This window comes from Haliotis rufescens, unplaced genomic scaffold (genome assembly GCF_023055435.1).
Source record: "Haliotis rufescens isolate VD_foot unplaced genomic scaffold, xgHalRufe1.0.p SCAF_83, whole genome shotgun sequence".
Classification (NCBI taxonomy): Eukaryota; Metazoa; Mollusca; class Gastropoda; order Lepetellida; family Haliotidae; genus Haliotis; species Haliotis rufescens.
In genome coordinates, this window is record NW_025964376.1 from 1246929 (window position 1) to 1319017 (window position 72089).

The window sequence follows — 72089 nt, forward strand, 5'->3', positions numbered from 1 at the left end:
AGCTCATCGCCGTCCTACTGTACAGCTCATCGCCGTCCTGTACAGTTCCTCACCGCCCTACTGTACAGCTCATCGCCGTCCTACTTTACAGCTCATCGCCGCCCTACTGTACAGCTCATCGCCGCCATACTGTACAGCTCATCGCCGTCCTACTGTACAGCTCATCGCCGTCCTACTGTACAGCTCATCGCCGTCCTACTGTACAGCTCATCGCCGTCCTGTACAGTTCCTCACCGCCCTACTGTACAGCTCATCGCCGTCCTACTGTACAGCTCATCGCCGTCCTACTGTACAGCTCATCGCCGTCCTGTACAGTTCCTCACCGCCCTACTGTACAGCTCATCGCCGTCCTACTGTACAGCTCATCGCCGTCCTGCTGTACAGCTCATCGCCGTCCTACTGTACAGCTCATCGCCGTCCTGTACAGTTCCTCACCACCCTACTGTACAGCTCATCGCCGTCCTACTGTACAGCTCATCGCCGTCCTGCTGTACATCTCATCGCTGTCCTACTGTACAGCTCATCGCCGTCCTACTGTACAGCTCATCGCCGCCCTACTGTGCAGCTCATCGCCGTCCTGTACAGTACCTCACCACCCTACTGTACAGCTCATCGCCGTCCTACTGTACAGCACATCGCCGTCCTACTGTACAGCTCATCGCCGTCCTTCTGTACATCTCATCGCCGTCCTACTGTACAGCTCATCGCCGTCCTACAGTACAGCTCATCGCCGTCCTACTGTACATCTCATCGCCGTCCTACTGTACAGCTCATCGCCGTCCTGTACAGTACCTCACCACCCTACTGTACAGCTCATCGCCGTCCTGTACAGTTCCTCACCGCCCTACTGTACAGCTCATCGCCGTCCTGTACAGTTCCTCACCGCCCTACTGTACAGCTCATCGCCATCCTGTACAGTTCCTCACCGCCCTACTGTACAGCTCATAGCCGTCCTGTACAGTTCCTCGTCGCCCTACTGTACAGCTCATCGCCGTCCTGTACAGTTCCTCACCGCCCTACTGTACAGCTCATCGCCGTCCTGTACAGTTCCTCACCACCCTACTGTACAGCTCATCGCCGTCCTGTAAGTTCATCATCGCCCTACTGTACAGCTCATCGCCGTCCTGTACAGTTCATCATCGCCCTACTGTACAGCTCATCACCGTCCTGTACAGTTCCTCACCGCCCTACTGTACAGCTCATCGCCGTCCTGTACAGTTCCTCACCGCCCTACTGTACAGCTCATCGCCGTCCTGTACAGTTCATCGCCGTCCTGTACAGTTCATCGCCGTCCTGTACAGTTCCTCACCGCCCTACTGTACAGCTCATCGCCGTCCTGTACAGTTCCTCACCGCCATACTGTACAGCTCATCGCCATCATGTACAGTTCCACACCGTCCTACAGTACAGCCCATCGCCGTCCTGTACAGTTCCTCACCGCCCTACTGTACAACTCATCGCCGTCCTGTACAGTTCCTCACCGCCCTACTGTACAGCTCATCGCCGTCCTGTACAGTTCATCGCCGTCCTGTACAGTTCATCGCCGTCCTGTACAGTTCCTCACCGCCGTCCTGTACAGTTCATCGCCGTCCTGTACAGTTCATCGCCGTCCTGTACAGTTCATCGCCGTCCTGTACAGTTCCTCACCGCCCTACTGTACAGCTCATCGCCGTCATGTACAGTTCCTCACCGCCCTACAGTACAGCTCATCGCCATCCTGTACAGTTCCTCGCTAGCCTACTGTACAGCTCATCGCCATCATGTTACAGTTCCTAACCACCCTTCTGTACAGCTCATCGCCATCATGTACAGTTCTTACCACCCTACTGTACAGCTCATCGCCATCATGTACAGTTCCACACCGTCCTTCAGTACAGTTCCCCACAGTCCTGTAAATCTTATGTGTTTTTTACGGCAGTAATTCAAAAACCGATTTGAACCCTTTTCATAATGATCATGCCACTTTTTTTCTTTGAAGCGTTGTATATTTGAAGCAGAAGATAAAAGTCGTGACCTTTTAAAACAGACAGTTTTGGGTAATAACAATGTTCGGTTTCGAGTTTCATTGAATCGCCACGACTCGTATTGCAGCTTTGTATTAATCGTCAGACAAAGTTATGCATCGTAAACAAACTTCATTATTGGAAAATCGTTAATCTGAAGAATAGCATTCACCTTCTAATCAAAACAGTAAATCCCCGTAATGGGGACAAACTCTGTCCGAAAGCCGTGACTGACACAAACAAAATTGAAATCATTATAGAAATGGAAATGTCTACACAGTGCTCTTACAAAGAACATTCACATATATACATTCGTGGCTCAATGTCATATGAATTACGACACCACGATGTCTTACGTGGGTGAGAGAGAATCTGCTCTACCGGTGCCATCCGGCGTGTGTAGTAGATGGTCACTAGGTGGGGAACATAAACAAGTGTGAAGGAGTTGTCCCCTTTTGGCCATGACCAAATAGGAACTTGACAATGAAGGGATGCAAATACTGCATGCACCGATGTGAGTGATGCGTAAACGAGGTGCAGTTCGTACTTGACTTGAAGCCTCAGCACAAAGATGACTGAAAGGGCAATGTCACAGACTTGACACATCTTTGAATTCGGATTACGTGAGTCCTGTGATGTTGTGCCTTGATTGAATACGCATCGTTCGTGTGTTGACATTAGTAGCTAATGATCTGAACCTGAAAAACCTTATCCTAAATATTTACCATGAGAAATAACGGCTTTTTGTCCTTTTTTAGAGATAATTACCTCACATACCGACTTTCTACGAAAACTGAAATCCAATACCCTCGTCAAATTCTTACACAATGAGCTAATAATACCCTTGCATGAATACATTTAAACACATGTATGGCAGCAGCACATTGTTTTCTCAAAAAGGGTGATTAAGCAAAATTATGCATTCTCTTGGAGGCTTCCGTGGGTCAGTTATTTAGAACACGCCGCCATCAGACAGGCTACTTGGCACAACAAGACTTGCATGCAGGAGATTTCAATCCATCACACATCCCTTTATAATCAGTGGAGACTATCAGAGTTGCAGAGAACGTGATAGCACATACAGTTACAGTATGAGGTACAAGATTATAAACAGAGCTTGCCAGTGTATAATTAATTATTACAAGTATTATTTGTTTTTGTTCAATATGTTATGTTATGTAAAGATAAAGCTTACACAATTTACACATTTGACCTTCATTTCTTGACATAATTGACCTTCATGTCTATCTTCATCTATCTATCTATCTATCTATCTATCTATCTATCTATCTATCTATCTATCTCTCTATCTATCTGTTTTTGATGATGTACATTAATTGAGGATGAAACGTAGATTTCCCCACTAGCACTCAAATATACAACTACCATTTGTACACACATATAGCACAATTAACAACTTAATGTCATTGTTATTCATCTGAATAGAATTGTGCTATTTTTTGCTTTGGCTTTTTGCTATTTTTCCCGAATTGTTTTGTTCGAATTTAAGAAAAAAGGATTGCGTACTTAAAGCGGCTACTGTCTATGTATGTTTAAGAATATGTTGAGTGATGTTGACAGATATATCTACCAAGAAGGAGAGAGCCGATAAGAAAACAAGCTCATTTACACTCGTGGACTACTAACCATCAATCATCGGAACCACCTTTAAGTCGTGTTATTTTCTGGGCTTGATTGTATAAAGCATTTGTGTGAATAGTGAATATATTCTATCGGAATAAAAATAAATTTCTTCTGAAATTAAAAGATGCATCTTTCAATACATATGCATGCAGACATTTCCTCGACCTTTAGGTCATGATTCAAAATTTCCACCTGCATGTTCAAACACGGACAACAATTTTGATGTGTGCGTGTATTTGTTGGGAGCATGATACTCACAAACGTGTATTTTTTAAATGTGAACACCACACAGTGATTGTTCAACCACCAGGTGCTCATGAAAACACTTTTGATTAACCGCAAATATCCCTCACGCCACGACCTGCTGAAAACCAACGTCTACGTGCCGTGGGTATACTGCAAACGCAATGTTGCCAGACATTGTTTAAGTTCACTGAAACACAATGTCATCTCTTTGTGGACAGCAGGACAACAATAATTGCCACGGGAGAACACAACTCATCATTGTCAATGCTGATTTGATTCCGTACGCGACCCGGACGACGTCGTTCGAGATCATGACCTGCCCTTAGTGCAGGGACGCACCGTTACGTCATGCAGGAACATTACCGCCCACGTGTTGTGAGGCAGCATAACATGGCTGTACTGCCTTGGACGGCTGTTTCTCCAGACCCTTCTCCCATGGTGCTGGAATGTTGTCGAAAAAAGCAATTGTCAGAAAAAATATTGAAAAAAAAAATTTTTCAGACTGTTGAAAACAATAAATTTGCATGCCACCAAAAAATAACATTGTCGCAAGATTTGTTACAAAAATATCCAGCCTTCTTACAAAATTTCAGCCGCGCCACACGACCGAATGTCAAATGGTCGGTCCCAAATACGGCATTTTAATAATTAAGGAATATCAAATGTTCATAGTTTACAGTAAACTGCATCCGGGAGCGTGCTATTGGATATTACACTGCATATGAATATTTGTATATTTTCGCAATCACATATTTGCAAAATGTAACATGCGACTTATTTCATTTGAGCAATATTAAGATTCTGAAAAACACATACTGTTAACCTTCTAAGAGTGCGAGCAACGAAAACTGAATACCTTATAAGATAAAAACGTGTGACGTCAGAAGAAGCTATTCTCATACATAAACGATACGTTGACTACCATGCCCGCTACTATCATACGTGGGTGCATTATTTGGATGACTGAATGACAACTTACATTTGATGATGGTGGATGTCATGCAGAGTAGGGGCGCAGGTGGCCCAGCAGAGTTGTGTCCTCGTAGCACGCCTGAAACCAATGGTAGTGGGTTCGAGTCCCAGGTCACCCGATTATGTATTTAGGTTTGGCAGCACTATACCAATCCTCGCGCGTATCCCCAAAGTAATCGTCTGAGACCTGCTTCACTTCGGGCTTTTCTCCAACATCTGATATAACCGGAATACTCACTCCTCAGTATGTCAGAGTAAGGGAACATAAACTTTAGACCTATCATTTTAGGTCAAGTGCACAGTCAGTGTTTTCTATTATATGTGTTGCAAATGATACTCAAAGCTTGAGGGTAAACTGTTAAATTGCAAAAACTATGTAAACATCTATATCTATATTTGGATAATAAAACGAATAATGAACTTTGTGGATCGTTAGGTCAATTTGACACAAGGATTTAGTCACGGAAATTGCGGTGAAAGCAGTTCCTTGACAAATACAGGGACTTCACACTGAGTGGGTGTGAAATATTAATAATGTAATAATGCATGATTGCTAAAACTAGGACATGGTCTCGAGTTGGGGTAATTGTTAAAATGCACACATTGATAACGGAATATATAAAAATCATGCCTGAAGCATTTTGCTAAAAAATCTGTTGTTTTTTCTAATGTTTAAGGGTAATACAATGGTTTGGCCTTACAAATGACCAGGCGTGAAACTGTTCACAGAAAGTAAAGATAGTACTGCCCCTCATTACCAATAACTTGTTTTGTATATTTGTTATCTAACGCCGCACTCAACAATAATCTAAATATATACAGGCGGTCTACAAATATTCGAGTTTGGACCAAACAATCCAGTGAGTGCCATTATGAGCATCGATCTACGCAATTGGGATAAGATGACAGGAATCAAGCTAGTCAAGGAGTCTGACTACCCGATGCCCACAATCGCCTCTTACACGAGCATGGGTTGCTGAAGACCCATTCCAACCCGGATCTTTATGAGTATTTGACCAATAAAACTGGTTCCATGACAGCATAATTATAAGGATGGGCATTACTACTGCTCCATGATTTTGTTTTATTTCTTCTGCTATGAGGCTGTCAGCAACTTTGCAGCTATATCGATCATGTCTTGCTGAACATATCTGAGTGAGTAAGTGAGTGGGTTGGGTTTACGCCGCTTTTAACAGTATTCCAGTTATATCACGGCGTGTCAGCTTAATGTGGGAGGAAAGCCCGAAGTGATGCTGACAAACCTAGAAACATAATCGGGGTGAACCGGGATTCGAACCTACAATCAAAGGTTTCTGGCGTGCCCAAGGGACGCAACTCTGCACAGCGAATCGCGGCGCCTTTGACGACTGGGCCACCCGTGCTCCCTGTAAATATCTGAAACTAGGTGAGATAATCTGTGGTTGATATGAGCAACGTCCGTGACGTAGCGGTACGATATAAGAAACAATGAACCACGATTCGTTTTACAATACACATGGTGTACCTACGACAGATACTGTTCCTGAATCACCACGTTAGTGACTGAGTGAGTTTGGTTTAACGCCGCTATTAGCAATATTCAAGCAATAGCACGGCGGGGGACACCATAAATTGGTTTCACACATTGTACCAATGTCGGGATACGAACCCGAAACTTCGGCGTGACGAGCGAACGCTTTAACCACTAGGCTACCCGACCGCCCCTAATCACCACGTTAAGAAACAACAATTTTTCTGATGGCTAACAACTGGCAAAGGGTAATGTGATGTCTTATTTGTGTCGCATTTCAATCCTTGCATCTTAATATACTTAAAACAATAGACAACTTCTTGTTCGAGTCACTGATAACACTATTTTTGTGACAAGTAAAACATTAATATAAAGTTGGTAAATATAAATACCTCAACCAGTCTCGATTATCCATCGAAACATATTCCACTCGGCGTGAATTTACATTAGCGGTGAAAGTACTTGAACTACCCTCGTGCACAAATATACCATGGTGCTATGTCAGGGCGAGTTCCAAGAGAAAACCAATAGGGATGTTGTTCACGTTTTTGCGCTTCATGTCATCATTTCTACACCAATAAGCCTGATAACACAGTATAATCACCCAGTCCTCAACAGTCCGCTCTTACCATTACAGGGTACTCTGAACTTTTCTGTCCCGGAATCCCCTCGGCGTTATTCATGTTACAGTCGTTGTAGTGGATCACGTGGAATGTGGATTATTGGAACCCTAAAATAAATATTATATCAGTATGGTTAGTTACATACATTCTCGTTTGGATAATACATGATAACAAAGCACTGAATGATGTACATAGCCTTTCATTGAAGTGCATATCACACGGTGATTTTGCCGCATAGATATTGAGGTGAACCGTTTACTTTCAATAGGCGGACCAGGCGGACTATTCATAATGCTGAAAAAGAGTACATTACCTAAACTAGGGTGTGGCCTCGAGTGGCTTTTGCTACATATTGAGAAAATGTTAAAGTTGATAGACAGGCGTCGGCTAATCCATCTGGGCTTTTGTAGGTACGCCGATGGATGTCAGTGAGTGAGTGAGTTAAGATTTAACGTCGCATCGGTAGTATTTCGGCCATATCGTGACGAGAGGTACATTAATAATACATATAAACTGACGTCCAAAAGAAACTTTACCAGAGTTTGAAATCACTCTTGCTCAAAAACAACAAAACATCCATGCATGAAGTAAAGTGTATTGAGAAGATCAATATATCAATATAATCAACACTGAAAATGACAACCATACCGCGACCGAGAATGACGTCAGAGCCCCCCAAAGTTGGGTGTGGTACAAAACTCGAGCCTATCATGGACAATAGGCAGAGTACATAAACAATCGCTCACGTTCAATAACAAGTCATTAGTAGCGTGTGTGACCACCAAATACCTCAATACGCGCAAACACTCTTCGACGCACAGAAAAAGTCAGTCGTCTGATGAGGTAACGTGGGATTTGACGCCATTCTTCTTGGTGGGCCAGGATCAGTTCTTGCCGGTTGGCTGGAGAGTGTGGTCGTTGTCGAACACGACGATCCATCAAGTCCCAGAGGTGTTCTATGGGGGACATGTCGGGTGAGCGTGCATGCCACGGCAGGTCGTTGACGTTGTTGGCTGCGAGGAAGTTAGTGACAATTCTGGCTGTATGGGCGCCAGCGTTGTCATGCTGATAATCGAAACCACGTGTCTGCTGTTGGAGAAATGGTAGGACAACTGGACGAAGAATGTTATCAATGTAACGCTGAGCTGTCAAGTTTCCGTCAACGATGACCAGCGGTGTCCTCTCCTGCCCACAGATCCCTCCCCACACCATGACACTCCCTCCTGCACGCAACACGCCGCCGTTCGTTCACCCCTTCGGTGGTAAACACGTTGTCTTCCATCAGCCCTAAACATACAGAATCGACTTTCGTCAGTGAAGACAACCCTCTGTCAGGCACGTCGTTGCCAACGTCGTACAGTCCGGACCCATCTCAATCGCAGACGACGATTTTGCGCTGTCAATAGCTGTCCTCTGTATGGTCTAAAAGCCCTGATTCCATGAGCCCTGAGTCTCATGGCCACTGTCTGTCGACTAACCCTGTGACCTAAGGCATTTGTCGCCGATGACGTCACTGTCAGGAAGCGATTTCGGAGGTGCAAGGTACGCAAGTACCGGTCATCATGGGGCGTGGTCCACTGGGTCTGCCTGTTCTTGGCCTGTCAGCGGTCGGCCCTGTCTGTCTGTAACGTTGCATCAAGTTAGTAACGGCAACACGGGAGCAACCGAAGGTTCGTGCAATATGGGCGTGGGTGGCTCCCATCTGTACCATACTCAAGGCTCGTTCACGTTGTTCGACTGTGAGTCGTGGCATTTATTTTGTGTTTCTTTTTCACTGTGGATGTCTGACTTGCCGTTGCAATCGTTTTATACCCCTTACCCGCACGTGCATTTGCAGTTGTCCGTGGTGCACGTGTTTTTCACTTTTTCGCGTGTTATCTCGCAAACATGTAACAGACGATTAACATTTCTGCATACACTATGTGTTTTAGATAGACCTCATCGAAAACAATTTTATACTTTGTCTGAGTTTTATATTTTCAATTGGTAAAGTTTCTTTTGGACGTCTGTTTATTTAGACAATATAAAAAGCTGTCAACGAAGAACAGTACAATAAGTAGAATATCACAGTGTCTATTTAAAACTAGCTGAGAATATATAAAAGTCATAAGTATTAGTGAACACCACAATGTAAAAATGGGCTAGAGATCGTCAGTAACTAAAGGGAGATCACCATACTAGGGACCATGGGAACGTACAGTGCCTTTGCTTCCTGCATGGACCCTGCAGGATTTATATTATCCCTTCAGATCAGTCACTGGCGACAGTGTACCAATTAAGCCAAAGATTAAAATGACGAATATTCTACATTTAAAAGCCTGGCATGCATAAAAATACGTCGAAAGATACGGGACTTACATCCCCTCTTAGGGGGACAATAAGTTTACGCTACTTCAACCCCCTCGAGGGTACAGCCATTAACAATCTAAGTTATTAATTAGCACTACCAATTTTTAAAATCATACAGTGTGAACATCAAAATGTATATATTTATGTATAAGTTCTATTTCTTTAAAAAAAACATATTATTAAATGAGAATGAACTTTACTACAAAGGTCATTCACTGTTTTTACACTGAAATATTTATCCCTTATGATGGAAAAGTCAATACAGCCTTTCATCACAAGGATAAAAAACGGAGCATCCTCACTTTTTAACAGATACCCATGAGTATAATCTAGAAGGGTAAATACGACATCGTCGCATAATGACCTCTTCACACCTGGACTGACAGCCCAAGTAGGAGTATCCAATATTTGGTTTAATTGCATGTAGTTTATTGATACCTACTTGGGTGTCCCACTTCTTTTGCATCAGATCACGGATGTAAGATCTAATTATAGGTTTATAATCATTGTATGGGATAAGAAGTGGTGTCATAGATTTATTGAGTGCTGCTTTTGCAGCAGCATCAGCCATTGTGTTACCAGTGATACCAACATGGCTTGGTAACCAACAAAAGACGATGTTGTATTGGCCAGTAGCAAGATCATTAATTAACTCAAGAATTTCAATTAAAAATTGATTTTTACAAGACATATTTTAATAGCCATGAAGGCATGAAAGTGAATCTGAAAAAATAATGAATTCTTTATATTTGGATTTGTTCTTGATATATTTTAGAGCTGTTAAAATTGCGTGTGCTTCTGCTGTGAATATGGAACTATTAACGGGTAATCGTGAAGCTACTGTTCTTGATCCAATGACAGTGGAACTAGCAACTTCGTCACCATCCTTGGATCCATCTGTAAATATAGATTTATAAGTGTCATTAGTGTTGCGTAATTGATTGTATTCTTGTTTAAAAATTAGTGGATTTGTATCAGATTTCTTAAGTCTATTTAATGTGATGTCTACATTTGGCCTTACCATTTGCCAAGGTGGCGATGAAAATAGTTGTTTGGGAGCTATATCCTGAAAGTTAATCTTAGCAGCAGAAACGACATATTTAATTCTTATTCCAAGTGGTGGAATAAGAGATGTTTTCTTATTGTAAATATCTACGTAAAGAGGATTAAAAACGCAGTTAAAAGCCGGATTTGACTGATTAGAATATAATTTAGTGATGTATTGTAAAGGTAATTTCAGATGGCGTTGTTTAGGAGAAGGTGCAACAGACTTGGAATAGGAGAAGTGCGAAAGGCTCTAAGACAAAGCCTCGGACCTTGGTGATGGATAGTATCTAGTCTTTGAAAATAACTTTTACATGCTCCACCATAGACGATGGAGCCGTAATCAAGTTTGGAACGGATCAGTGATTTATATGCAAGTGTATGCGGTAAGAAAGTTAGATGGCTGTCAAAAATAAAACCCGAGAACTTTGCCTCCTTTACCACTTTGATAGGGCTGCCATTCAGTCTTTATGTGGCTTATATTTTCTGCAGAAATGTATACAACTAGTTTTTGATTTAGAGAATTTAAACCCATTTTCAAGGGACCACTTGTGAATTTTATTGAGACAGATTTGTAACTGCCTCACTGTGGTATGCATATTTTTACCACGACAAGATATATTAAAATCATCCACGAAAAGTGATCCATCCACTGAAACCTTTGACAGACTATTTATTTTAATACTAAACAAGGTAACAGACAAAATACTGCCTTGTGGGACACCCTACTACTGATTATAATGGCCAGACAGGGTGGTTCCCTCTCAAACCTAAATCATGAAAATCCTTTAAAATACCATGCTTCCAGGTAGTATCGTATGCTTTCTCAAGATCAAAGAAAATTGAAACTTCGTGTTGTTTATCTACAATAGCATTTTTAACAAAGGATTCTAATCGTACTAAATGATCAATAGTACTTCTATTCTTCCGGAAACCACATTGAGTATTAGAAAGATGACTGTTGGTTACCAAAAAACATACTTATCTATCATTTATTATTCGTTCGATGGTTTTGCAAACACAACTGGTTAATGATAAAGGGGGGTAATTTAAGGGATCTGCATAATCCCGTCCAGGTCTTTGTATCGGGACCACAATAGCACAACAAGTGTTGTGTTCGGCAAAAGGAACACTGTTCATGGAACCAGTGCCCTCAACCACCAGAATCCCTTCCTCCGCCGACACAGGGGCGCAACCAACGGCAAACGGGTTGCCCAATTCGGTCGCCTTTTACGACCAGCAATGGGGTGCCGAGGACACATTCTACCCTGGGTTCACACGGGGGAAGAGCTGTTAGCGTTACCCAGCACTCACCACGGGGAGATTGCTCATCACGAATGCCCGATGGATGTCAATTTTGTTTATCTATAAACGGCTTCTAATAGGATTATAATCCCAAATGACAACGGTCGATAAAGGAATGCTCACATTTCCCGTTAAGATTGAAATTGACATACGATAAGAACACCTTGCCAATAAACTCAACTGTGTCAATTTCGCAAGAGTTGAAGCTCATCTGTGTCAAATGTGTCAAGAGATGAAGGTCAACTGTGTCAAGAGATGAAGATCAACTGTGTCAAGAGACGACGCTCAGCTGTGCCATTTGTGTCGAGAGATGAAGGTCAACTGTGTCAAGTCAAGACATGAAGCTCAGCTGTGTCATCTGTGTCAAAAGATGAAGTTCAACTGTGTCAAAGTGATGAAGCTCAACTCTGTCAACTGTGTCAAAAAATGAAGCTCTACTGTGTCAAGAGACGACGCTCAGCTGTGTCTTCTGTGTCAAGAGATGAAGTTCAACTGTGTCAATTGTGTCAAGAGGTGAAGCTCAACCGTGTCATCTGTGTCAAGAGATGAAGCTCAACTGTGTCAATTGTGTCAAGAGGTGAAGCTCAACTGTGTCATCTGTGTCAAGAGATGAAGCTCAACTGTGTCATCTGTGTCAAGAGATGAAGCTCAGCTGTGACAGCTGTGTCAAGAGATGAAGCTCAACTGTGTCAATTGTGTCAAGAGATGAAGCTCAACTGTGTCAAGTCAAGAGATGGAGCTCAAATGTGTCATCTGTGTCAGGGGATGAAGCTAAACTATGTTAATTGGGTCAAGAGATGACACTCAACTGTGTCAACTGTGTCAAGTGATGAAACTCAGCTGTGTCAACTGTGTCAAGAGATGAAGCTCAACTGTGTAAAAAAGAGATGAAGCTCAACTATGTCAACTGTGTCAAGTGATGAAACTCAGCTGTGTCAACTGTGTTAAGAGATGAAGCTCAACTGTGTAAAGAAGAGATGAAACTCAACTGTGTTAAATCAAGTGATGAAACTCAGCTGTGTCAACTGTGTCAAGAGATGAAGCTCAGCTGTGTCAAATTGTGTCAAGAGATAAAGGCACTCGTTGAGAGCAATCTCCCCGTGGTGAGTGCTGGGTAACGCTAATAGCTCTTTCCCCGTGTGGACCCGGGGTTGAATTTGTCCATTGCTTGTCGTATGAGGCGACTAAAATTGGGCAAACTGTTTGCCTTTGGTTGCGCCCCTGTGTCGGCGGAGGACCGGATTCTGGTAGTTGAGGGGACTGTTTCCAGGAACAGTGTTCCTTTGCCCAACACACTACTTTGACCCTTACTTCGCCTAGACGGGTGATAGGATGGGCTCGGTTCTATCAATCGGCTGGTCATGTCTAGCTCTGTGCTGGAAAATTGTTTGTCTTATTTACTACATTATATTGTATTTTGGCTTTGAATGTTAAACTTTCTGTAAATACGTTTGCCTAGAGTCCAATGCCAGAAGGCGGTGGCTCATGGGCCAATCTGGTAATGTCGACCTCTGAGTTCTATATGTCTCCAATTTCTTGTTATGAGCAGAACCAGCCTAGCATTATTATTGGTAGACAATTATAGCTATTCATGCCGTATTAGTTGGAGTATATCACCCTTGTATCCCCAGTGTTTGCATGCCGGATCTCCGCTGCAGTGAAACACTGTCCTTGTTGACACTCCATGGTGGTTGAGGAGCGGGGGTGCTGAATCTTACTACCTACATCATGTCGCTTACCCATTCTGGCTCCGTTAGAAATGACAAGAAAAGGAGATTAGAGGCTGATCATCTCTCATATCATGAAGATGTATCAGTTTCAATTGGATGAGTGAGTTGGGTTTAACGCCGCTTTTAACAGTATTCCAGTTATATCACGGGGTGTCAGCTTAATGTGGGAGGAAAGCCCGAAGTGATGCAGGTCTCAGACGTTTACCACTTCGGTGAAACCCACGAGCACGGGTATGGTGCTGACAAACCTTGAAACATAATCGGGGCGAACCGGGATTCGAACCCACAATCAAAGGTTTCTGGCGTGCCCAGGGGACGCAACTCTGCAGTGCGAATCGCGGCGCCTTCGACGACTGGGCCACCCGTGCCCCCTTATCAGTTTCAAAACCAGAAACCAGAAACTTGGGCCAAGTTTATAGTCATTGAATCTACAAATGGAGATCCACTTAAAATCAATCCTTTTGTTATCTCAAAGACAATTCAGTCTATCTGTGGTGAAGTTAAGAAAGTTTCACGTCTCCGAGGCGGTTTGCTCCTTGTTGAGTGTGCCAAACGGCAACAATCTATAAATTTGTTATAACAACATCAATTTGCAAACATCAGTGTTGCTGTTTCAGCGCACAAAACACTAAACTCTAGTAGAGGCATTGTTAGAGACAGAGCCCGTTGTCTGGTGGACATGTCTGAGGAAGAAATAGTTTCCGAACTTAAAGACCAAAATGTCACTTCTGTTAAACGCTTCACTGTCAAGAAACAGGATGGTAGAATTAAACCCAGCAACACCTACCTGTTTACATTTGCTTTGTCTACTGTACCCAAATCAATAAAAGCTGATTATTTCAATATCGGGGTGGAGGTGTATATCCCCTCTCCACTCCGATGTTATACATGTCAATAGTTTGGGCATGGTTCCAAATCCTACCGTTTCTCTCATCGTTGTCACCGCTGCAGTGAGGATCATCAGGACTCTGATTGCACTAAAGATCCTAAATGTGCAAATTGCAGTGGTGACCATCTGTCATCCTCTAAATCTTGCCCTGAGTGGCAGATTTAAACAAAAATCCTAAAATTAAAATATGAAACCAATATCCCTTTCAATGAAGCTAAATAACACATTCTAAGTCAGACTCCAGCAAAGTAATCTACTACTATCTCCTACTCAGCTGCTGTCTCAAACAAACTAAAATCGGTTTCTATTTCGTGCCAAATAGATTTGACGTGGATTAGGTACCTGTAACTGTTGAGGTTCATAACTCATTTGACCCTCTGGAGATGGAGATGGAGTTGTCCGTTTTCCTCACGTGGCCGTGAGAGATCCCCCATAGAACCTCCATGAACCAATATCATTTAGCGGAATTCCAGAGGATTGAGGAATAATTCTAATGAAGTACAGTTATTAGCACAAGATTATAAACCATCAGCATTTAGATTGCAGGAAACGTATCTTAAGCAAACTGATAAATTTGAAATGCGTCAGTACAATTCATACAATTCTTTTTCCCCAACAGGTGATAAAGCTGGGGGTGCTTCAATTTTGGTGAGGCAGGGCATTATCCACAGCCCTGTTTCTCTTAACTGTAATCTTCAGGCTGTTGCTGTCCGTCTTACCTTACACATAACCTTCACACTTTGTTCATTATATATTTCTCCATCCTCGAATCTTCAGCAGTCCGATCTTCAGGATTTATTTGACAAGCTCCCAAAGCCCTGTATCACAATGGGTGATCTTAATGGACATAACCCTCTATGGGGAAGTTCCAATACTAACAATAAAGGGAAAATCCTTGAAGATTTTATTTCTAATAATAATCTATGCATATTCAACGACGGCTCGAACACAAATTTACATCCTGCAACTGGTACATATGCTGCTTTAAATCTGTCAATCACAGATTCTAACATATATAATGAATTTGAATGGTCAGTCCATGATGACCTTTGTGGAAGTGATCATTTTCCAACAGTAATTACAGCTGTAAATCCCACTGATGCTCCACCTTCAACACGGTGGGATTTTTCAAAGGCCGATTGGCCATTATTTCAGACTATATGTACTGACAAATTGAAACCAAACCTTTTCATGGATGTACCTGTTTCAATTAAATCATTCTCTGACAAACTGAAGAACATAGCTGATGAAACTATTCCTAAGTCCTCTATGAACCCACATATTCGGAAACCGTGGTTTAATTACGAATGCAAACAAGCTAGGAAGCGTAGGAAGAAGGGAGAGACATATGTTCGACGCCATCCTACTGTACATAATTTAAACAATGTCAAAATCAATTCTGCCAAAGCTCGACGAACCTTTAAACACAATAAACGTCAGTCTTGGAAGAATTATGTTTCTTAAATAAATTCACGCATGCCTATGTCTAAGGTATGGAACATGATCCAAAACATCAAAGGCAAAGGTTCCAAAACTAATATTCGTCATTTAAAAGATGACAATAATTTATTGACTGAAAAATCAGATATTGCAAATAAATTGGGCGAAACTTTAGCTAAACATTCTTCTTCGTCAAATTATATTCCAATGGCGAAGATAATAATGAAGTTTTTTCACTACATGAACTACACACTGCGTTAGCACAAGTTCATGATACTGCAACTGGTGCTGATGATATTCATTATCAGCTCTTAAAACACTTGCCTGAATCTTGTCTCACAACACTACTGAATATTTTTTATGATATTTGGACAACAGGACATTTTCCCCCTCCATGGAGAAATGCTATAGTTGTACCCATACCAAAACCTGGCAGGGATCATACAGATCCATCAAATTATCGACCTATTTCATTAACTAGCTGTGTTTGTAAAACCATGGAGCGCATAGTAAATAGTCGATTAGTTTGGTTTTTAGAAGCCAATAATCTGATTAGTAACATCCAATACGGTTTCCGTAAAATCCGAAGTACAATTGACTATTTGGTTCGTTTAGAATCATTTATTAAAAATGCTTTTGTAAATAAACAGCATGCTGTATCTATCTTTTTCGATCTTGAAAAAGCCTATGATACCACTTGGAAGCATGGTATTTTAAAAGATTTACATGACTTTGGTTTAAGAGGCCGCTTGCCTCAATTTATATCACAGTTTTTAACAGACAGACAATTTCAAGTTCGTGTTGGATCAACCCTGTCTGATCATTTTAATCACAGGGCACTATCACTTGGAAACATGGTATTTTAAAAGATGTACATGACTTTGGTTTAAGAGGCCGCTTGCCTCAATTTATATCACAGTTTTTAACAGACAGACAATTTCAAGTTCGTGTTGGATCGACCCTGTCTGATCATTTTAATCACAGGGCAGTTTGTTTAGCATCCAAATAAATAGTTTTTCTAAAGTATTAAATGACTCAATAGATGGGTCATTGTTTGTGGATGGTTTTAATATTTCATGCCGTGGTAAAAATATGCATACCATTGAAAGACAGTTACAGTTGTGTCTTAATACAATTAATAAATGGTGTCTTGAGAATGGATTTAAGTTTTCACAGACCAAGACAAATTGAATACATTTCTGTCGGAAATATAAACCCCATAAAGACCCAGAGCTCTCTTTAGATCGCACTCCAATTAAGGTTTCAAAAGAGGCCAAATTCTTGGGATTGATTTTCGACCACCATTTGACGTTTTGGCCACATATCAAATATTTAAAGACTAAATGCCTGAAGGCCCTAGATTTGTTGAAAGTCGTCTCGAATTCTAAGTGGGGGTGGGGGATCAGACAACTCTCCTTCACTTATATCGATCATTAATCCGCTCTTAATTGGATTATGGCTCCATTATGTATGCTGGAGCTTGCAAGTGTAATTTAAAAAAGCTAGATTCAATCCACCATCAAGGACTTAGACTGTGCCTTGGTGCTTTTAGAACTTCTCCTGTTGACAAGGTCGTATCAAATTGTCTCTTCAATATATCACTAAATTACACTCTAATCCTTCTAATCCTGTTTATGACTCTGTTTTTCATCCCCTATATGAAGAACTGTTTCAGAAAAAAACAAAGCTGGTTCCACCACTTGGAATTCGGATCAAATCAAATATTATGGCTGCAAATATAGATCTAGATAAAATCTCACCATATCGTCTCTTGTCTACAAATCCCTGGCAGCTGGTGAGGCCAGAAGTAGACGTTTCTCTGAACCGTTTTATTAAATCTGACACAAATTAACTTATAATTCAACAGGAGTATGTACAATAAGGAAAGAAATATGACACTCACCGTTCCATCTTTACTGATGGATCCAAGGACGGTGGCAAGGTGGCATGTGCCACTGTCGTTGGATCAAAACATTTATCATCTAAAATACCAGACAATAGCTCTATTTTCACTGCTGAGGCCAATGCTTTTCTTACAGCCTTAGTATACATTCAACGACAGTCTGCATATAAACAATTTATCATCTTTTTTTATTCTCTTTCTTGTCTTCAGGCACTGAAAAAAGTCTCTTCTAATCATCCAATTATTTTAGATATTTTAGAACTTTATAATGATCTTTCAACTGGCCAATATGACATCGTCTTTTGTTGGTTGCCCAGTCATGTGGGCATAAAAGGCAACACATCCGAGATCTTGTGCAAAAGAAGTGGGACACCCAAGTAGGTATAAATAAATTACAACAAATTAAGCCAACCATCGGTTACACCTTCTTGGGTTGTCAGTCCAGATTGGAAGAGGTCATAATGCGACGATGTCGTATTGGCCACAGCAGGTATACACATGAACATGTACTGAAAGGTGGGGATCCTCCATTTTGCATCCCTTGTGATGAGAGAATCACGGTCAAGCATGTCCTGCTTGACTGTATTGATTTTGCCATCACAAGGGATAACTATTTCAAATCATCATCTCTTAAGGATCTTTTTAATAGTATTAGTTGTCATTTAGTTACGGGATTTTTAAAAGAAATAGAACTTATTGATAAATTTTGATTGTGTAGATAGTAAATTTTTATAATTTTGGTAGTGTTTAATCTGTAACTTAGATGGTAAGTGGCTGTATCCTCAAACGGGGTTGAAGTAGTGTCCCTCTGAGAGGGAGACCACATCCGGAAAGTACTTTTATTCCAACCACAGCTTTTAAATGTAGTATATTTGTTTCTTGTTAATTCTGGCTTAATTGCGTACCATCGCAAGCAGCTGAAGGAATGGTGTAAATCCTGCTTGGGAGCCATGCAGGTAGTAGAAGCGTTGTTAGTCCCCATGGTCCCTAGTAAGGTGGCCTGACTTTGGTTGCTGGCGATCTATAGCCCGATTTTATAATGTATTGTTGAATAATAGGTTATTATTTCAATTGTTCTAAACTAGTTTTACTTATAAACTGTGATATACTAGTTAGGTTTTATATTAATGTTCAAGTTACGATATGGCTGAAATATTGCCGACGTGACGTTAATTTTAGCTCACTCACTCAGTCAAGAGATGAAGCTCAACTGTGTCATCTGTGTCAATGAGATGAAGCTCAACTGTGTCAACTGTGTCAAGAGATGAAGCTCAACAGTTTTAAGAGATGAAGCTCAGCTGTGTCAACTGTGTCAAGAGATAAAGCTCAACTGTGTCAAGAGATGGAGCTCAACTGTGTCTGCTGCGTCAAGAGATGAAGCTCAAAATGTGCCAAACTGATGAAGCTAAACTATGTCAATTGTGTCAAGAGACGAAGCTCAACTGTGTCATCAGTGTCAAGAGATGCAGCTAAGCTATGTCAATTGTGTCAAGAGATGAAGCTCAACTGTGTCAACTGTGTCAAGAGATGAAGCTCAACTGTGTCAACTGTGTCAAGAGATGAAGCTCAACTGTGTCAACTGTTTCAAGAGATGAAGCTCAACTGTCTCAATTGTGTCGTGAGATGAAGCTCAACTGTGTCATCTGTGTCAAGAGATGAAGCTCAACTGTGTCAAGAGATGAAGCTCAACTGTGTCATCAGTGTCAAGATACGAAGCTCAACTGTGTCTGCTGTGTCAAGAGATGAAGCTCAACTGTATCAACTGTTTCAAGAGATGAAGCTCAACTGTCTCAATTGTGTCGTGAGATGAAGCTCAACTGTGTCATCTGTGTCAAGAGATGAAGCTCAACTTTTTTAAGAGATGAAGCTCAGCTGTTTCAAGAGATGAAGCTCAACTGTTTTAAGAGATGAAGCTCAACTGTTTCAAGAGATGAAGCTCAACTGTTTTAAGAGATGAAGCTCAGCTGTGTCAACTGTGTCAAGAGATGAAGCTCAACTGTGTCAAGAGATGAAGCTCAACTGTGTCAACAGTGTCAAGAGATGAAGCTCAACTGTGTCAACTGTGTCAAGAGATGAAGCTCAACTGTTTTAAGAGATGAAGCTCAACTGTTTCAAGAGATGAAGCTCAACTGTTTTAAGAGATGAAGCTCAACTGTTTCAAGAGATGAAGCTCAACTGTTTTAAGAGATGAAGCTCAACTGTGTCAACTGTGTCAAGAGATGAAGCTCAACTGTGTCAACTGTGTCAAGAGATGAAGCTCAACTGTGTCAAGAGATGAAGCTCAACTGTGTTTGCTGTGTCAAGAGAAGAAGCTCAACGGTGCCAAAGTGATGAAGCTCAACTGTGTCACTTGTGTCAAGAGATGACGCTTAAGTATGTCAATTGTGTCAAGAGATGAAGCTCAACTGTGATTGCTGTGTCAAGAGATCAAGCTCAATTGTGCCAAAGTGATGAAGCCCAGCTGTGTCAAGTGTGTCAAGAGACGAAGCTCAACTGTGTCAACTGTGTCGAGAGATGAAGCTCAGCTGTGTCAATTGTGTCAAGAGATGAAGCTCAACTGTATCAATTGTGTCAAGAGATGAAGCTCAACGTCTACTTCTGGCCTCACCAGTTGTCAGGGATTTGTAGACAAGAGACGAAGCTCAACTATGTCAATTGTGTCAAGAGATGAAGCTGAAGACATGTTTTGATCCAACGACAGTGGCACATGCCACCTTGCCACCGTCCTTGGATCCGTCAGTAAAGATTAAACGGTGAGTGTCATATTTATTTCTTAATTGTACATATTCCTGTTGAATTATAAGTTGATTTGTGTCAGATTTAATAAAACGGTTCAGATAAACGTCTACTTCTGGCCTCACCAGCTGCCAGGGATTTGTAGACAAGAGATGAAGCTCAACAAGGTCAACTGTGTCAAGAGATGAAGCACAGCTGTGTCAACAGTGTCAAGAGATGAAGCTCAACTGTGTCAATTTTGTCAAGAGATGAAGCTCAACTGTGTCATTTGTGTCAAGAAATGAAGCTCAACTGTGTAACAGTGTCAAGAGACGAAGCTCAACTGTGTCATCTGTGTCAAGAGATGAAGCTCAACTGTGTCAAGTCAAGAGATGAAGCTCAACTGTTTCAACTGTGTCAAGAGATGAAGCTCAACTGTGTCAAGTCAAGAGATGAAGCTCAACTGTTTCAACTGTGTCAAGAGATGAAGCTCAACTGTGTCAAGAGATAAAGGTAAACTATCAAAAGGTCAACTGTGTACTCAATACCGTAATAGTGTCTGTTCTCACTTTCCAATAGAAATCACACAGAGACTGTTGATGGATTACAAAGGGCTTTGTGATGGATTGAAACCTCCCACGAGAAAGTCGTGTTGTGCCTAATGGGCTGTCTAATGGCCACAGTTTCAAATAATTGACCCACGGAAGCCCACAGGGGAATATATAAATGTGCTTAAGGAACCTTTATTGAGTAAACAATGAATTTCTGCCATATATCTGTGTCATATTGTATTCATACAAGGGTATTATTGGCACAGAATTTGCCAAGGGCCTCGGATGTCAGTAAGTGTAAGTTAATTATCGATAAACAATGAAGATTTTTATTTTTTCTCATGGTCAGTATTGAGGTTTGGGAGTCATAAGATGCTGATGTCATCACACGTAGGATGCGTATTCAATCAAGGCACATTCACAGGACTCACAAAATCCGAATTCAAAGATGTGTCAAGTCTGTGACACTGCCCTTTCAACCCGGCTTTACATCTTTAAGCTATGGCCAATACACACTGCACCTCGTTTGCCCATCACTCATCTTATATTTCAATCTCTTCAGTGTCAAGTTCCTATTTGGTCATGGTCACTTGCCGCTGTTCCCCAAGGGACAATTGCTTCACATTTAACGACTTTCATTATGTTTTATGTTCCCTAGCTATATACAAATCCCAAGCTGTGGTGATAAGTTTGTATATGTAACAACAGCACTGGTTCAATAGGTTGCATACTGGGATAATTGCTACATAAACTTGTCCATTGAATAAACCGTTACCAGCAAAAAGGAAAATTCAATTTCTAAAACATTTTCACCATGGCGAACAATGTGACTTAATGAATAACACTATTGTGGCAATAGCTCCAACTAAAACAAATCAAATTCGGAAAAAAGTACGAATGCAGAAACATAAAAAAATAAACATTCACCGTTCAAGTTGACTTAAATTTTCGATCAATAACATGAAAGAAACGGATGTTCCAGTGAAGTTTTTCAGTTTCCTGTTCTTTATTTTTATCCAATCAAGATTAGCTCCGAAGCGCGGCAGAGCTCATGACATTAGAGGGAGTAAAGCATGATCCCTAATGGTTTTAAATGTAACGCGATGGGTAATTCAATAATGTTCACCTAGAGAACTATTAATGATTTTCAATTTTGTTTGTGTCAAGCAGGGATTTCGGGAATATTCTGTATGAACGTGTTGCTTTAAAGCGTCTTATACGGGGTTAATAAGAACACTACAATTAGTTCAATTTTTAAGAAAGCGCTTAATGGGATTATTTGATCACGTTAATCCTACTCCGAATACTCAGTGATAGCCTTAATCCTGGGAGCAGAGAACAGCTAACTATATCAGAATGGTCATTACCATCAAAAATATCGATCACTTTTCTGAAAGTAAAACTATGCAAGTAGGATTATAATGTAGATTGGCAATTAATGGAAAGTTTAAATTAGCGCTATCCCCAATAACAAAATAACAAAAACATTAATACGGTCCTTCCACGTGGCTCTCTGGCACATAAAACTCCGGACAACACTAATGACTGGCGAACCCTTTACACGCTGCAGGGATGTTCTCGTTGCACATCGGGGCAGTCGGCAGAAGTGTTCTATTAGTCTGATGGAACGATCGCTGGTTGACAGAACCGCGGCAGCATTCTGTTAGAAGGCAGGAACAGGTATCGCCATGTAAGTACATAGCACAATATGATGCGTTCTGTACCTCCATGTTCAAAGGAACGGAACCTTTTTACATAAATTCATGTTTTTTCTTACTACTTATGTTGTCAAGTTTATTCCTTTGAATTGCATAACTGTATTACTTCCTGAACTGATTTACCAATGTGTTGATTAGATGGTGAATGTGTTGTTCTTCAGATTAAGGACTTCCCAACAATGAATTTTTCTCATGTATATATGCGATGTATAAAATGGTCTTGCGATTAGAGTATGGTTGTAATACGAGTAGTTTCGACACCGAACATTGTTACTACCCTATATTGTCTGTTTTAGAAGGTTACCACTTTTATCTTATACTTCATATATAAGACACTTCAAAAGAATTAAGAAACTTTAAATCGGTATTCCTGGAGTGCCATGATCATTTTTAAAGGGGGTCAATTCGTATTCTAAAATATTGCCGTAAAAAGCATATCACATTTACAGGACTTGTGGGGAACTGTACAGTAGGGCGATGAAAATCTCTACTTACTTTTAATGTTGATATGTGACTCAAATTATGTGAAATGTTTCCGTTACTCAATGTAAATTTGAGTATTGTATAAAACGGCGAGGGACTAAGGAAACATATATTATTAAACCTGAAGGCAATTTCTTGAAAATTTGTCGTCCAAGGCGCCAGAACTTCCGTGCAGATTTGATACCCTTGCCGTGACAGGATCCGCTTATCGGGTATGAATAAAATGTGTGGCTCCATTTTGAGTGCACTACCTGAATGGGTGTGCTTCGAGGTTTTACAGAAATGTTAAGCCTTTGTTTTTCTTCCCGTGTGCTCCATTACCCGCCCCCACCCCAACCACCCACCAACGCCCCCCACCTTCCTCCCCACCCACTTGAATTTTAAACGCCATTCACTCAATATACCATTTGTTTATCAACTCATATTCCGCCAGCACATTTCACTGGTAATATGATATACAATGTACACTTCAGGAAATATATTTGATGATGAATGAGAAAAACATATAAATATATAATCATTTACATTACAAATGTCATACTTATTTTGCAAAAAAACATTTCTGAACAAAGCCTGAAACATGATTACATCATGTGCGGTGAAACGTTTAATGAGCGATTGATAAACTATATTATTGTTAAAGTGTATCTATTGCTGATCAAAAGGAAACTACATTGAACTAACCCCCAGAGGTAGGCCGCCAACAGATACTTTTTTCAAAAACAAACTGATCATATACATGTATGTGCCCGGATAAAAGAGTGTATTTTAAAGGAAGAGAGGAAGCTAGCACCGTCGTGTTCTACACTACTAATAGTTGTATCCATCGGAATTTATCTATGTAATCGACATCGTACCGCAGCTGACATCGCGGATGGTCTGGCAGTGTACTTTCGTTCTTTCCTGGACATAATAATCCATTCCAATTGCGTTACGTATGTACACTATCCGTGTGACAATATAACTTACAATATTACTCACTTGATAAGAGCGAACGAGTGGTCAAGTTGTCTGGCCTTCGCACGTCACTCTGCAGATGTGCGTCCAAGGGCATGACGGGATCGAGGAACCATGGGTCCGAATCCCAAAGTAACTCTCTCCGTGTTCTTACCTAACCCGTGATCGTGGGTTTCACCTAACATAACTGGCCTGCAAAATGTCTACAGATTCAGTGACGACACATGGTCTCAATGTCTGCTCTCAAATAACAACAGTCTGGTTTGGATCATGATTCCTGCCGTTCCGATACGCCTCGGGTACATGTAATTTTATTTGCCCTTTTGCTCTTATTCCCAAGACGTATTTGTTAGCTTATTCAAGCTGTGTATCCTAACATTAGTTGAACAAATGGCATGGCCAGAAGCCCTTTTGTTGCAGTTTAGATAGCATCTTTATATTCGCTGTGGTCTCACTTTACGGTTGGCGACACTCTCTGAACGCCATTAAAACAAATGTAACACTTATGGCAATGTTGAAGAAGGATTTGTAAAGGTATGGTTTAAAAAGATAACCCATTTTATTGTTAGACAAAGACATTGATATAGTGCATATGGAGTGAATGTTGTTTGACACAACAGTCAGCAATATTCCAGCTACATCATGGCTGCCTGTTAATAATCCAGTTAGGACAAGGAAATTGAAGACCCAAGGCATTGGCAACGTTCGATGTCATTGGGCGCGACATGCAATTAACCAAGCTACTGAATTTTACGACCATATCGATTTTGAATGAATCTTTCTCACTGAATGTACACATCGAATGTACCACAAACATATCCATATCCATTGTGTGGATTTACCTGATCAACAGCTTACATGGCTTAACACTCACTGAATACATTGTTTATCCAGCGCGAGTGCATCCATGCCAAAAGAAAGTGAGTTAGGAAATCTGTGAAATGCATGTTTGAACAGTGTTTCAGTCATATCATGAGGTGTCAGCTTAATGTTAGTGGAAAGCTCACAAGGACGCAATGTCATTAAATTCGGATTTGTTATACTCCGATACTATACCTCCAAAGGAGGTCGCGTCATGTGAACTTTCTAATCAGCGTCGATGTTTCTAAATTCTCCTGTACGAGTGAGCAAATTAGTCAGACACGCATGTCTGTTTTCTGTACCTTGAAGACGGTTATACTTGGGGAATGATGCCGTTCTTCATGTGCCTTTAATTATTATTATTATGTGACCAGCATCTTTTACACTTCTACAATTACAATTCCCTACAGATTCCATTATAGAAAGTCAGTATTACCACACTGCACCATCCTTCCATGATTGACTTCTTGAGAAGACATTCATTATTACACTTCTTTCAGTTATAATATATGTTCTAATATGATCAGCCAGCAGTGAATATACTTTGGCGCATTGAGAAAACTGTCCAAATTTTGTAGAATAATCATGTTTACGTTTAACACATGGTGAAGAAATATAAACTGGTTGATGTTAACGGTGCAAATAATATTTGTAATCCATGTTGATTCCCAAATGTACAGTTGGAATATTGTACCAATGAATGTGGCCTGATTGTATAAAGTTCAAATTCAGTCGGTCCCATTGTCCGTTTTTTTGTTAAATCACTACTTCGGCTCATGGGAGATTATGATCTGGAGTAATATTACGACTTTCACACATGAAAGCTGTTTGTAGTTAGTTCCTCTCCTCCTCACCATAGGCAGGTCAATGTCGAAGATGAGAGGGGGCACGGGTGGCTAAGTCGTCTAAGGCGCCGCGATGAGCTGTGCAAAACACTCCAGAATCCTATGATTGTGGGTTCGAAGCCCGGTTCGCCCCGATTATGTTTCTAGGTTTGTTAGCACCATACCCGTGCTCGTGGGTTTCACCGAAGTGGTAAACGTCTGAGACCTGTATCACTTCGGACTTTCCTGCCACATTAAGCTGACACGCCGCGATATAAGATGGAGGAACATAAAGTGAGCATAACCGGACAGCAACAGCTTTAAGGGGTGTATTTAGAGGAACAGGGCTATGTATAACACCCTCCCTCACCAATACTGAAGATCCTACCGCGACTCTAGGTCCTGGAGGAGAGAAGTAATTATATACTCACACGCAAAAGAAACGCAAGTCGAGTATGCAGTATACATGTTATTTATTTTCAACAGTAAAGACAAGAAATGCTTATAGGGCAAGATTGACAAAAAAATTACTAAAGACAGTTTAATCAATTAAAAGTCAGATGACATAATTGTTTTTGTTCGAATGTTAAGGGCTTACATAGTTTCGGTTCAATACCCAAAATGGCAGTCAATACCTGGTGTGACCACCATTAGAATTGATCACTTCCACACATCTTCTGTACATTGAGTGGATCAGCCGATTTGTGAAGGCCCTAGGGATCCTCCTGCATACATCCAGAGCAGCTGTGCGTAGTTCATCGGCAGTTGTAGGGACTGGGCGCACATTGTGCAGACGCCTTTGAACCTCATCCCACAAGTGTTCGATGGGGTTCAGATCAGGGCTGAGGGCTGGCCGCGGTAGAACACGGATGTTGTGTTGTTGCAGAAAGGCCATGGTAGCTCTGGCAACATGGGGTCGAGCGTTGTCCTGCTGGAAAATGTGTTGTTGATGTTGTGCAAAAAATGGAACAACGTGGGGTCCGATCACTTGGTCGATATACCGCTGAGCATTGACGCCGTGTCCCCGACCTTGACCAACATTCAGAAAGCACAGGGGTCCAAGTCTCGCATTAAGTCCAATCCCTGCTCATATCTTGACGCTAGGTCCACCCCATGGATCCCTTTCCACAACGTTTCTGTCAGCGAAACGATCACCTCGACGCCGCCAAATTCTGACTCTTCCGTCTGCATGGGAGACACAAAAGCGACTTTCATCAGAGCAGATGACACGCCTCCACTCATGATGACGCCAATTGCGATGACCCTGTGCCCACTGAAGTCGTGCTTGTCGATGCCGTGGTTGGAGAACAGGACGACGTGCTGGTCGGCGACATCTGAGGTTGTTGGAACGGAGACGTCGGATCACAGTGTCCCGGCTAATGTGTCGATTATGTGTTCCTATGGTCTGTCGAGCACTTTCACTTGCAGTTAGGAACGGATGTCGCTGGTGTTGACGGGTAATCTGCCCATCTTGTCGAGGTGTGGTGACCCAAGGTCGACCGCTCCGAGGAAGGTCATATATGGTCCGTGTAGCATTGTATCGATGCAGGAGACGGTAAATTGTGGTTATGTTAACGTTGAAATGACGGGCAACATCTTGGACAGACTCTCCAGCTTCCAAACGTCCGATAGCCTGGTTTCTCTGAATTTGAGTTAGGCATGGCATCGTTTTTTATGTTGGGTTTTTACTCGGGGCTTCCAAAATGCAACCAAAAATATTGATAACACCATCAGACTTCACTACATGCTAAAACTCGTATCAATTTATGGTTCCGTGTTTGTTACCTATTTGCTTAAAACCACTTGCGTTTCTTTTGCGTGTGAGTATAGTAACACTTCTGTTTTCACAAATGCACTTACGAATGATAAAAGTGGGCAATGTTGGATAGAAAACAATTCTGGTTTTGCACCTGTAGTTGAAATTATGTCTAATCTCCATACAAAATCCAAGAGATGTTATTACAATTTACCGCAGTTGCTATAACAATTTTCGACAGTTTATTACAATTCAACGCACCTGTCCCTCAGTATAAATGATATAATTATAAATTAAAACGAAATTACTTTTTCGTTGTTTCATTGAATACGATGGTATTTTGAATGGACCATGGTGAAGTCAAACAAACACTGGAATTCTAATGTCTTTGGAATCTGAAGAAATGAGTGATATTATTACAATTTACCGCAGTTGATGTTACAATTTGCCGCACCTGCCTCTCAAAAAGGAATTATAGAAAGTGAAGGAAAATCCCTCTTTGTCTTTCCTAAAACATGATGGTGGTCGGAATTGACCACGGTGAAGTCGAACAAACAAACTTCAAACTCATTTATTCTCAGAAAAAACACCCACGGTGGTACATGAGATACAATCATATACAATTTTATTATGTACAAAATGTCAGCATTTAACAAGAATAGGATTCGTGGATACTTATACAATTTACCAATTGAATTGAACACATTGTTAAGGAATTTAGATAGGCCTTTTAGATCTCTTACACTGTTTGTGGTCATAATTTTCTTAAATTGAGACATGTTTGGAAACTGAACATAATACTTATTTAAGAGTTCATATCGCTGTTGGTGAAAAGCTTCACATCGGAATAGGTAGTGAAATTCATCTCCCACAGCGATTGAATCACAGAGTGGACACTGGCGGTCTTCCCCGGGAATGTTCAACCATCGGCCAGTTTCAATTTTAGATGGACTCTTTCTATAATAGTTAGATTCTCGTACCCCTAGATCTCGACACCATATAATAGTATAGGGACGACGATTGCATCAAATGCAGATAAGAGGAAATCTAATGGCAAAGTAACATTTCGGGAAATTCATGAGTAAGCTGAACATGGCTTTAGTTGCGTTTTCTGACAGCGATTTGACTGCTTGTATATACATCGTCTATTCCTGTGTAGTTTTAGGCCAAGGTAGTTATATGAATCTACAGTTTCGATAGGGTCGAAGCCGATAGTGAAACATAATTTCGATTCGTTTGCAGGTCCGGCACCAAAGATCACCATTTTTGTTTTTGTTAGATTAACATTTAACTTCCATAGAGCACAGTAGTCGGAAAACTGATTTAACGATCTGTGTAGGTCTTTAGGGTTATCACTTATTATAGCTGTGTCATCAGTATAGAGCAGTGTTAGGAGCTGGAAAAATACTGTTAGGTTAGTATCGATCAGATTTTTAAGATCATCACCTTTACATTCATTGTTCAGCAGATATTGTTCGAGATCATTAAGGAATAATGAAAACAGGAGAGAGGAAAGGTTTTCACCCTGTCGTACACAATCAAGACATATGAAATCATCAGTGAATACTGGAACTCAAATTAGTTTTCGAATTTGAAGGACTGAGAGATGTTATTACAATTTTCCGCAGTTGTTATTACAATTTGCCACAGTTTGTTTCAATTTGGCGCACCTGCCTCTCAATATGAATGACAAGAAATTGAAAAAGAATGAGCTTTTTGGGTATCCTAAATGTGATGATGGTCGGAATTGACATTGGTGAGGTCGAACAAACACTTACAATTCGAATGTCTTTGGAATCTGAAGGACTGAGATTTTTATTACAATGTACCGCAGTTGTAATTACAATTTACCTCGTGGCTTGATGGTGGTCAGAAATGACCATGGTGAATGCAGTAGAAGAAACACTGGAATTCGAATGTGTTTGGAGTAAATCCAAACATTGAAATTGTAATGTATGTAGTCCTGGTCAATACGTTTCAATCGTTTTTTAGACAGGTTTTTGATTTCAAAACAGCTGATCATGAGTCTCACATTTTCAACTTCATGCATGTTTCTTTGTATAGTAGCAAATGATAATATTTTATTACTGTAACACTTAACTGCAGTGTTATTACGATTTACCGCAGTATTACACTTAGCTCAGTGTTATTACATTTTACTGCAGTTTATTACAATTTACCGCGTTATTACAAGCTACGTCGAAACAGTCACATGCTTGATGTTAGGGTGACTTGAATACATATCAATGTATTCAGATGTAATTGTTTGATTTCCACATCTACAAGTTATGGAAAGAAAGAAAATACAATAACATTAACAGTTAAATGTATGCTATATGACAATTCTCTATCTTCATGAGAGAAAACGCATAGCAAGAACTGTGTCATATGTAATTGACCACAGATTTCTGCCTATCATCACAATAACACCTTTCTGAAGCTCACATTTACTTGTATTACAAAAGTGGGTTAGGACAACACAATACATACATTGAATATACATTGCAAAGAAACAAACACAATCATAGTTTCATGTTCCAAAGTGTTGTTAACGATTTAATCCCTGCAAGAATGGGAGGCTGTAGTACAAATAACTTAGTACCAAAAATTTGGAGTAACCCCAAACTCACAATTGAACTTTATATGTTGATAAACATGGCTATAATAGCTCCCATACAAAATGCCCATAGTATCAAGTGTGTGGGTGTGGCCCAAATCGAGCAAAGCAAAAGGCTACCAAGTTAGCCATGTGCTCTGCGTTGAAAGAGACGTAACTCCCATAGCGGTTTAACAGATCGGAGACCGCTATCGTGACATATAAGGAGGGTTACTCCCAAAATCCAATTCACTGATGAATATAAACTAAAATCGAATGTACACTTATAAAAGATACATAAAATATGGTTGTATGATAACATAACTAGCATATCAAATGCCTAGCAATATCAGTCGAATTGTAGGAAAGATAATGTGAAGTGCTTCAGTTAGTACTTCTATGTGGTAGATGTCTGCCGAATGAATATTTCTCAAGCCTTGTATTTCTTTTTAAATTTCAGATGCGTGCCTTTAAAAGCTGAATGAAGAAACGTGTTATCATGAAGAGGACATCAGAACCGTAAAACCTTCTCGTTTTTGTTGTGAAATTATTTTTGGAGAGGTAAATAAGGATCCTTTGTAACTCAAAATGTCGTCGTTGCAAGGATTCGTGAACCACTCATTGACCAGATTGAACAATACCGAGAGTTGGAATCTTATTGAAAACTTTGCTTTCAATCTGGAAACTGTTTATCTGTGGATTATACTTGTCATCGGTTTCCCCGGAAATTGTGCAACTATTGTCACCGTTGTGAAAATGTGCCCAGCCAGATCCCTTACTGTTTATATTACCATTTTGGCAGTAGTTGATAACCTGGCCATAGTTGACAAACTTCTAATGTTTGTACTCCTTGATCATGGTGTTCACGTTGGGCAGTTTGGATGTAAAATACTTGGATACTTCGGAAACCTCCTCAGCACGTTTGCCAATTGGTTGTTGGTGGCAATGTCTGTTGAAAGATTTGTAGCTGTGTGGTTTCCATTCAAACTTGGACAAAGTTGGACATTCAAAAAATCAATCATGGCCGTTTTAGTTTTAGCACTGCCCCTCATTGCCTTGTTTCTGCATCTGTTCTGGATAATGAGATTCGTTGACGACAAGGAGCAAGGCATGGTATATTGCGCTATTCATGAAGAATATAAATATTTCATGATGCACGTGTGGTACTGGATAAACGTGCTCATGTATGCGGCTATCCCTTGTACATTGTTGATCTTGTTCAACCTTCTTATCATCATGGGCATTGTGAGATCAAGAAAAGTTCAAAAGCGGCTCAGTGGTAACAAGGATGACAGCTCTAGTATTGATCGATTACGTCAAGTAACGATAATGTTAGTTGCTGCAGCTATTTCTCTGGTGATATTGACAACACCACGATGTGTAATGCTAATTTTGACTCCATATTGGAATCCTCCAGAGCAAACGATGGAGGGGTCCGTTGAGTATCTACTCGACACAATTGCATTTGTCTTGTGTGATTTCAATCATGCAATCAATTTTTATGTATATTCAATGAGTGCTAAACGATTTAGACGTCAGTTTCTTGACTTATTTCAAAGAAGAAAGCACCAAATGACCCCAACCAAAACACAATATATTTCTCTTTCTACACGACAGTCAGTGCGACTGAATGGGGATAGCCCGAGTAAGAAAATGCAGAATGGGTGAACTTCTGCTTTTGATTATTATCACCATGTCATCTTAAACTGTCAATGTCAACTTTCAAAGAGAGATGTATTCTTTTCAACTCTGATTGATAATCTTAATGTAGAAATGAATGTTAAAATAGCGATGATGGAAGGCCATGATACGTTAAGATTCTTTCATGGTGCAGATAACAATGACACAGGTGAAATAACCTGGTATTTTATTATTTTAGAATTCTCAAATAAAAAATATCCTAAAGAACATGTGGTAATATTACAAATATGTTTTACTGTTTATGGCCTGTATATATGCAGGGCACTGATATATGTTTGATCTTGTTGTTATTTAATTATTTAATTACATAATGTTGATATTTTGGGAATCTTCGTATTTATCTGGGGGAAAGAAAGACATTCATTTATTCATATTCTCACCCGGATCTTCACGGATGATATCCCTTCTGGTTTGCAGAAGCATTATTTCAGCTATCTATTCAGATAACTACATGAACATATTTGAGCAATGAATGTATCATCTTATTTAAATTCAGGTTGTGCAAAGTGTTAATATACACAAAGATGTCTTCTGCGAAATAGTGTTTCAATACATTTGTTTTTCTGACGTTAACAAAGAATTATCCTGCAATAAGCACTAAGATTTGCATGTTTGCGCCAACATTTAATCATTAAATGTAACAATTTGCTAGTTGATTTTGCTCCATCATGTTATTGTCATATTTGTTGACCTGTCGCCTTCACATGGTAGAAGTACTGCTGGGCGGTGTCACGCAACAAACACATCCGTTTTTTGCAAACTGTGTAAGTGGCGGGGACGACCGGTATGAGAGGACATGCTTACACTTTTTGCGAACACCTACTGTCATCAGTGATTTTCAGTGATCCATTCATATAACTTTCACCTCTATTTTGGCTTTTAAGTCCAGTGGAATCTGTTTCATCGGATAATCGAGACTGGTTATTCTCTGGCCTTGATGTTTTACATTTACAGTACACCGTCACGCACTCCCGTATTGGACGATTTGCTCCTCGTGTCAGGCATTTTTGAGATTCAGAGTTTGGTTGACCTATAGATCAGATCGTTTTCTGATTGTGAGTTAAAAATTCAAAGAACATTGTATACATTGTAACCCTGATAAAATCAAATTCAACCCTGCCCCCTGCAATTGCCCTGATCTGCGGATTAAAGAGGTTATATTTCATGATTATATGATTCCTGTCTGGGCTAAAGGAGTTTCACTGAGTTTGAAAAATAACGATAGGAAAGCATGTGTTGGTCCTGGTATTGTTATATTAGGCCCTTATGGCAAGTTAGACAAGTAAGTTATGTTTTAGTCATTATATAATCCACGCCTCGATCGTCATTGTTCTTTGCGATTTATCAGGTAGCTCTCTTTTATCAATATTTCTCTTTCCACGTATATGTAATTCTGCATTATATGGTGTATGGTGATTGTACCAGCTTGGTACCCTCGAGGGGGGTTGAAGTAGCGTACAATTATTGTCCCCCTAAGAGGGTATGTAAGTCCCAAATCATTCGAAGTATTTTTATGCATACCAGACTTTTAAAACGTAGCATTTTTGTCATTTTAATCTTAGGCTAAACTGGTAAACTATCGCCAGTGACTTAAGGGATGATATAAATCCTGCCGGGGTCCATGCAGGAAGCAAAGGCACTGTAAGTCCCCATGGTCTCTGGTATGGTGATCTCTCTTTAGTTACTGATCGACGATCCCTAGCCCATTTTTTTACTGTGTTGTTCACTGATACTTATGGTTTTTATATATTCTCAACTAGTTTTAAATCGAATCTGTGGTATTCTAGTTATTGTACTGTCCTTCGTTGACAGCTTTTTATTTAGTCTAAATCTATGTATTATTAACGTACTTCTCGTCACGATATGGCTAAAATACTGCCGATGTGACGTTAAATCTTAACTCACTCACTCACTCACTTGTAGCAGCTTGTGCGTGTTGTAAGGAAACTCATCAAAAGAACTTACGTTTATCAACGGGTGAATGTAAAACCGAAAGGCATGCGCAATGTATACCAAGACAAATAAATATTACCGATTTGGACGTTGTTGTTATGAAAAGGTGTTGTTGTTTTCAGAAATGTTGTTCCTGCTGTTGCGCAAAGACAATCAAACATGAGTGAGTTGGTATGGTTTTACGCCGCTTTTAGCAATATTCCAGCAGTATCACGGTAGGGGACACCAGAACAATCAATCAAACATGAATATAAATTATACGTTTATCAGTTGCTGTGTAAGGCATATTATCCTCAATTGTTAGAAGATTGACATTGCGTTCTAGAATGTAGGACATTGGTAATCAAAACATAAACAGGGCATTGACACCTAATCCCGGACAGTGGTTCCTCAGAAATGATTGACCGTTGACAAACGTTACTAGAAATCACTGACCATGGACATGGTGTATAAGGATGTACTGATACTGTGGCAATGATGCATTACCGCTTAGACAATGAATACATAGGACACCGACAACTACCTTACCGGAAATCCATTGTCAGGCATTTAGAAGATAAAACCTACTTAGTTTAGAGGTTTCGAAAGTAGATCCGATGACTGTAAATGTCATTCGAAACCGAACGCCATAAAGTAAAATTTCGATTTTGAAAAATATAACGGTATCGAAGCTCGAAACAGTATGTACACTACAACGCGAACGTTTGTTATTCCACGGATAAGTTGCAAATAATTCGCGAAAAATCCGCGGATTTCTGTGAAAAGTATTTTATGGGACTATCACGCCATCAATGCGTGGCGGGCCATGGCAATATTCTCCATACATGTACAATGTATACTATGGTGCTGCGCTGTGAACGGATTGCAAGTACATTTGAGAATTACATGTAAACAACAGTTTGTAAAATATTCCGGTTATGATAATGTTGTGATTAAATATTCTTTTTGACATGAGAATGTGATTTATGATACATTTTCATTGTGTCTCATGCATTGTACAAATCTACATGTATACATGTTTGTACTTGCATATACTTATGCAGTGGTTTGATGAAAAACTTTGACACTGGTTTTAGTACAGTTGATATGTGTACATGTACATTAAATTTTTTATTAAAAAACACATACAATGTACATGTATGGAGAGACGTCCTGATTATTGTGGTCACACAGTTAACGTTTATAACAATATGAAGTGCGTTGCATGTACTCGTAGAAAACTGATTATAAGATACGCATTAGACACATATACTTCAATTCCCATGTTATTTAAATTAAAACCAACCATTAACTACGGATCTGTCTGTGTGAAAGTGCTAAGTGTCCTTGTGATATAACAATAGACCTTGTACATTCAAGCACGTTTTATACGTACTGTACAGGATATTGCAATCAGACGGACGGTCAGTAAGACAGCTTATTATCTTGTATTAGTTTACAATTAATGTGGTAAGTACATCAATTGTCGTCAGTTTATCCAGAAACAACACAATGTAAATGTATAATGTGTGCTACTCTCAAGCGAAAATAATTGTATACTGATTAAAGCTAAATGTGTGAGCAACTATTGTTAGTTTATCATAATTAAATAACCAGGTTTGATTGTTGTGCATGCAAGATATACATGTAGTTATTATACTACACTCTAGGGATAAATCAAACTTTCGCAAGTTTGCTCTCGTTATCATAATGTTCAATTTCAACATGCCACACCAGGCGTTTATAAACAGTTATGCAGGTGTTGCTGTAGGCAATTACTTAGCCTGTATATATATATTTGTAGACACATGCATAACATATTTTCGTTAATTGTTGATATATTAGGCACAAAGACACATAACGCTTATAAAAGATGAATTGGTGCCTTGATATACAACAAGAACGAATCTTGTTTTTTATCTCCGCGATCGTGATGTGTATCATCGTTTAATGGTTTCTCCTGTTACATGTATGTTTGGAGGTGATATAAAGAGCGACGCAGCGCCCAGCAGATACAGAAAGTGTCATCCGTTTCGCGTGAACTACCAACCCACTTCCCTACCCTGTCAGTAAGAGTTATGTAATCGGGACACAAATAACTTTAAAACGGCGTGAGTGTGGAAGGAGTTTGAATTCCGACTGCCGTTCCCATAACCTAGCGATGCAGGTAACTAAAACCAAATAAAATATGTCTTGACATCATCTGTTGTGTATTAGATGATAGTTATGATCTGAGAATGTTATAGCGTTTGGTTAGGAAGGAGAAAAACTTAAGTGTTTTTGAGATTTGGGAACACCCAAACATGTGGTTGAAATCAGTCACTGAGCAATAAGATTAAGCAACATAAACATGCATAACAGGGCATAGAGGGAATGGTGGAAACAAATTGAAATAGATTTTTATAACAAAATAATAACTTGCCTGTGCACAAGCGGCTCCAAAGGATAGGATATTGCACAGACAACACACACTTGTTTGATTGTTTTGAGTTTAACACTGGCGAATAGAACGTGGTATTTATGTTACATGTATACGTTTGCTTCCATTTACACATTCAGATTTCTTACACACCTGTGGGTGGGAAACCCATTTGAGATAACTGGTATCAAACATATGTGTGAGATCGAATTCCAGGCCCGTGATAGGCTACTCCATGGTGATGACCTGAGGTCAGATGATGACGGACTACTTTTCTGATTGTAAGTCATTGATAAGTTGCTCGTGCTTGAGTCGAATGTTCACCTACGCCTTGTTGAACCACAGGACCGTGTAATAATTGAAACTACTCCTACTACTACTACTACTACTACTACTACTACTTATAATAATAATGCGAGTTTGTTTGTTATTATTATTATCAGTTACATTATCTGCTGTTATGTCAACGTTATCATTTTTCAGAGTGTAATGCACCCCCTGGATGCCAAAGCGACACATATGTCCCTTCTCTTCAACCCTCACTTCAAAGTCGAATAAAATTCAAAATACATCACGCAAACTAATACACTTCGCAGTTTTGAATTCACTCTTCCTTTTATCATTTGCTGTCATTTTAGGCAAAGCAAAATTACTGAAAGTGACTTCTGAAAATTAGGTACATTGTAAATCTAGCCAAATCCCAATTCACGGGGTTATTTACTGTGTGTTTAGAAATCTAAATATTGGATATTTACTCGAATAATTAAAGTAGAAAAATATCATATTAGTGACCAAGGGTATCAAATAACTAATGATAATTATGAAACGTCGCTGATATGCCTAGAATCGTTTAGAATGTTTTGGAAAATACGCCGAAGTTTACGTTCCGCCATATTGGATTGTGTTTACAAAATGCCGGTTACGAGACGCCTATTCGATCAGGTATATTTCAAACTCAGATGCTATACATGCATCCCTGAATTCCTTATATATTTTAGAAACAAATGACAAATTTGTCACCAATGCCAATTATCTAGATGAAATCATGCGAAATAAATTAGGTGTTGAAACGAACACTGTAAGCAAACAAAGCAAAATATTCAGATTTTACACTGTGTTGCATGTTTAGAGGTACTTTCGTCTAATTGTTGCATGCATTGGCTCGATCACGCGTTTGAGAATATTCATGCGAAGAGTATCGTTGCACTGATAATGGAATTCCAAATATAAACATTACAATGATGTGGTTAATTCAATAGAAACCGTACAAGTGTGACACCATGACTGACGCTAAATCACGCCAAACGACGACGGTAGTTATCTGCATTTCTGACTAATTCTCTCTGTAACATTGAAAAAATGGTAAAAAAATAACAGTACGCAGATTGTCAAAATGTTTCTGATTACTTACGTGACACATTTAATTTATGTATATACGATCCCTCAATCAACGAAAATCCTCCTACGGAAGTAAACACTGTTGTACATATTTCTTTGAGGTGTAAACTTTTAACTCGGCATCCAGCGTGTTCTTTGTTTTTGTCTTGTTTGCATTATCATCATCGCCTTGATAATCCACATGGCGGAAACCTTTTTGTGTAGGGTCACATTATTTATGAGTAGTAAGCAGTACATAGAACGACGTCACTTATGACAGTGGTGTTATGTATTATGCGTCACTGCGATCATGAGAATATACAAAATGCATCGATCCGATGCTAAAAAGGTGCGATTTCAGGGTGTGTAAGAATCAGATTACTGTACTCGTGCCTGTCAGATTCCATTGATCTTAGAACTCGTTGTTACAAAGCTTATCTAACTCGCTTTCGCTCGTTAGATACGTTTTGAAACAACTCGTTGTAATATCAATGGTATCTGATAGACACTCGTGTAGTAAAATCTATATACCACCTGTGTGAAGCATTGTGAAGCTGAGAACAGAGATGCCAAGTACTACGTTAACACAGCGAAGCATATGATAGTTGTGTGCATGCCCTTTTCTCTTAGAAATGTGACACTAAAGTATTTATTAATGTAGTAAATTTATTAACCATGGTTACTCACGGGGCCTTGGGGTGTCTCCGAAGGATATGATTTTGAGTTTATTGACAGTTTTGATTATTTGGAATCATAAAGCCACTTTCTCTTTGACTCTATGCGAAGTCGTAGATTATAACTTTTTCTATTCTTACACGTACCTCGATCAACTGAGTGCTAATGAAGGCAACTAATAAATGACACCCCACATACCCGGTAGAAATTGATAGTGATGCTGTCGGTGTCGGATCCAAGGAAGGAACAAGTAAATGAAGACGGACATATGTGTAATTCAAATCAAAATTTATTTAGATAGAAAACCAAATGGCCCAAGAGAGAATGAGGTGATGTGGTGGAAAACACTTTCATTTTCCTAAAGAAAATCTCTGCCAAAGGCACAGGCGATTGTACAATTGTACGATTGTAAAGCATGCGATGGTGATATTCATGTTAAGCATGCGGTGATGATCTTCATATAAAATTTGCAGTTGTTGCCAATAGCTGATCAGCATGTGACATTCAAAACCCTTTTTGGTACGAGATATACACATCAGCGCAGCAGCATGGCATAATCACAGAACGCACAGAGGCACATGATCTTAACACGAAAGCATAATGGAACACGATCTTCACGCAAAGCACAACGGCCCATGATCTTCACCCAAAGCAAAAGGGATCTTGGATATCAATACATTTCATCACACTTTTCAGGAAAGCAGAAAAGCTTATTATATTATACAGTGACCGATTAGGGAAGACAAAATCTTATGAACTCTCATACTTTACAATTCACATCAGCTCAAATCAAGTTGTTGTTATACAGTAAGCATCCACAACAGCACAACTCAGGGCGCCTAACAAGATGCTTGGATTTAACTGGACACTACTCGCCATCGTTCTGCAAGTGTCAGCTCACTGGGCCTAATTTAGTTATATATTACATTATGTATTTGTTGTCTTGCGGGAAAGTGGTCTGAGGTGGCCATGGCAAAATATTAATCCTAATATGTCTGAAATAATGTGAAACTACATAGTGTCATTTAATGCTGCAGTTGGGCATCCGTTGTCTGCCATGAATTTGAAAAAAAGGGAAATCACATATCTGCAAACAAGAAATGTAATATTAAACTCCTACCAGGTGTGTGGGCCTGGGTTTTCACATTCACTCATACAGTCCTGCACGGACCTGTTCAATGAATACACATACATGGTACCACATGTTCATCAACACACAAGGAAACAACACATATGACTAAGATATATAATAAAAAAACAACTCAAACAATGTCCTGAAAATTTCATTCTATGTACATACGTCATTTTATGAACTAACTTACGCACATGCACATGCACATGCATACGCAACGACACATACCCATACAAACAAATACGCTCGTACGATGCTACAGTACATATCACATTCTAACCTTGGGAGTATGTAGTATATTTATTGCGCCGATCTTCAAATATCCAACAGGTTAAACTTAACCAGTGCTGAAGAAACAACTCCAAATGTGACTCCCTGAGAGTGACTGAAGTGCCAGATCCACCACTGAGTTTAAACTGTGTATTAGTTATGTAATCAAGACAAAAGGCGGGGACTGGTCAGTACTTATGCATTGATTGATGGCCTTTGCTCGCCCATGCTTCAGCTTATTTATGTATAACGTTCAACTAGATGATATATATTCAGGATAATCAATTATTCTCGTTCCTAATTCGAATGAACGCATAGTAAGTCTACATCTGCAAGATGACAGACAAAATCCTTCATTGCACAATACAAACGTAGCGGCTGATAAAAGAGACAATAATTCAATAATCTTTGTGTAATTCATTATTTATTCTTGTTCAATCTATTGTCTGAAGACATTTTAAAGTTTCAAGGAGTTCTTTAATGGTGTGGTGTTATAAATGAAATTATAAGAATATGAATAGTGAAAAACAGCCACCATATGGGAACCCGCTTGTGCCGAAGTCCAGGGGTCATAAACCAAATTGGTCCCATAAAAGGGGCAATTAGTTTCGCAGCTACTCCTCAGTCATCCGATTCTCATCCGATTGGCTCTTTTCTGGCGGGGATAGACAGTTGCAAGGATGATATCAAAACCCGCGCAATAGGATACATTATGTGAATGATCTCCTTTGACAGTCACTCATTTCATTGATGCCAAAAACAATCACTTGTAACAATTTGGTTGACTTGTACGAGCGTATCCCAAAGGAAATGCGAGATCCCTCAACGTTGTATTTTTCCATTAGCTGTATGAGATAAAACCGTGCAATAAAACACTTCGATAACTATCTGTCGTTACATGACATGGATAATTTAGAAGGGCGCTTTAGTTAAAGTGGTTTTTTTATCTTTGTGTCGAATCATTTCATCCAAATAAAAGCGACAAAATCCATTCCATAGTCATAAATAAAAAGCGACAAAAACATTTTCAAAATCATAAATAAATAGCGACAAAAATATTTCCCAAATCATAAGAAATCGATTCTAAAAGCAGAGTCTACTGTTCGATTCCGAGTATATCAGGAGCATAGTTTCGGAATCACCCCAGGTGTTCGCGAAAAGCTGAGCTTATCCTGTCCACCCAGTGGTACACAAAACACATGTAAAGGCAAATCAATTGTTCACCTGAACAAACACGCTAACATATAGTACAACTTAAAATAGGGAATGGCACAGGACATCTTTTGGTCGAAAGAGCATGCTCGAAATGCATCTCAAACGTTTTGAAATGTTGACACCAAACAACACAATGTTTAAAAAGGGAAAGAAAACTATGTTTTCATTGATGTGACCTTTCAAATATATTTTCATACTTGATCATCAGTGATTTGTTCTTCTCAGGCTTTGCCGGGAGACTTGAACCAGTGACCATTAAAGACATCTGTCATTTTTTTCAGTAAATGGGAGTTAATTCTAACCAAACCTACGTTCTACTTTAATTTGACAATTAAATAAACCATTAGACGTGCTATGGCCAGAAGCGCTACATCTCCGACACACAGAGATTTTTTTTTTATCAGACAAATGACATGTTCAATAATTAATGACATTTTGTCCATTTGACATATGTATTTATTACATCAGTCTTATTATAGGCATCACGATGTATCCTCGGCACCGTATCTTTATAGATAAAGAGTGAGTTTCTCTCTGTTAACAGCCTACAAGTGAGTGAACGTCATCTTTACCAGACTGGCCTATAACACTGAATTAAGTAGAAACCTTTAAAGAGGAAAAATCTCTTTTGAGGACACTTTCCTTTGATCCCGTCAAGTTCAATAAATAATTGTCATATTGTTATAGCTGATGAGTAGAAAAAAACTGTTATCTAGATACATTTCCTTGGTCCCCAGAGATATGTCACAAAGCAAATTTGATTTGATAAGTAGAATAGCAGTAAGTGTGATTGTAAACCCATTACTTGCTAAGGCGTCACAGCTCAACTGAATAATCAGGAGACAATTGAAAGTGCTTTGCCCCACCCGCCACTGCATATTAGTTCTGTCTTCCATATAGGTGAGGCGTGGAAACCGACAAGACCTATAGTCTTTGTTGAAGTTAAGGATCGTGCAGCGAAGTAAATCCAAGGTTTGGTACGATGCCTCCATAGCAACAGTATATCATGCATGTTATTGTTAGAGTTTCTTTAATGGTTTACCTTATGATAAGATCCGTGACTTATCGTTTGGATTTCATATAAGAAGAAAATGATATATAAAGTAGTAAGTGATAAATAAGGAAAGCATTACAATAGTTGTTATCATGTGTCTAAGAAAGTGTACACTGTAAGTCCCATATTCGTTGATTAGGCTTGACGTGTTATTAACATATGAGTTCATTTATTTATTTCATGAAAAACTGAAATTTGAATGTTCCTTTTAAATAGTTTTGAGTAAGTAACGTAATATAAATGCATTTTATGAGCTACGTGCATATTCTTGGGTAGATGTTAATGCCTGTAAATAACAACATGTTCTCTCCAAGATTCCTTAGCTCTTCAGTGTGTTAATCATCAAAAACCTGAAGATGTAAACTACAGTATTTAGTTTGCTTCTGCTGATTCCTTGCGAAGATTAACCAAAATTTATTTTACTAGATTGTGTGAGGTAAACTGTCTATACCAATTTTTTTAAGCATGATGCTTTAAACATTTGAAACCACTACCAGAATATCATGCACCAAGTTAAAAGTTGTCAACGATACACAAGTTGTAAAGTGTGTTGCTGTAACTGGGTAGTACTGTATTTATTTATATAAGCTAAAATGAAATGTGATTGCACATAGGGTTAATAATGTCATGTGCTGCGTATACTCTTGTATGAAATGTTAATTATTATGGTTGTAATTCACGACGGGAATACCATATTCAGGACTTTTCAACTGATTAAATGCTTAAAGGTCGTACATGTATAAACAAATCATTGCATCGTCTTATGAGTTTACGTTAATGCTGCAACACAATCAAAGCCAGTGAAATTTCTATACCTTCATTAATCATCCGGATAACATTCAGTCCAATCTATTTCAGGCTATTATATAAAAACAATACATAGATTTCGTTCCTGACAATCACCAGCGACGGGGGATGGTGTAAATCCTGCTGGGGTATCATGCAGGAAGTAGATGAACCGTAAGTCCCCAAGGTCCCTAGTATGGTAGCCTCACTTTGGTTGCTGGTGATCTCTAGCCCAATTTTATAATGTATTGTTGAGAATAGTCAGATTTTTATGGTAACATGCTAGTTTTAAATCTATATCTGTGATAGTCTAATGATTTTTCTGTCCTTTGTTGACAGATTTTAATCTCTATATGTATTAATGTATTACTTGATTTAGTCACTATATGGCTGAAATATTGCGACTCACTCACTCTTACTTCACACTATTATAATGAATTTACACCTCACCAGGCTAATGGTAGGAAATTGACAAGATACATCTTCTGAATTTCACTGTTATTGAATGCGCGTAGGGCCTTAACAAATAAAAATGGCTAATAACATATTTTCTCTCTATCAACTAGATATTGCTTCTAATTCTAGAATACATTATAAATCTTCTATATTATGTTAGGCATAGGAGCCTACTTTGAATAATATTCAGAGGTTCATTTAAGGATATGTAGCATCAGTAGGGTCGATGTATAATAGTTACATATTACATTGGAGAAATAACAATGTCGATGAGGTAATGCAAAGTACAAGTTAAAAATAACATGTACGTTTATAAAACAAACTAGACATATATGTTGATGGGTTTTTTAAATAAATATAATACTGTTAAAATATAGCTAGTTGGTATGCGCGATATGTGTTCATAAGTTTAAAAAAGGAAATCAGTGACTTGTTGTCGGGCAGAGAATCGTGGAAATTAATATCATGTGAAGCAAAACGATTCCGTTTCACAGCCTAATTAGGGTGGAATAAGACCCTAATTTGGCGCTAACATTAACGACAGCACCAAGTCTCCAGTCCTTTAAATTAGGACTCAAGAACCAGCTTTCTCGTCGGCATGAGACTCCCTAAACCATAATGTATTGTTGGCGCTATGAGCATATCTTGGTGTGGATCCAGCGCAATATAAGTGGACTAATTATTAGATTGTACTTTAAGAATAACAATGCAAACTTTTGAGGAATCAAAAATAAGCAAATGCACAACTACAATACCGGAGCTTGTTACATCACACCGAAACAGAAACTGTACTTCATTAGAAAGTGGTTTAAGGCGAGGTAGCGGCGGCGCATGCATGATACCAGATGATTGAAACAAAATGTCAACCAAAGATTGGACCAACTAAGCTTGCGCTTCCGGCTGGTTCTGGTCCTGTCGCAGGCGTCGTTTCATCTCTTCCCAGACATGTTCTATGGGGGAAGAGGTCTGGAGAAACAGCTGGACAAACCCCTAAACTTACGGCGTTGAGTAACGCAAACGTCGCTAAAAACGTCCCCTGGACGACTGTAGACTGTTGAGATGAACCCTGGACTCATATGTGAACAATATACTGCCCAAGACTTGTATTCTGAACCTCAGATAATGTTTGCACCAAGCTAACCGCGTCTGACGGTGACGTGGAAGCAAAATTGTGGCCGGATGTTGTGCTTCCTCAACCGGTCGCGTCAGTTTGGCATCGATTCCGTAGATGCATCAACCGAATATGATTGTCTTGTTGACGCGACATCATACCTGGACAACCGGCCCGTGGCAAGTCATGCTAGTATATATATTATTTTAGCCTGACAAATAGTAGCACAGCACAGCACAGCACAGCGTTATTAGTAAATATGATCCGTCATTCTGTATCCCTTGTGATAGGAATCACAGTCAAGCATGTCCTGCTTGACTGTATCGATTGTTCTATCACAAGGGATATATATTTCAGTGCAACATCAATAATGGATCTTTTTGATAATTTTTCGTCTCATTTAATAATGAGCTTTTTAAAAGACACTGAACTGTTAGATAAATTTTGAATGATAACTTGATGATAATCGCCAGCAGCTAAGGGATGTCGCAAATCCTGCTGGGGAACCGTGCAGGTAGCAAAGGTATTGTAAGTCCCCATGGTTCCTAGTATGGTGGCCTACCTTTAGCTGCTGGCGATCCTAAGCCCCGTTTTAATGATGTACTGTTATCTATCGTGATAGCTTTTTATGGTTCCATACTGGTCTTGAAATATAAATCTGTGATGATCAAGTTATTTTACTGTCCTTTGACGACAGGTTTCATAATCAAATTGTATGTATTATTACTGTCTAACTTGATTTAGTCACGATATGACTGAAATATTGCCGATGTGACTATAAATATTCACTCACTCACTCACTAACTATTAGTAAATATATACTTAAAGTCTGACAAAGCATTGGTACTTACACTATCTATATCACTAAAAAAAGGTTAAGGAACACATGATTCTTTCATATCACTATAGTTTATATGTCGTGCCACTATTTTGGGTGGTATATGTTGATTTTATAAAAATAGAGTTCTGTAATGTAGTTGTTCTAGACAATGGTATGGACAGGCTTTGCTAACATGTACTTCGGAATTGAACTAGTGTGAATCAAGATTGCTATTTGTTAAACTGCCCCTCGTCCAGGGAATAACTATGCATACAATCTGAAACCATTCTCTTTAAATATTTCCAAAATGACTGAAATCAAAGTTGTTGGATGGGAATAAATTGCTGGCATAACTGTCTCATGGGCAATCAGTATGGATTGTAAACTTTAAGCACTGATTAAAGTTAAACATTAAGGAAGAGTGATGTGTGATTATGATTATAGCCGAAAGGCATATAATATAAGGTTACCGATCTAAAGTTCTCTCATAGAAACTTAGATATCATATTTGATGTTAAAATAGCGAATTGCATCAGACATCATGTTTCTCACTGATGCGTCAACTTTGGAAATAACCACCGCGCGACTAACATACAATTTTTTGAAAGCTTTGCTGAGGATTTAAATGTTGTAACCTTGATCAAACAACTTTGAGCAAGAGTCTTTCTGACGCGCTTTAAATTTTTGTAGAAAGAGCATGCTCGATTGTATCTGAAAAAATATGAATTATAGACGCCAAAGACTGGAGCTCCTTGAATATTGCTCGACATGATGGGAAAGTTGACATTTGGGAGTCATCCCTCTTGTCATACAGTCGTCTGGATATTTTTGTCCTCCTGAATCTTCATGCATAGATCTAAATATGAAAAAGATAAGGCGGTTTTATTGGTCTCTTGTATTTCTGGTTCAAGGGAAGTCATTTTTGCCGTACCTATATATTTCTTGGTCAAAATGCCTTGTTTTGATTGTGCCAATCTGAGTAGAAATTCCGATCATATGCATAAAGAAACAGGTCAGGAAGAAGATGAGCACCATTGGTACCCATTGGTATGTCTACCTAAATAACCTAAATGTCTTATAAATTTTTTTTTACATAATTGTTATAAATGAGGAAGGTCAACTTTTCAGATGACATTTGCTTTCATTTTTGACAAATTGTCCTGAACCTTTGAAGATAGAGATGTAACTATGCATATGTTCACACATGAATGAGTATATAAATGATCAAGTCACTTATTAAGAATAATATTATCGACTCCTGTCTTTGACACATGTTCGATTCCCGTAGGAGCTGTTATGGTATCGCAAATACATTATATAGATTGAGAAAGTAAGAATTTAGTAAATCATGAGTATGCTTCCCAGCGATACTTATGTGACGAGATAAGGCAAACTTCGTGCCCAAAGAAGGATGCAAGCCATTCGTCAATGAAATAGAGTTTGTACTGAAAATGCAAATCCAAAAAGTCAACACCAAAGAACAACCAGCCTCGATCATCTACCGAAACAACCCTCATCGGACGCAAAAGGCAAAACAGCGCTGAAAAGCACATGAATGGATCACCGAAAATCAGTAATGACATCAGGTGTTCGCGAAAAGGGCAAGTATGTCCTCTCCTACCGTAGTTCCCGCCACCAACACAACAAGCAAGTGCCTACCCGTCGCCCGCCGCCGCACAGCAACACCCCCGCCACCAGACAATCCAGAAGCAGTTTCAAACAACATCTATTCGCATATTGCATATTTGTTAAGTAAAATCTATGAGTGAGGTAAATGTATATACCGTCAATAGTACTGCCTTCAAACCTTCATCTGACCCGTCTTGACGGTGCGATTATCGGTACGATTTATGGGTACAATGTGTGAACCCATTGTGTGAAACCAATGTGTGGTGTCTCTCGTGATGATATGAGCGGACAGTTGCTACACGCGGCGGAAAACTTCTATAAAGTGACGAATCTGTTGTCATACTGAAGTAGAAACATTGCCATCCAGTGGTGGAACTCACCAGTTGTCAAAATTACATGCAGCCGTATATATCAGACAGTTTGCTGTCGAATACTGCTGATGTTTTCATGTAAAAAGTGAGATCAAGGGTTTTGTTTTGAGCCAACGGCACATTAAGAACAGTATTTAGTTATAGTTGATTTTGTAGTTTCTTGTTGATTTAGAAGTTTGTCTTTTCATCCCATTGTAGAACGTGATCAAAGGATAGATGAGGTTATACACACGATATTTCAAAGGAGGTTCAATACTGCTTGTAATACAGATGCTTGTACACACAGCCATCAGTGGCACAACAAGGAACAAGGCGATGCTAACTTAGTGAAACATATTTCATATAAAGGAGAGGCTGCTTAAAAATATAAACACGCGGTGAAAATATGATACTTACTTAATGACTGAATATAATACGGCAATGTCAAGTGTGTGTCTAAACATGCATTGTCAGCACACGCAATGACATGCAAAACGTCATGTCAGCGTGTAACATGACAAGATATGATTGTGTGGCATGACCTGATCATGACGTGTGTTACACTGTGCTATTGTATGTTTGCGTTGTGATGAAGTCCATTGTGATGAAATGATATGACAAACAGGGTTGTAAGGGACAGACCATGGAGTTGGTTGTGGCTATCGATAAGACTGTGAACATAGTTCATTCAACAAAATGCTAATTGCTAATTTCACAAAAGAGATAATTGTTCAGCGGACATACTGTATGTCTTCTAAATTATAATATGCAAAAAAGTAGGTGGTATTTTGTTTTGAGGTTAAAAGATCTCTCAACTTAATATATAGGCTCCAATCTTTCACTTTTATCGCAATTATGGAACGAAAGATGATATGCATGTTGTATTAAATAGCAAATTATGTTACGAATCTCCTTCAACTAGCATTTAATCATTCTTGTAAATCTAATCACAAAACAAGAGTATCAAACCCGTTCATTGTAAACATGTAATACTGCACGACTTAACGTTGTATAAATGTTGATAAAACTTGCGATGGAGCAATAGATAGCCCTATCGCATGACACCCACGACACTTGCTAGAAATAACAAATGAATCATATAGTTTTTGCTTAGCGTGGACTTGTACACCAGTATAGAGGTGACTTATAATTACATCTAATGCTCCAGAACATCCAGACAAAGTACGAGTACATGTTCAAATGGTTCTTTGATAGCAAAATATAATATTACTACATAAATATCCACTTCTATAACATGCTGGGGCGAGTTATGACTGTGAAGCAACGTCTGAAGATCAAAGGGGTTTCCGATAGTAACTCTATTTCAGATGTTGTTATAAATATACTGACAAAAATCCATTATCAAAGAGCTTAGACAGATCTGTCGTGGAGGTGCAAGGGCCGCCTGGCGGCAGATTGAAGAACCTGCTATATATATCAACAGTGTTATGATATAACCTCATCCATATCCATCAATAACTCCTTTAACATTGTGTTCTGTCATGATGAGACGGGTGTGGAATTTTGCACAGGCAACAGATAGAGTGTTTAACATCTGACAAGTGCAGTTTTCAGTGACTTCAAATGTTAGTTTTGACAGTGTTAACATTGAAGGGTTTGATCGTGAACCGAGCACGGGGAACACAACCAGTAATTGAGTACGTATCCCCGGCCTCAAGTTTTCGAAGAGACACATTTAGCCATGTCACATATTGTAAAGTTCAAACACTATAAGTTGTACTCTACTGCCCCGTAATGATATTCTACTGATAATGTTGAATATGTTCGTGTTTTCACCATAATACAATTTCCATTTGCCACTCGCAGTCACGTGGTTGGAGTAGTTGATCACACATACCAGAACGTATACTGCTCGTCCTTGATTGAGCAAATCGTATTGATTTGATAGAAAGCTTAGTGTACTACATGTGTGTACAAAATAAGGTTTATTAGTTTCGAATGACTACTGCAAAGGCATGTAAAGAATGACATTGAAACATACCTATCGCAGTAATCTTTCATGCATAAAGTGATCATTAATAGAATCTACATTTCCAAAATATATACTCTATACATGACATATAAATATTATGATCCATCGTCAGAAGAAAAATCAGCTTTGAAACACGACTGACAGATCTAGATGATCTGAGATTTAACACACACGAAATATTTCACGTCGACCATGCAATTCCTTCGTGCACGTGGGTTAGGGAGCATTCTTGATTTTGACACTTCAGTGAAAGATCGAGAAACCGCTCTGAATGATTAGGATTGCTAAGTTTCATTTGCTATCACGTAAGCTCTCTACTCCTGCTTAATGCAGTATTTGTGATCAGATTGGGAATGCTTCAAACTGGAAGAACTATTGGAGAGAGGTCGCCACTATGTTTAATGTGTCTAAGTCTTTGGAACAGGTTTCTTCAGACACAAAATGCTAATCATCCGCGCTTGATCAACAACAAGTCCAGGGACGAATAATCAGAAACTAGGCTTTAAGAAATCGTTCTCAAACAGCCAACCAAATCGACGTTCAACCAGGCGCACTCAAGCCAGACGCCAATTGTCTTTGGGGCGTACAAACTGCGGGAATCGCCAATGGTCATATAAATGCAGGTTCACTCTGGATGGATGTATAGGTCTGGAGACGACCTCACGACAGTCATGCGAACGTTAACCTAAGGCTACATGATTTGGTGTGGTGTGATTACTATATCTGCCTGAACGTCACTGCATACCGGCCATGGAAGGGTCGCTGGACAGTACTGCCGAAACAACATTCTGACCCTAATAGTTGTGCCGTGTGCGCGCCATGCTTTAATAAATCGAGCCCAAACAGCCAATAAAATCGATGTTTACGTGTGCGAAGTCACGAGAGTTCAAGTCACGGACCAGGCGATTAGAAATCGCCAAGCGAACATCAAAGTTAGGCAATATGACAACTTGGGTCTGTAATGATATTGGGCGGACTACCAGAAAGTCACTGCATATAGTCCAATGGGTGAGTTCGTTGCTGGACAGTTCTAGCGAGACAACAGTTGTGACAAATTGCTTGACCGTGACCGATCGCTAGGCATTATTGATCAAGTCATCTGAAACGTATATGTTTTGACTTCACACCCCTGCCGTCGTTCTTGGTTGTTATTATATCCAAACAATGAACTTACTTAGTCAGTACTCAAAGAATCCTTCTTCATGGTGATATTTTTAAAAAGACAGTCGCTTATGGTTCATGGGTATCTTAGACATCTTATCTCAGAAAATCATCAAGTTAGCTTATTTCGGCAATTATTATTTCCATTATGGTAGGGCTCATGTGGTAGCAAATTCATTTCTTATCCTAGCCGTCATTGAACCAGTCTTTTTTACACAAAATTGCCAAGCCTCAGATTACTTTTTGCAAAACGTTGCAGGAAAGAGTGAAGGTTTATAATACAATAAATACATAAATAAATACATAAATACAGGATACAATCTAACAAAACTTCTTTCAAATTTCAATTACATAAAACTAACCTCGGTATACTTTCTTTTGCCCAAAAGTTTCGATATGCATGTTTGTGTTCAAAACATGAAATGGAAATACACAACACCCCCAATAGCTTAAGACCACATCATGATGATTTTACAATCTCAGGGGAAACAATCAAATCTGAACAAGGACAGTAGAGACAGAGGCATGACTTGTGTAAACACTGACTTAACTGGAGGCCATAACAGCTACCGAAGACAAGAAATTGTCATTACACGACAGATTGCTTCATATCTCATTAACAGTATCAGATGACAATAGGGATTTGAAAAACTGCGTAAAATACTAAGTACGGAAAATGGCGTCATTGGGAAGGATGCTCCTAAAGGGCGATAGTCAGCGTCAGTATAAGTGACACGTTGTAATGTCACTCACAGTGTCCACAGAGGAGACCACAGAAAGTATTGCACAGCTCAAAAACAGGAGTGATGACACAAAGTTAAAATACTGACTACAACGACCTAACTGACACCAATTAGTGTAAACATGGTGTCACGTGGTACCAATCACTGGCTTGAATTCATCACCATGAAACCTTGTACTGTCATTTTTCATTTGTAATGTATTTGTAACTGATCGTGAAAACAATACTTTTCAGCCAAAGTAATGAAAATATTTTTGGAAGTCAACTTATTTTTCACTCCCATATTATATAGGTAACCCATCAATTGCAAACTCTTATGGCTGAAACTTCCATCTTCAAGACAATATGCCTGAACTTGAGTTGTGATGAGATCGGTGTTTTTTCTTCAGAAAAGTAAAACTGTTCAGATTTTTTCAGATTCTTGTCATATATCCTCTATTACTTTCAAAGCTGCAGTCGTATGATGTGCTAAAAAAATGTTGCTGTCATTTTTTATCAATTTTGGAAGATCTGCGTTTGACACATGTTTTGTTTCTTTGTTTGTTATGTAACGCAACACTCAGCAATATTCCAGCTGCATGGCGGCGGTCTGTAAATTTGGATACGATGACATGCATCAACCAAGTCAGTGAGCCTGAGTTGTTAAAGACCAATTCTAACACTCACCTTTGGTAACAAATAGGATGTAACAAATGCAAAATATTCTCAGAACATAAACAACATTTATGAATATTGACAAATTTTATTTTTGGAAAATAATTAGAATGCTTTACATGTTTACATTATGTGATGGCTGACGATCTCGATGTGTTTGAAGTTTTCCACTGACCGAGATTAAAATCATGTCGTTACAGTACTCCATATAGATTTATTCCTGCAGACAATATTGTAAATACATATGTAAAAATTCAGAGTTGAGCAAACCGTATTATATTCATCATGAAAACACAGTCTCAATGAATAAATGGAAATGAATGTTTCCGTTAAAACATTTTGAAGTTTATTACAAGTATCTCATTGAATACGTTCAAAGGAAATCGAAAACGTTTAAAGGGAAATCGGATTAGTATGATAGTAAAAGCCAACAGGTTAGAAAATGTACATTGCTATTGTCACATGGGGAGTTACCTGTGATGATACTGTGGTGCCGAATTCATCAACGTCTTGTTTGATACATGTTGATAAATGGTGATACGCTGATCGCATAACCTCGGTTATCGGGAGGACACACATAACATTGCATTCTGTGTAGACGAGCTCAAAGTGTCAATACTCAGGATGAAATACATATATCGTTTCGTGGACCATATGGCTCTGTTTCAGATCATGTGTTCAATCACTCTTTTTAATGGTAGTATGTTTCATTTAAAAGAAGAAAATATGAATAATATATGCACGTTTTTGCAAAGTGTTCAGTAATGATTCTACAGACATACATACGTACGAGAATCGTGTAAAAACACGATTAATTAGGTTTTCAGCTTAAAAAACGGAACTTGAATTTATTTAAGATCAAGTTGCCTAGAAAATACGTGACAGGTGTTTCTCTAAAACGTATATATAGATGACTAACAACTTTTTTAAGCGAGGTTTTGTTAGTTTTCTTTTCACGTAATGACACCGATCAATTGTTTTGTCAAGAGTCATTGCGTTAAACAAATGTTTCACATCATTATTGCCGACTTTCACTAGTCCTTCCCTACAGCTACAGTGCTTCCTCCGCTAGATGATAGCACATCAGAACACGTGGAAATAAATAGTAATTATAAGCTTTGAAAACACATCATTGAAAATAGTTCATGTTTCTTGTTTCTTCTTCATGCCCAGTAACGACTTTTCTTAATGCATTTAAGTAAAACAGTTAATGTTGACAAATCAAGTTTACCTTTCCTTGGAATTTATGTCGTTTTGGATATCCCTCGCCGCCACCCAAATTTTCTTTTGTTCAGAAAGTGTGTTTGTGCGTCTTTCAGAATCTTTTCAATATAGTTTCGAAAAGACGTTAAGACTGACAGAATACTTCCATATTTCGGGAACGCACTTGGGAACTACCAAGGTGACAAAACCGATGGACTCATAAGTATATTGAAAGGCTTGGACTATTCAGCAATGATGACCAACTCTTAATTCATTGATCGAAGATCGTGTAAGCAATTTTGGCATCATGTAATTGAGAGTCGACGTACTACGAGTTGCATTCACTGTGACTGACTTATGGGGGTGCCTCGAACAAGAACTATTCATCTAATGAAGATATCTAGTGAGTGACTGAGCTGGTTTTAACCCCGCTTTAAACTGTATTCCGGTTGAGGTTTACCATTTTTTAAACCCACGGGTATGGTGCTGACAAACCTAGAAAGATAATAAGAGACCCGGGATTCAGACTACAATCAAAAGTTTCTGGCGTGCCCAAGGGATGCAATACTGTACAGCCAATTGCGGTGCATTAGAAGACTGGGCCCACCATGCCCTATATATAACGAAGGGGTTATACATGAATTTCACTTTGTGTGACATCGTTGTCGTATGAACCTTCATATTCTGTACTGGGTTAAACTGTATGAACATGGGAGAATGCAAATGTCGAATTTTGAATATATTCGCTTTAGCATATGTACCGTAATTGTACACCGCAATTATCATAAAATAAATTCTAATATACTAATGAACCATAAACTTCCATTAAACCTACTGTATGCTGATGGGTTTCGCCGAATATGTTGTCGTATTGTTAATATCCCACGTTAGGAATAACACATATGCTTACACTCACAATGACCCGACTAAAATAATTTGTATTCCAGATATAGAATATTTATGATGCGGAAATAAACTCGTCTGTATCATGTCATGATTATTTTTTTAGAAAAGGTTTCTGAAGTATTTCACTCACTGCAGAAACCGAGTATGTCGGAAGTTACAACTGTCACCAGCAGTTTGCCTGGCCCTGTGTGGTTACAGGCTGCCTTGACATACATGAAGGTGGAATGTTACCAACGGCGTCAAACGCAACACGCCATATGGGTAATATGTTATGTTCCGAAGCCAAAGTGACATAAACACAGATGCTGAGAGAATTGAGGACATCACAGTTTACCTGGGTGTTCACTTAAAGACTTCGTGAGGTTACATCATGAACGTGTATATGCTTCTTTTGGACATGGCGTTATAAAATGAATGGATTAAGTATCATCATAATGTCTGGATTGCATACATCATTTTGTTAGCAATTTATTGACGGTCCTGGGGCTGTGACGTCTGAATTTTTCATGTATGTGAAGGTTCACCACTCCTGTATATGGAGGCAAGGGTAAACATTGGGGGATGGGTGTATGGGTGTGTTTGTTCATAAGTCTGTATTTAATGCTTGATAAAACGAGTCTTTTTCAGCTTATAATCAGATATGATTCGGAGGGGGGGGGGGGGGGGGGGGTTGTACTTTTCCCCAGAGAAGACAGTGTATTACCATGACCAGGACAAGCACAGCCTCGACATGCTAGTTGATGCTCTGTGTGAGATCAGCTGTAAATATGATGGTCAGGTGATACTTGGGATTTTAACAGTGGAACTGGAGAGGAAGATGACTTTATTACTGATGACAGTGCACATTATCTCCCAGTTGAATACATTGACTGCTATGACAGTGATGACTTTTCTACTACGCGCTCAAATAAAGACAAGTAAGTCAACAATTTTGGAAGACGATTGCTTCACATCTGCAAAACATTTCAGTTCACATCGTAAATGGCAGATACCCAGCAGAAAAAGATGGGGAGTATACATGTGTAGCAAATGGAGGTGACAGCGTTGTGGGTTATTTCATGGCCAGTTTATCATTATAACACATAAAACACTTTAGGTATCATATATTGATACCTCGGATCATTGTCCTCTCATGTGTGAACTTTTCATAAATGTGAACATGATACAAGTGTTGTTGATTATTGGATTATCATAAGTACGTCTGGGATAATATTCATGCAAGAAATCTCATCTCGTTGTTACAGGATGAAACGTCAAAATCCTTGCTCAAAGACATTAACAGTCAGATATATGTTTATATTGAGAAATCCGTCGCTTCCATATGCCAGTTGTATATGAGAGCAGCTTCCCAAATGAGCCGACGACATGGATCACGTGAACTCCAGCGCTCGACACAGTCGGCCTGGTGGGATATGGACTGTGAGTTTGCAAAGAGTGAGAAGTACTCCATGTTTGACACATTTAGATGTACAAGCGACGAAAACAACCTTAAACGTTATAAACGACAAAGAGGATATTTCAAATCTTTATGCAGTCGAAAGAAAAGTGACTTCCAAGTTACAACAATTGGAAAGTTTCATGCCATTAAAAGTGATAGTGATAAACTTTGGAAGGAAATCAGGAAAATACGTCACTTAAACGTTACAAGCAATATCAATTTTAAGGAATGGTTTAACGACTGAGAACAACTTTTAACCTCGTCTCTGTCCAACTCTTTTATGGAAGATATTCTACATCCCGACTGTGATGTTGGACAACCTGAACAACTAAACTTACCGATCACAGCACAAAAAGGGACACAAGCAATTCGGAATCTAAACCAAAATAAAACTCTTGGATGTGATGACTTTCCAGCAGAACTATTTAAAATTCCCTCGATAGTATTGTTCCTATATGCGCAAAACTGTTCAACGAGATAATGAGGTCGGGTGTGTACCCTGAAACATGGAGCAGAGCGATTATATATCCGCTTCACAAGAAAGGTGCTGAAGGTCAAGTTAACAGCTATAGAGGAATCTCTCTACTTTCGGCTATAGGGAAAATATTCACCAAAATCTAAAATAAAAGACTTTTAATATGGTCAAACGAAAGCAACATCAGTTCAGATAATATGTTTACGTTATATGGAATGGTGAGGAAATATTTATCAAAATCGAAAGGAGCAAGATAATATTGCCTTTTGTAAAGCTTTCGACTGCGTAAATCACTCCTTCCGGTGGCATCTTTTTTCTGAAGTATGGCATTTATGGGAATTTTCTGACAGTGCTTCGTCATATGTACTCTAAACTTAAACATGTATATGGACTGAAAATGGTCTTACGGAGTATTTCAACTGTTGTGTCGGAACACGTCAAGGATGCATGATAAGCCCTACATTATTCACACTATTTATTCATGAAATTGTCACCGAACAAAATCAAACAAATTGCAGAGGAATTTCCATTTCAGAAGATGAGCCAAATGATTGTTCGTTACTATCGCCGATGACGTTCAGGTGACAGTGCAGGGAGATTATATATATACAGGAGCAGATTAACTGTATCAGTGATTTTTGTATGAGATGGGGTATGGCTTTAAATGTAAAAAAAATCATAATTTTCAGCAATGGAGGACCACTACGGCACAACGAAAAATGGCATCACAGAGGAAATCAATTAGAAACAGTCACTTCTCACAATTGCAAGTACCTGGATTTATTCTTCACGCCAAAACTAACCTGGACAAGAGCAGCAACTTACTTCAGCACGACAAGCAGAAAAAAGCATGCATTAAATCTAAACTCCAAGCCTATTCAACTTTCATATAAACTCTTGAACCGGGTCTCTACTTAAATAAAGTACATTGACTGTAAACCTCAAATGATATATTTAACTCGTTTCCGTTGTGATTGCCATAAGCTCAGAATATTCCAGCACTCAGCAATATTCCAGCTATATGACGGCGGTCTGTAAATAATCGAGTCTGGACCAGACAATCCAGTGATTGATATCATGAACATCGATCCTCGCAACATAAGCTCAGAATCGAGAGAGGAACACACAAAGGTGAAGTCAAAGAAGAATGTTTATGCAAATACAGTGTAAAATTTGGATTGGACTATGTCGAAAATGAATATCATTTCTTGTTCGTGTGCCAACAATATTCAGAATTACAAACTCGGTATCTTGATGCGCATCATTTCACTAATCCATCGTTAAGCAATTGTGTGTGTTTATATATGAAACTTAGTATGTCGCCCCACTTGTAATGTTTATTAAGCTAATTGTATATATTCATTGATGACTTTGCACTCCTATAGTCCTGTAGTCTCATGTTAAGAAAATCTGTATCACTCAGAAACAATCTCGTTTTTGTTTATTTAAACGAAAAATATAAGATGTTATTTAAAACCGATTACGAAATAACGTGCAGATGTACAAGGGTAATACCAAATATGCGTTTTACTTATTGGATTTTCAAAACATAGCTCCGCGGAATTAATAAATGACCACACGGAGAAGTGCTAGCAGAGCCTAATTAACTGTCCGCACCAACTGCTGTGAACTTGTCATCAACAGTCACGCAAACAGCACATCAGCTCATCGCCTGCTCTCAAGTGAGATGTAACGCTGGCGACATAAACGTCAATTCTGCTTAATTAACAGCACTTCCTTCCGGGTTTGTGTTATCTTTTCCCTACAGCCCTAGCTATTGCTATTCATTTTCTTGGAGAAGTTAGAGGATCACACACCTGATCCGAACACATCATCCAAACAGTGGAAAGAAAATAATCAAATTGCACAAATGTAAAGATCTAACAGGAACATCTTTCGTAATCGGAAGAGTGAGTTGGGTTCAACGCCACCTTTAACAGTATTTCTGTTATTTCATGGCGTGTCAGCTAGTTGTAGGGGAAAATCCGGGGGTGATGCGCGCAGGTCTCAGATGTTCCAGCACATACATGTAAGCTGCACCTACATATATGTCTATGATCCGTAGTAAACCGAAGTTCGGGACAAGCTGACTATCGACAGTAGATGATTTCACAACAAAGAAATCTTCTGTGATGATAATCATTTTTTCTGAAGTATATATCACTTAGGGTATAAAGTCTCTCGCATGATATTTCTTAATGAATCGGTCCAGGATAAAACGTCAGTGAGTGAGTATGGCTTTACGCCGCTTTTAGCAATATTCCAGCAATATCACGGCGGGGGACACCAGAAATCGGCTTCACACGTTGTGCCTATGTGGGGAATTGAACCCAGGTCTTCGGCGAGACAAGCGAACGCTTTCACTACTAGACTACCCCACCTCCCCCAGGACAAAAAGCGTTTATTACGAGCTCTGACAAGCCGTGCTAGAAATGAAATATAGTTCAAACCGGTGTAACTTGTGACCTCAACTCATTGTGTCACTCATTGCAATGATTAATCATTGTATGTGTATGCGTCATCTTTATTTTCTTAATATCAATTGGCCATTTTCCGCTTTATCTGCAGCATGACGTCATGTATGTTTGAAGGGGGCGAAGTAAAAAATTGTCTTTTGGTTTGTATTTATTTTCCGATACCAAGCAGAGCTCTTATTGACTGATAATAGAAAAAAACATAAATCAATGAGTTTACAACCACAGAATAGATGATGTATCACGTTTGTAACAAAACTGTAAAAAATATCGAAATACACTTAAGTGAATGTACAATTGTAAATAATTAACGATGCCTGGACACGCCATCAATCAGCAGTTGAACTGCATCCTATTTGTGCATCTCAGAGGAAACGAAACTGTATCTCTCAGTTTATTTTATCATATGTTTCATTTTCAATTGCAAAGATCTTAAGTCAGCGATACTACATCCCAGAAAATGAATTGGACTGACGTTCAGTCATCGCTCAAAGAAAACGTGTACATGGTTATATTTTTCAGAAAAAAATGACTTTTTTGAAATTGAAATTAGAAGAAACAAATCGCGTAATACACAACTGCTGGTGGCCACCTTCCACATCTTTGAAAATCAATCAAAAAATTATTTCGGCAAAAATAAACATTTAAAAAATGTAGGACTACTATGGCTGCAAATACATTTCTTACCCCAGTCTTTATTGAACCAATTTATTTTTACACAAAAGCCAAAGATTACTTTTTTACAATCTGTTGAAGGAATGTGTTAAATAGACATTAAATTTGTGTAACAGTTCTTTCAATTATCCATTTTACATAAGAAACAAACTCCCCCCCCCCCCCATTGTGCAGTTCCATGGTCATGTTTCGGCGCGGTGATGAACAGCATATACAATGGGTGATAAGATACTCGGCCCGTGAAAGATAAATTGGGGGACTATTGTGACACGAATGTCATATTATAGTGCATTGCATTGTATACTTTAATTTGAAACGAGAAACATATCACGTATGAAGGATCACTACTGACATAGCAAATAGACCGCTAATACCAGTCGGGATTCCGGGAGAGAAATAGATATAGATCCTTAGCCACCTTCGCTTGTCATAAGAGGCGACTTAATGGACCTGGGGGTCATGATCAGGCTCGGTAAGTTGATTGATTTGCTTGTTCACGTATCCTAATTATGCGTGGCTCAATGCTCGTGATGTCAATAACTGCTTTTTTCTGACCCATAGTCGATTACTCACAGGCCACCGTAATATAGCTGAATGTAACAGAAAAAAACAAGCTTATATCCTTGTTCAATCGCTAGTGATCACGAAGAAACCAACACACACACACACACACACACACACACACACACACACACACACACACACACCGTACACACACTGGCACAAGACCATTATACTGTCGAGATGTATATTGGATACTGGAATAAGGCCGTTAAACAGTCTTGATGGATGCACACTGGATATTGGCACAAGACCATAGCCATTCTAGACACAGACTGGATACTGGTACAAGACCGCTAGACAGTTTCCATGCAGACTGGAAAGGTATACAACCTTAATGCTGTCTAGATGCAGACTAGATACAGGTTCTATACCAATAGACTGTCTAGACGTAGACATGATACTGGTAAAAGACCGCTGGACCGTCAAGACGCAGACTGAATACTGGGTTTATACCGTTATACTGACTAGACGCAGACTGGATACTGGTTCAGCGCCGTTATACTGTCCAGATGCAGACTGAATACTGGGTTTATACCGTTATACTAACTAGACGTAGACTGGATACTGGTTCAATACCGTTATACTGTCCAGATGCAGACTGGATACTGGTTCAATACCGTTATACTGTCCAGATGCAGACTGGATACTGGTTCAATACCGTTATACTGTCCAGACGTAGACTGGATACTTGCACACGATCGTTTGACAGTCTAGACGCAGACTGGATACTGGCACACGATCGTTGGACAGTCTAGACGTAGACTGGATACTGGCACACGATCGTTGGACAGTCTAGACGTAGACTGGATACTGGCACACGATCGTTGGACAGTCTAGACGCAGGCTGAATACGGGTACTAGGCTGTTGAACAGTCGAGACGCCAGGCGCAGATTTGTCACAGACATAATGTACGGGGACAACTGTTCTCATAAACTTCAGGAGATACATGAATGAAAGACTGCACGCTTATCTAAGAGATTCTTGTCAAGGCGAAATTTGGTGCCGTACATTATTCTTTTACCTAGCTACGGCCCTTGATCCAAGTTTTTTTTACTTAGTGCATAGGGGCAGCAATGTGGAAACGTTTCCTCAGAAATCGGCTGAAGTACAATGAATGAAACTTTGCATGTTTATCTGAGGGATACGTGTCAAAACTGAATTCGAAATTTGGTACCCTAAATTATGTTTTTTTCCAGAGTTACTTAGCTTGCTACATGTTTTTAAATTGTGTGCATCCTGTTTACACTGCATGCTTTCAGAAAATTAGCATTGAGGTAAACACATCCTATTGTAATGTGACCCTGGCGCGGAATAGTGATAACGCCGTTTTCATGTTTGTGTTGAAAACATTATAGAATTACAATATGCTTAAAGAAGGAGGTAGGGTGGACACCCCTAAAATCCTCACCCGAACTCACGACCCGTGTATGAAAAGGAATTTTGAAGTCTTTTGTTGTGTAAACATGTCATCGATGAGACAGCCAACTTTCAACACTGAAACACTATAAGTACATGTATGCACATTCCGGACCCCGGTAGGCACATGTTTCCCTCAGACCCGTGAAGATCCGGGGTAGAATAGTTCTTCAGCAACTCATGCTTGCCGTAAAAGGCGACTATGGCGACAAACGAGATCGGGTGGTCAGACTCGCTGACCTGGTTGATGCATGTCATCGTATCCCAATTGCGTGGATCTATGTTTATTATATCAATCACTGGATTTCTGGTCCAGACTCGATTATTTACAGACCGCTGTCATACAGCGGGAATAAATTTTGTGAAGGCTCGTTTAAAAAAATAAATAAAAAATGACAAAACTATTGTATTTGTATAACTTTGTTCTAACATCTCACGAATTTATGCAAGTTATTTATTTGGAAGTGACAATTTACGCAGGAGGTATCGTTGCTCATGTCTCGCCCGTGGTGACGTTCTTGATGCTGCTGGCTGTTTCAGGAGCATCGATGTGAAACACGTGACTCAGAGCTGGGGAAGAAGCTACGAAGTCGACGGTAGTGTTGTCCGACTTTGCGGTGACTGTCACCACAAATACTTCCGCCATAGCTTTCAACTCATCAATGCTACTTTGCACATCTTCATCAGCGCTGGTTTTCCCGTCAGTGAAGAGAAGTACCACGTTTTCGGCGTCAGACTGATTGCCATTGGTTTCTGTGAAGACTTCAGACGTTGCTAATTCAAAGGCATCCCCGAGGAATGTGCTCCCACCTTTGTGTTTTTGAGAACTGATGGCTGTCATGACGCTTGCCTTGTTGTCACGGAATGTATTCAAGTGGAATACGACTTCAGCTGTTCCCGAGAAAACCATGAAAGCCACGTTAGTTCCAGCTGAGCTTATGTTTATCTTGCTCATGGCATCCACCACAAAGGTCTTCATTTTCTCATATTCACTTTGATTGACAGAGGTAGAAATGTCCATTATGATGAGCAGATCCAGTATCTGTAACATAGCACATGAGATTGACGTACATCGTTATGAACATGAGAATAAGGCGATCCGGACAAACATTGAATTAAACCAAGGTAACTGTGAAGATCACATTCATAGTTCATTTTCTTGAAGACTCTGGGAGGCATATGAGTAAGTGAGCAATATACTATCTATTTCACGGCGACATGTGAACAATCAAGTCTGATTAAAAATATTTCGTGGTTTTCTTTTTACATTTAATTTGTTTTCACATTAATTCTAAGAGCAAACTATGATCCAGTTACACAATGAACACACCACACACAACGAAAGCAAGTGTGCCGTTTGTCTTGATCCCGTTAATCTAAAAAATATCTTCTTGGCGATTGCCTTTTGGAATTGTTATTATTTAAAGGGAATACCAAGAATCCCAAGGCTTTAATCAGGAAATTTGTAAATCAGGACGATTCCACTTGGAACCACAGTTGTGTGTTGTTTGTTTGTTTGTTGTTTTTTTTAACGCCGCACTCGGCAATGTTCCAACCATATGGCGGCGGTCTGTAAATAAACGCGTCTGAACCAGACATTCCAGTGAATGACATAATGAGCATCGATCCACGCAATTGTGATACGATGACATGCATCAACCAAGTCACCGAGTCTGACGATACGATCCTGTTAGTCGAATATTACGACAAGCACATGGGTTGCTGAAGTCCAATTCTAACCCCGGTTCTTCACGGGTCGGAACCACACTATCAGGATTAAAGCAATTCACTGTATGCTCAATGTGTTAAGACCCGTGAAGATTCGGGGTAGAATAGGTCTTCAGCAACCCATGCTTGCCGTAAAAGGCGACTATGCTTGTCTTAAGATGCGAAAAACGGGACTGGGTGATCAGGCTAGCTGACTTGGTTGATGCATGTCATCGTATCCCAATGGCGTAGATCAATGCTATGATGTTAATCACTGGATTGTCTGATCCAGATTGGATTATTTATAGACAACCGTCATAAAGCTGGAATATTGTTCAGTGCGGCGTTAAACAACAAACAAACACTCTAAATAACGCTACCTGTTTCACATTCAGGTCCCTTGTAACCTGGTTGACAAATGCAGGTGAACTCGCCCTTCTTCGCCTCACAAGTTCCATTATTTAGGCAGGGATTGTTGACACGTGCATCTACATCTGGAATAAAAAGGTACATTTACGAATACCCGATGGGGATTCGGGTTAGAATAGGCTTCTGGTTCTTATATTAACGTCAAAATATGTAGCTGGGTTCGAGGGTATATTTTGCATAAAAGTAAATTACTATTAAAACTAAATCATTATTCTTCACTGACACCCACGGGATATATGGGTTCTGTGATATCAAGCATATATTTATAAGAGAAAAAATCCAAGTTTTTACTTGTTAGAAGCGGCCACTTAACCACCGATCCATCAGCCAGTCAGATTACTGTTTCTCCGAGGATCCCGTCCCAAAAACGAATCCCCAACTAGGCAATAAACATCGCGATTCGCAGACATGACAAAGATGAACAGACAGGAAATGTCATTTTGGGAAATGGGACCGCGTCCTTGGTGTAGTGGATAGAGCGTCTGTCAGGCGAGTGGAAAGTCGGTGGTTCTATCCCAATTCGCGTCAACCCCAAATACGTTAAAATGTGGTACTTGTTGTGACCTTGCCTGGTGATTGTCATTAAGTGGATACAATTCGGATTAGTCGGCGTGCAGTCTGTTGAACTGCTTCATCGTATCTCAGTTGGCTAGCAGTGTAGTAAAACCTGCGTCCAGACTAGTACAAGCAGTCAAACACAAGTGCATGCACGTAGCTATATAAATAAAATAATCTTTAAAGCGACGTTCACCCCTGATGCTGGGTTTTTCGAATCACAATAAGCAACAATTGCGACACTGACTATATTTTTCAACGCATGTACATGTGTGCTTACCAACGCCAGCCGTAAAGATCCGGGTTAGAATTGGGCTTCAGCCACCCATGCTTGCCGAAAGAGGCGACAATGCTTGTCGTAAGATGGGACTCCAGGATCGCGTGGTCAGACACGCTGACTTGCTTGATGAATGTCATTGTATCTCAAATGGGTAGATCGATTCTCATGATGTCAATCAATGGATTGCCTGGTCCAGACTCGATTATTAGCTCACCGGGTGTGCTTATGCCATACCGTGGCGTCCGGCGTCCGTACGTCAACAATTTATTCAAAGGACTTCTTCTTCCGAATCACTAATTGGAAATTAACGAAATTTGACTGGAAGCATCCCCAGGTGGTGGGGATTCAAAATTGCACAAATGGTGAGGCTGACCCTCAAAGGGGCGGGGCAAGATATGGGTAATTTGGCGTTATTTCTTTAAACGACTTTCTCTCTGGAACTAGGAGATGGACGCATTCTCCAATGGTGGGGATTCAAATTGGAGAAATTGAGTGGCTGAACCCTACCCCCACCACCGGGGATATTGCTTTAAATGACTTTTTCTCAGGAACCAAGCAATGGACATCAACCCCAAGGGGCTGAGGGGTACAAAGACAATTCTTGAGCACTTACCACCATCATACGTACGACCTGTATATCAAGCCCTACATGTTCATGTGAAACCGTCACGGCCTGCAATACAATTATTTAACGGTAGATGTTGAAATGCGCCTTGCTGTTATTGTACGGAATTCTCCATTGTTAACAGAAGCAGATTTGAATCTATTGCCTAGTGCAACTATGGTAATGAGGTGACCTTATCTTGGTGTCCTTTGTTAAGGCTTGCAACGCCCAGGGCCCACTTCCACAAAGCGATCTTAGCGCTAAGATGATCTTAACTCCCATACTTTAACATAGGCTTACAATAGTCGTAGCGCTAAGATCGCTTTGTGCAAGTGGGCCCAGGTCTCATAGCAACCCCACCATTTGCCGGTACTTGCCCCACAGTCGAGAAAATACGCTTTCTGATTTGCCAAACAATCGGGCAGCTTGGGATATAGACGTCCCCATCTCTATCGAACTAATAATTCGCCACTGTGTTTGTTCATTGAGGTACTGTCGCGAAAGCATTTTTAGCGTGTGCTTATCTCAATTGCATAAGAGTTGTGTGTTTCCCGATGAGGGCAAACACTGCCGCCTCTGTGCTCGCATGCATGAAATGCATGAAGTTAAGTGCATGAGTTAAATGCATGAGTTAAATGCATGAGTTAAATTTCATGAGTTCAGATACAACACCAAAGTACTGTTAATGTAACCTCAAAGATACATTCAAATCAATAGTTCATATATTCGGTAGTATATATTTGAAAATTATTCACGTCATTTATTTTATAGGGAAGGGGAGGCATGAAAAAAGAGACTCAGAATGTATAAAATTGGGGTCACCAAAATAAGATGCGTGGTCTCAAGACCGCCCCCACCCCCCTTCCAACCCTCCCGCCTCCAATCAAACACCAAACCCTACCCCGGAAAAATTATTAAATAAATGACCAGTCCCAAAGATAAGCCTAATCTCACCTCACCTGTACAACGTAAATATTGTGTTTATCTTATACCATTGACATTAATTACCATTTGCAATGCAACAGACAAGCTGAAGACGAGGTCAATCATCGTGTAAACAACGCCTCTTAATATAGAGACAATATAGTGTACATCACAACCAACTGAATGTCAATAAGTGTCAAATCGTCAAATGTTATATGAAGGACAGACGACCAGACAGTCAGTGATATTTTGTTGCCTGATAATAGGGCAAAGCATCTTCATCAGTGATGACACGACGTGTTGTTGATGTGTGCAAATGTGTATTATTTACACTGATTTTGAAATGGTAAGGTGTTTCATTAATATTATTCACAAGACAACTGTGGATAAAAACGCCAATATGAAGACATTACATGAAACGTATGAGTGAGTGAGTGAGTATGGTTTTACGCCGCTTTTAGCAATATTCCAGCAATATCACGGCGGGGGACACCAGAAATGGGCTTCACACATTGTACCCATGTCGGGAATCGAACCCAGGTCTTCGGCGTGACGAGCGAACGCTTTAACCACTAGGCTACCCGACCGCCCCATGAAACGTATGAAGGCCACAATGATGGAAACTTAGTATCTCGTGTGTTCAGCTTTAACGACGGTCAAGTGACGTACAATGCTGCTGGCACCGATATTAAAGTCTAGAGTTGGTGCTCTGCGATTCTCCTGCTTCCAGTCATCCGAGGACGTTGTTTCATTGTGCTCCAGATTGTCGTGGCATGGCACAGGAGAACCGCCATGCATTTAAAACCATTCATATCTTTTTAAGTGCATCGATCGCGTTGTTCTCATGGGACATTACAGTTCTGTATTGTTCCGTTTGGGCTATTAAGTCGGCTGTTGCGGGGTTAAGAAATGACATTGTATTTCACATGTCAGTAGCATCACCACATTAAGCTTTCCTGTTTGCTTTAAGAGTATACGTTTTCATATCATAAATGTTTTTGACCACCGATTAGCTTTTTTAAAATATTCATCCTCTCACTGAAAAGCTGTTCTATTGTGTGTTTAGTTTCAATCTGTAATCGGCCCGTAGAGATACGGGGTAGAATAGGTCTTCAGCAACCCATGCTTGTCGTAAGAGGCGACTAACGGGATCGGGTGGTCAGGCTCGCTGACTTGGTTGATGCATGTCATTGATCCCAATTGCGTGGATCGATGCTCATGTTGTCAATCACTGGATTGTCTGGTCCAAACTCGATTATGTACAGACCGTTGTCATATAGCTGGAATATTGACAATTGTTGCGTTAAACAACAAACAAAACAAAACAAGTATATATGTAATTGATTGAATCATCATAGAGATGAGGCAGCGTCGTGGTCATTGTGTTCGTTCGTCAGACCACGGGTTGCACGGGGGGCCCAGTCGTCTCAGGCGCCGCGATTCGCTGTGCAGAGTTGCGTCCCTTGGGCACGCCAGAAACCTATGATTGGTGGTTCGAATCCTGGTTCGCCCCGATTATGTTTCTAGGTTTGTCAGAACCATACCCATGCTCGTGGGTTTCACCAAAGTGGTAAACGTCTGAAACCTGCATCACTTCGGGCTTTCCTCCAACATTAAGTTGACACGCCGTGATATAACTGGAATACTGTTAAAATCGGCGTTAAACCCAACTCACTAGCTCACTCAAGGGAAGTCAGAGATAACGGAGGATGGTTGAGTAGTCACGTCGAGGTCCAGGTTCGATTCCCACATAGATAAAATGTTGAGCCCATTATTTATTTATGTACAACGTCTTGAAAGATAATTAATACCATGCCCATTCATAAAGTTATTTATCATACCTCTATGTCAGAATGATGAGATCTGATTGATCTACTTGATCTTGATAAAATACTGTGTAACACGCCTCAGCGGGGGGATAAATCTTTTATACTTTTTATACAGAATAAATCCTTTATACTCCGCTTCAAAGCAAAAACCCGCACACTTTTTCTGAGCCAATGGGTGCCACGTGACATAGCGCAAGTTAACCTCAGCTCAATCGAGCAGTGCGGCATGGTATCGCAGGGGGCTAACGCTATAAAATCGGCATTGGTCCGGACTAGTAAACGCAGCCACACACACACACACACGTGCATGCACGTTGCTATATACGTGCCATAATCTTGAACGCGACGCTTAACCCCATTTCACCTCACATCATCCCCAGCGTTAAATAGGTACTGATGATGGGGCTCCATGAAGCATGTTGTGCGTTACTTTCAAAGGATTAATCATCCATTAATCACAGTAAAGCTCTTAGTTGCCATAGTAACTTTTGTTTCGCATCGTAATTTGATGAGCATTTTTTCAATGTGCATAAATACGTCTTATATCAATCACCAGCTACACCATGACGCTTAATGAAATAAATGTGTTAAGTGCACCCTGTGTAGTGTATTGATGAATGAGAAGAACAACATATTATACACAGATATGACATATTATACGCGAGGTTAGGCCAGTATATATGTCTAATTGTCCAGAGAAACTTCGTTAATACCGAGTTCGCAAAAGAAGTCGGTGTTCTATGTATACGGTGTTCCTTTAAGTCAACTACAGTGTGTTCATATGTATTCGCGGACACGGGTGGGCCAGTCGTCTCAGGCGCCGCGATTCGCTGTGCAGAGTAGCGCCCCTTGGGCAGGCCAGAAACCTGGAATACTGTTAAAAGCGGCGTTAAACCCAGCTCACTCACTCACTCCTTGTGAAGACATGTGGAGGATATTTCAGAATTTGACGCATCAGTGACCAACCTAATGTCTGATGTAATTCCTTATAATGACTTGTATGACATGACACCCTGTTTGTTGTGGACCGGTGACAGAGGTGGTCACCGGTGGAGGAGTCTGCACTCACCTTTTCGGGAACACCTGGCGTCCTCACTATTAGATCGTGGTTCCTAAACACATGCTATGGTATAGTCGGAATCGTACAATGGCCTCTGCTTTTTATGTTATGGAAAGAGCTTTGTCGCTTTTATTGAAAGCACTCGTTTGAAAAATAAGGATCCAACGTTAACATTTTTTCAAATGAAAATTATTTAAATGAATCATTGAAAAGCAGTGATGACCTGAAGAGACACTTCAATGGCGCCAACCTGTACAAAATATGACGTGTCATCGTATTGTTCTCATTACTGAAGGCGCCACAATTCGCTGTGCAGAGTTGCGTCCCTTGGGCACGCCAGAAACTTATGATTGTGAGTTCGAATCCCGGTTCGCCCCGATTATGTTTCTAGGTTTGTCAGCACCATACCCGTGCTCGTGGGTTTCACCGAAGTGGTAAACGTCTGAGACCTGCATCACTTCGGTCTTTCCTCCCACATTAAGCTGACACGCCGTGATGTAACTGGAATACTGTTAAAAGAGGCGTTAAACCCAACTCAGTCAGTCAGCCTCATTACTGAAGGCTTCACAATTCGCTGTGCAGATTCCGTTTCTTGTGCACGCCCCTGCGGTTGTATCTTATTGTGAAATAATTGTGTTAGTTTAGACAGAGAAAAATCAATATTCTCTAATCTGGGAAAATAATTGCTTAATGGTCAAATAATGTCAATATTTGCCGACGACAGTATTTCTTAGCGAGCCCTTTGAATCACGATGACGGAGGAAACAGTCTCACTTAATCAATTAACTCGAACATACAATTATTTGTATGTTCTATTTTAGTTCGTATGTAATTTCATGAAACTGTACCATAAATATAACAACAAATACATTGGACTATGATTATTATAGGCTACCCGACCGACCCTCCATGATCATAAGTCTCTGCTAAAGAAATACTCCACTGCACGATTCCGACTTTGTCATAAGAATGTGTTCCTGAATCATTCTCATGCAGTGTTCGCGAAAAGGTGAGCGTATCCAGCCACACCGGTTGCACCCTTCACAAACACATGCAAAGGAAAGGCAATTGTTCACCTGAAAAACATGTCGTACAAGTCAAAAAGGATATGCATCAGACATCATACCTGATGCAACAAATTTGGAAATTTCCTCCACCTGTCTACCATTAAATCTTTTGAGGTGAGGTGAGGTGAAATTGGGTTTAACGTCGCGTACAAGATTATTGCACTTATATAGCGACGTGCATGCACGTGTATGTGTGTGTGTGGCTGCTTGTACTAGTCCGGACTGATGCCGATTTATAGTGCTAGCTCACTGAGATACCATGCCGCAGTTTAACATGAATACCCCACTCAGACACAGTATACTGACTCCGAGCCGACCAGTCCTTGTTTTAGACCCTTAATGCCGAGCACCAGACAGGGTAACAACAAGTACAATCTTTTAACGTCTTTTTTGTATGACGCGGCCGGGGATCGAACCCAGGACCTTCCGCTCTCCGGGCGGACGCTCTACCACAAGACCACGGAGGCGGTCTTAAATCTTTTGAAACTTTTACTACGCAGACACATTTATGTCTTTGAAAATTATTCGATACACTTGACTGTTCTTGGTTGAATGAATCACATATTGATACAATTCCAAATGCGCGTATGCCATCAATAACGTACCCAATTATGGATAGTTATAATTTTTTAGATACACTGGCCTTCCTGCAAATGGAACCATCCGCCCTTATGTGGATGACTGCCCCGAACCATCGATACAAAACGCAATATAATGCATCGGTTAAAAACATGTGAAGTGCTGAATACATATGAGTGAGTGAGCGAGTTGGGTTTAACGCCGCTTTTAACACTATTCCAGTTACATCACGGCGTGTCAGCTTAAGGTGGGAGGAAAGTGATGCAGGTCTAAGACGTTTACCACTTTGGTGAAACCCACGAGCACGGGTATGGTGCTGACAAACCTAGAAACATAATCGGGGAGAACCGGGATTCGAACCCACAATCATAAGTTTCTGGCCTACCCAAGGGTCGCTACTCTGCACAGCGAATCGCGGCACCTTAGACGACTGCCCCCCCCCCCCGTGCCCCCGAATACATATGAACACACTGTAGTTGACTAAAAGGAACACCGTATACATAGAACACTGACTTGACCTCGTGATCTCGCTTCCTCCAAGGGTATTGTCTATTGCCGTTTCACATGATTATACACGTGTATCATTGAGGGGCGCTATTTAATAATAACACCTCCTAGTAGGTGATCGTTTGCTCGGAGAACGGAAGTTCGAAGGTTCGATCCACGGGCGCTTCAAACCAAAAAATGTAAATATGGTACTTGTTCTTACCCTGCCTGGCGCTCAGCAATTTTAGCAGCAGTAGCAGTAGACTGAGTGAGGTATTCATGTTAACCTTCGGTATGGTATCTCAGTGGGCTAGCACTTTAAGACCGGTTGTCCGGATAAGTACAAGCATCCACACACACACACACACACACACACACACACACACACACACACATGGTAGGACATGCTTACCCATTTCGGGAACACCTGGTATCGTCACTGATTTTCAGTGGTACATTCATATCATTTTTACAGCTATATTTTGCCCTTTTCGCCAAATGGAATTTGTTTCGGCAGATAATCTAAACTGGTAAATGTGCTCTTGCATTGACAATATAATTTGACTAGCGTGGAGGCTCTTCGTGACAGAATATTATTGTGCACTTTTGCACACAATTATTTGTCTGATGTTCCTCTCGTGAAGCATGTCAAGACTCATGTAGAAAACAAAACATTCCTGCGTTTTCTTGAACGAACCAACGATGTGGGACATAATCTTAATTCCACTGTTGATTTTGTTGATGGCTCTGTCCTGCTGAACGGTACAGAAGTGAGTGTCAACCATGCGAGGTGCCACATCAAATCAGCACAGGCTGTTTTTTTCTAAGGATGACATGATGGTGTGGCTCTATCCTTTTATGACCGTCTTCGCCATGCTTATGTTCTTGACACAGAGGTCCATCCATGGTTCGACCTAGAATATATAGAGGGCCTCATGGAAAATGATCAACATAAAATTATTAGGAATAGGCCATATACAGCCTCAGACCTATTCCGATCAACAAACCTGATCTTGTCCTTTTTGATAAATCCAATGAAACCATGTATATTGAAGTTTCTGTTCCTTTCGACACTTATGTGATTGACAAGATTCAGGAAAAAACATGAAAGATATATGGACCTCGCCTTTAAAATATCACGTTTGCATCCCAAATACCAACTTGTTAGACTCCCCGTTGTTCTCGGTTCCTCAGGTTTGGTTTTGGTCCCCCTCAATCTGTTGTATGGCATTGGGAGAGTACTTGGCTTTGCTGCCAGGAATACAGCCCTTCTGACAATCTGGGTAATGCAGAAGGCTGCAGTGTTGGGGAGTCTTCACATCCCCTGCACGTTCTCGGTGGGTTCGACTAGGTTAAGCTGCTTGGGAGAAGACCAATTGCAATTCGCTTTCCGGGACTGCGTGTAGAGGGAGCAAGGGCCCTTAGCTGATGATGAACCTAACCAGCCTGACTATGCCAAGATCACCAAAACCTTCTTTAATATGTATAATAATATATATAAAAATAACGTGTATTTGTGATGCCCCTTCGAATCCATCCACGAGGTGCATTCGTTATGTGATAAAACTAGCTACATATATTGCCTTTCACTTTGTGTGAGCAGGAGAAGTTCATAGGAGAAGGAGCATCAAGAGAGTGAAACTGTTGGAACGTCGGAGTTTGCGGAGTGTTGCACTAAGGAATGTCAGTTATTTTAAAAGAACTATTTTGGAAAGGTTTTATGTGAAATGGCATTTATCGCTTCAGCAGAAAATGACAACTTCCCATGTTTAAAACAAAAGCTGTAAACATGTTGAAGAACTATTACTATGCAACGCTTTC

At 39.9% G+C, this 72089-nt stretch overlaps 2 protein-coding genes across 2 annotated transcripts; one reads left to right on the forward strand and one right to left on the reverse strand.

Annotated features, from left to right (window-relative positions):
- The first annotated feature begins 22536 nt into the window (after positions 1–22536).
- On the forward strand, positions 22537–32024 carry LOC124145315 (FMRFamide receptor-like). Its single transcript, XM_046515031.2, has 2 exons — positions 22537–22614; positions 30580–32024. Exon 2 carries the CDS (start codon positions 30708–30710, stop codon positions 31785–31787), a length of 1080 nt encoding a protein of 359 aa, XP_046370987.2. The 5' UTR covers positions 22537–22614; positions 30580–30707; the 3' UTR covers positions 31788–32024.
- Positions 32025–61241: 29217 nt separating this feature from the next.
- Positions 61242–62913, reverse strand: LOC125377252 (matrilin-3-like). Its single transcript, XM_048390119.1, has 2 exons — positions 62836–62913; positions 61242–61790 (listed from the first exon to the last, which is right to left on the reverse strand). The coding sequence occupies exons 1-2, from the start codon at positions 62911–62913 to the stop codon at positions 61242–61244; spliced, it is 627 nt and encodes a 208-aa protein (XP_048246076.1).
- Between the last annotated feature and the right edge of the window lie 9176 nt (positions 62914–72089).

Coding starts and splice junctions, on each gene's coding strand:
- LOC124145315 (XM_046515031.2), top strand. CDS start 30,708: ATGTCGTCGTTGCAAGGATTCGTGAACCACTCATTGACCAGATTGAAC.
- LOC125377252 (XM_048390119.1), bottom strand. CDS start 62,913: ATGGAACTTGTGAGGCGAAGAAGGGCGAGTTCACCTGCATTTGTCAAC. Junction 61,791..62,835: donor GGGACCTGAATGTGAAACAG/GTAGCGTTATTT, acceptor GCTATGTTACAG/ATACTGGATCTGCTCATCAT.